The 72,089-nt window shown below is 42.8% G+C and overlaps 3 protein-coding genes across 9 annotated transcripts; all 3 read right to left on the minus strand.

Moving 5' to 3' along the window:
• Nucleotides 1-7,564: 7,564 nt before the first annotated feature.
• vgf (VGF nerve growth factor inducible) lies at nucleotides 7,565-10,407 on the minus strand (the record flags this gene model as incomplete). The annotated part of the gene is made up of 2 exons (XM_080486680.1): nucleotides 7,565-9,708; nucleotides 10,341-10,407. Coding segments are annotated over 2 exons (2,211 nt in total), but the record flags the coding sequence as incomplete, so codon positions are not given.
• A 10,672-nt stretch (nucleotides 10,408-21,079) lies between these two features.
• Nucleotides 21,080-35,922, minus strand: ap1s1 (adaptor related protein complex 1 subunit sigma 1). Of its 7 annotated transcripts, XR_013936253.1 has the most exons (7): nucleotides 35,777-35,913; nucleotides 30,263-30,441; nucleotides 27,908-28,016; nucleotides 27,693-27,830; nucleotides 24,688-24,801; nucleotides 23,187-23,222; nucleotides 21,080-22,635 (listed from the first exon to the last, which is right to left on the minus strand). XR_013936253.1 is itself a non-coding variant. In XM_080486459.1 (6 exons), the coding sequence occupies exons 3-6, from the start codon at nucleotides 30,439-30,441 to the stop codon at nucleotides 24,754-24,756; spliced, it is 474 nt and encodes a 157-aa protein (XP_080342585.1). In that variant the 5' UTR covers nucleotides 33,679-33,848; nucleotides 34,161-35,894; the 3' UTR covers nucleotides 23,230-24,753. The 7 variants fall into 7 exon arrangements, 5 of the variants coding, with proteins under 5 accessions (XP_080342583.1, XP_080342585.1, XP_080342584.1 ...); XR_013936254.1 differs by having other exon boundaries at nucleotides 21,080-23,222; XM_080486459.1 differs by lacking the exons at nucleotides 21,080-22,635; nucleotides 23,187-23,222 and adding an exon at nucleotides 33,679-33,848 and having other exon boundaries at nucleotides 23,230-24,801; nucleotides 34,161-35,894.
• A 2,942-nt stretch (nucleotides 35,923-38,864) lies between these two features.
• On the minus strand, nucleotides 38,865-45,216 carry serpine1 (serpin peptidase inhibitor, clade E (nexin, plasminogen activator inhibitor type 1), member 1). The gene is made up of 9 exons (XM_080485980.1): nucleotides 45,146-45,216; nucleotides 42,572-42,810; nucleotides 41,584-41,808; nucleotides 41,287-41,481; nucleotides 40,983-41,181; nucleotides 40,796-40,896; nucleotides 39,805-39,891; nucleotides 39,453-39,536; nucleotides 38,865-39,376 (listed from the first exon to the last, which is right to left on the minus strand). Exons 2-9 carry the CDS (start codon nucleotides 42,807-42,809, stop codon nucleotides 39,330-39,332), a joined length of 1,176 nt encoding a protein of 391 aa, XP_080342106.1. The 5' UTR covers nucleotide 42,810; nucleotides 45,146-45,216; the 3' UTR covers nucleotides 38,865-39,329.
• Nucleotides 45,217-72,089: the final 26,873 nt, after the last annotated feature.

Here is a 72,089-nt window from a genome sequence, read left to right on the forward strand (position 1 = left end):
CTATAAGCTATCGTGTCTCGGCTGAGCCGGTACAGAAGTCCATGTTCTTTGTTTGACTTTCTTTGGAAATATGGAAAGACTGTATAACTCATATCAGCGTATACATTCATCCAAAAAGATGGCATGGAATGATGACATATTAAAGATGACATCTTTTCAAGCATTTATTGCTGTATTTTATTTGCATCAGGTAATATACAGTGTGTGTGTGTTATCAGTCAGAAGAAGTCAGAATAATAAAGGTTTGAATCACAATCTGTGAATGACGTGACATAAATTAAACAAGCAAAAAAATAAATGAAATTAGTGTATCTCATTGTGAGGCTAGATCTCTACCCACTGCAGTATTATACTGCAGTATTTGGGTTTTGGATAATAAACTTGCGCCATTAAAACATCTGAGTCTTTATTATGTCTTTGAAGTTCTCTGTAAATATTACGTCTTATTCACAAAATATCAACAACTTGGTATAGCTCACAAAAATAATAGTAAAATCATATTTCAACAACTTTTTTTAATAAGACACAAAACGGCAATATTGAATTTGTGGAGCAGGCTCAAAGAATTAAACACATTTCAGCTGTAACAGTGGGTCTGTGAATCACTCTCTGATCTACGTGGCTCGTTTAGTCTTTTTGCCTTTTTTGGTCTTTTTGCTTTTGACCATCTTCTTCAGGGCAATGCGAGTACTGTGACCTCTCCACCAGGCTGGGGGGTAAATAGCAGCTTTGGTCTTCAACTGGCTGCCTCAGTGTGTTGGTGCGCTCTTTGCACTAACTGCCAAAAACAATTTCATTGTACCACACAATGACAATAAAGAAATTATGAACTATGAACTAAGGTACCTCAACGGAGGGGTGACAAAAAGTCGTAGCCGGTAGTTACAGTTTTATCCATGCCATCCACAACTGTTTCAGCGGGGCCGCAAGAAAACCTGTCCTGTTCCATCCCGGCATAAAAAGTGCGGTGGAACCTTTGCTTTATGTCAGTTTGAGTAGTCCTTAAAGCGCTCTACATAGTTAATCACATTCACCCACACGTTCACACACCAATGTGCCATGCAGGGTGCTCAGTGCATCCATTTGGAGCAGTTTTGGGGTCAGAGTCTCACTCAAGGACACTTCAGACAAAGAGGGAGATGGGAATCAAACCTACAACCTTCCGATTGAAAGACTCACTGCTCTACAAACCGAGCCACAGTGAGATGTTACTCAGGTTATGAGTCATGGTTTTTCACTTCTCACATGCAGTTTACTTGATGCCCCTTTTTCATCTGTTCAATAATATATAATGTCAATCTGTCATCACACACACACACACACACACACACACACACACACACACACACACACACACACACACACACACACACACACACACACACACACACACACACACACACACACACACACACACACACACACACACAGAGGACAACTGTAGGAGGAAACCAGAGGACCGGAGAAGACCATCAGAAGAACATGTAAACTCTGGCAGATATTTGAACCCAAGACAAGTTCAAGATGAAAGTGATTCTGATCCATTCTATTCATATTCTATTAAATTAATATTCTGTTCTGTGTGGGGGAATGCTGTAGAACATTTACTGGGCATAACAAAGTCATTCTATTCTTGTTTCGAGGTGCAAGCCTTCCGTTGCCAGCAGTAGTGTGGTTGCAGTTTCTGGCAGTCATACAGAATTTGGCGTAACACCACAGTGACCCTTCAGAACCAAAACGCTCATCAAAATTCATCTGGAGCTGCAAAACATGTACAGCCTTTAAAATGAAGAGAACCCAGCTCATAAAGTGTAATTCATATTGAATTTAAGAACCATGACCTTTTCTTACAGGTCTTAACTTTTCAGCAATGCCATCTGCTTTCCTCTATTTAGTGGGTTTCTAGCAGTTTGAGCCCGTGTTTAACCATTTTTAGGTACTTTTAGCAATTTCAGCTATTCTAACCATTTCGCTCTTCTGCTAGTTTCGGCATTGTGGTTTGCTAGAGGTTGGAAACTGAACATTTATCAGCCGCAGTGAAACGCAGCATGCAGGGGATGGCGAATTTATTGAACAAATTATGAAAGTGTCACATTCATGTTCACGAACTGTGAGATAACGTGTTTTTTAAGCATTCTTGCAACCAAATCAAAACAATACAAAATGACTGATTTCCATAAAAGTAACCTCTATAAAGGCGCTGTAGAGCCACATGTGAATGCACAGCTGTAGGTTACAGATCCTTGGATTGAAATAATTAAACATCACATGAGAGACTAAATAAGGACATCAGAACAAGTCATCCAGAGAACTGTGGTGTTTCTTTCCATATACATCAGTAAAATATCAGTCATTCATGGGAGCAAACGTTGAATGTTGCTGCTCTGAGTATATTTAATGCTGACTGAGGTGATGATGTGCATCCTGAAGGCTGTGATGTGTATCATAAACATGTTCACGGTGGCTTCAGGATGCTTTTATGCTCTGGAATATTTTGAAAAGCATGTAGTTTTGTGTGTGTGTGTGTGTGTGTGTGTGTGTGTGTGTGTGTGTGTGTGTGTGTGTGTGTGTGTGTGTGTGTGTGTGTGTGTGTGTGTGTGTGTGTGTGTGTGTGTGTGTGTGTGTGTGTGTGTGTGTGTGTGTGTGTTGGTGCTCTGCAGTGGCTGTATGATGATGTTGGTGGATGAGTCACCCAGTCTTCACCACGTGACACCATGAATCACCGCACCTCTCCGTGGGCAGAGCTGCAACCATCAACCACTCCACTCCCCCTTATCTCACCCCTCATCACCCCACCCTGCCTCAATCACAGCTCTCTCCTCTTCCTCACCCCCTCATCTTGGCACGTTCCTCTTCTTCCATATTTTCTCTTCTCCTCTTTCATTGTACCAGAAAAACTGAAGCCTCTAGATTCAGTAGCTCCGGCTGACGCCAGGCACAGACCACATGTTGTGTGTTAAACTGAGAGCAGTGCCGGTTGTGCAGGATTTCTAGAAGTAAAGCAAATATTGACAGTGCACAAAACTCCTGCTTTCCTCCTATCATGGGAACCTGACAGTGATCTGCCTCTTAGCTCTGACTATTCATGTTCTTCTCCATTCAGTGCAGCTGATGGATGACTTTAACTAGAAAAGATTAAAACTGTAGCTTCATGATTTAGTATATGCATATAAAGCCAGTCAGTCACCTGACAGCACTTGTATTTTAAAAATACACTCAATGTGTCCAAAAAGCTAAATTCACAACTCATTAGATGCACGCACACACATGCACACACACACACACACACACACACACACACACACACACACACACACACACACACACACACACACACACACACACACACACACACACACACACACACACACACACACACACACACACACACACACACACACACACACACACACACACACACACACAGTGAACATGTGTTGGGGGTGTGTGAAGGAATCACTCGTCTCCAGCAATCAGCCTCTCCTGACTGTAACCATCGAGCTGAACACCCCCAGCTTCCCCTCTGCTGAGCCAAAGAGACGAAGCCGAACTTGGAAATCAGAGCTTCAACTTCTGCTCTGCCCATTTTTAAGTAATGGACTAAAAATCAAAAAAAATTCTTATGAAAGAACTTTATTCCTGTCTTATTAATGTTCACAGGTGTAATAATGTAGTGTTAGCATGGTCTGAGCTGTTAGCATGGTCTGAGCTGTTAGCACTGCGCAGGTCACTCTAATGACAGATTCACTCAGTAAATCCAGCTGAGGTTAGTGGGAGGAAGATCAAACTAATTCAAATTGGTTTCTGGGATATGAAGAGTTTTCTGGACTCCAGTGACCAAAACAGTCACAGATCGCAGTCCACCAGATGGGGAAGAGGACACTCACATCACAGATGTTCAAACCACAAATCTCCAGATACTATGAGAAGTTGTCATGTCAATATGGAGTAAAAGCTCTGAGGAAGGTTTACTGAACCTTGTTCAATCGATGACACCAAGAACCAGGAAGCCTCGTTTCTCTTTTTGTCAAATTTGTTTCTTCCAGTAAATGTTGAGCACTTTCACAAAGAGAGATTTAAGCTTCAGGCTCAGGTTGCGCTCTCACACACATAAACACTCTCTGTGTCCACAATGAAACATCTTAGTGAAAAAAATAGTCGGCTTTATTTGATTAGTTCTGTGTAGCAAAAGTAATCATTGACATGCGCATCATCCAGCAAACGCATGTTTATTATGGTTGTTACAACAGAGTACATCTAGAAAGACCATGAACAATACGGGCTGCGCACATGGCTCCAACAATGATTGGTACACTGACGGCATTGTTTCTGTCACTTTTAGGATTTTTTTCATACATTTTTAAATTGATGCTCGTACATCTTCAAAGAAGCTTTTTTTTTTTTAGATGCTAGTATACATAAACGTGCAGACATTGTACCTTCATCCAGAGTTCCTCAGCCCCTGTATATCAACGTCTAACGCCGCCTCAGCTCTTTTAAAAAACAAATCATTAAAACTTACAAAAAGCTCTGTTTTTACAACCATCCCGTCAGTTTGATCCACTCCCTTGTTTCCCACTACTATCACCATGTTGACTTTTTTTTTTTTAATGAGATTGTCGATGCTGTACTCGTGTTTTGGCCGGGCAACGCATGCTGAGGTTTGCTCATCCCTTAGCAACAGATGGCTGCGAAGGTCAACAACAGCAACAGAGCAAAGAGCAACGTCTGCTCTTGTTTCATCTGGAAAAAGTGAAAAAAGGTCAAGGAAAAGGACGCTCATTGATCTCAGCATAGTCTCTCCTTTTTTTGGTTGTTTGTCATGACACCGTCATTAAATTTAAGCCAGGAGGAATTCCCTGCGACTTACATCAACAGTTTTAGAATGAAAAGTATTTCTATTACCCCCTTCTGCTCCCATTACAGAGGGAGGAGTCTGATGGAGGAATAAAAGTGACTACATTGTGCCTATAGATGTGTAACAGAGATTGTTGGTGAAAGGAAACAGACACAGTGATACTGAGAGATGCTGATTTTTGAAAACCTTTGAATTCATCACCTTTGAAATCGTCGCCTTACAAAACCAACCTTCAGCAGCTACAAGATCATGTTGACAGTGTTCATATCTCAGATAGCGAATAATCAGGACAAAGCCAAATCCAACGGGACAACACACATTTCAACTGAACTTGGACAGAGTTTTGTATAAACTAGTTTGATGCAAACTATCCTTTCCTCCTTTCCTATTTAGGTAAGATTTATTCAAAAGTCCAGTGGTCAGCTGCTTTCGGAGATTATGAATATAAATACATTACATATCATTCTTTAACAAGAATGAGAAGCTTTGTTCCAGAAGTGTATACCTGCACCACTGCGTTCTCCTCTGAAGGTATCGACTGTGAAAGAATGCCATGTAGTGTTTGGTCGGGGTTTGGCACCATAGCAACAAGGTAATTGAAGTTATGCAAAAGGATGAGTCATCGGAGCCATTATAGCAGAGTTAGTGTGGCTTCTACAGCTCTTTGTATGAAACATGCTTTTTAGTGCAGTATGTCCCATTTTACAGAGCTTCGGTCTAATCCTCCACAAATAGAAATCACACAAAATATCCAGTCACATAAAACCGTGTCCATTTTAAAAGATGATATGGATGTAAAGAAAGGTTCAGAGTGAGGCTGGTCCACATCAGTGCTCTTTGAGCGACTCCACTGATTAAAGCAGGTGTGTCAAACATACGGCTCGAGGACCAGAAGCAGTCCCTCAGAGGGCTGAATTCAACAATGACCTTGCAAAGTTTGAAATTTACAGAAGAAAAAAATAACATTGAAAAAGTTCTGCATTTAATGAGGCTTTGTTTTTTTACTGACCTGATAGTTCGCAAATCAGCGTATGTCTGTAAACATGCTCCTAGATTGTTACAAAAAAAGAAAAGAGAGACTTTTGTCCATTTTAACTTGAACATGAACCTCTTCCAGAAGACTCACAAAATTGAAAAGCTTTTCTTTTTCATTAAATATTTCAACTTGTTTTGTGAAACTGTAGCTACTCAAATGCCAACTTTATCATAAAGTAATTGTGTAATTTGAGTCGGGTTTTCTCCAGGTACTTGGCTTGAGGTTCGTTGTGACTCTGTGTGTTTGTCCTGTGATCAACTCTTGCAATCAATTTTGTAATAATTGCAAATAATCTGATACCTGCCAATAACGTAATGGCATTTGGCTCATTTGAACATAATAAAGCTGATAACATGAAAACAGCCAATGACGTAATGAACTAGTAAAACGTTTATTTGCAAACATAATTAAGAGACAGTGCTGCTAAGTATTTATTTTTGTTTACCTGTGCAGGTGTAGGCTGTCTTCACCCATTGTTACGTGGGATCAGATCCTGCATCCCATGACCCTGGACTGCATAAAACTGTGTAGAGATAGAGGCAAAGCTCACACTGGACTGTCTGTGGGCTCTGAACTGAAATAGTTTGACACTCCTGGATTTAAAAAAAGAGTTGAGCAGAAAGTCTGATGCTACCAAGCAGAAGAGATGTTTAACGATCTCGTATCACTGGATTGTTTGGTGTCCACATGCTTCTGATCGTGCATCATATATCATCTCTGACCATTTGAGTGTATGAAACGTTGATTCAAACTTCCCTGCCTGAGATAATCAAAGAAACGTTCTTTTTGCATGTGTGAACAGTAAAACTCCATCAAACAAACCTGCTCCAGCATGTGATTTGGCTGAAACTCGGTTCTCCCTCTACCTGTACAGGAAACAGCATATGTAAGTGTCCTCCTTTGTTGGCATTGTTTAATGTCCAAATAGAGAATGTTGTCATGCTGGGAGTTTGGATAGAGAAGTTCAAGCATGATACGAATCTTCATCACGTCATGCTTTTGAGCAAGTCATTCCCTCTCTCAAATGAGATTTGCATCTTTCTTTTCATTTCACCCAGACTACCTCCGAAGAAAAAATCCTCTGTTATGTCCTTGTTATGCAAATGACACACAATCAAACAGGGGAAAAAATAGTTCTGTGAACCAAAACAAAAATCAACAAAATGCAGTGGCTTGTAAAAGTATTGATGCCTCCTTAATTTGTCCACATTTCGTCACATTACAACCACAAAGGTAAAAGGAATTATTGGGATTCAGTGTAGCCCCCGGCGAGCTCAGTTGGTAGAGCATGAGACTCGCAATCTCAAGGTAGAGGGTTCATGTCCCACGCCGGGCGCCACCTTCCCGTGGGCGCCCCACAAAATGGATGGATGGATGGATGAGATTCAATGTGATAGATCAACACAATGTACCGTATAATTGTAAAGTGGGTAGAAAATAATTCATGAATTAAATTCTTTCTTTATAACTAAAAAGCTGAAAAGCATAGCGTGCAAAGTATATTACATAAAATCCCAATAAGACTTACATTTTTGTTTGTTGACAAAATGTGAAAAAGTTCAAGTGGTGTCAATACTTTTGCAAGCCACTGTAAATGATTAAAGAAACACTCTTCTCCTCACAGCTTCATTTTCCCATCTTTCCTACCCTCGCACTCCTTCATCCCTCCTTCAGTCCATGATCTGAGGTCTCTTCATGAGGATCTGCTGGATGTATTTCTCCAGATCATCATGGCTGCTGCTGCTACTGCCCACCTGCTTTCGAGTCATGTAATAATCTTTGTTTCTTGACACTGCTGGTGGCGGGGCAGGGTAATAAACCTGCCTGTGCTGAGGGGGGACCACAGGAATGCCGGGAGGGGAACGTGTTTTGGGGAGGGGCTGAAATGTCCGGGGATACAGAGGAAGGGGGTAGGTGGTATAGAAGGATTTCTGCTGAAGGCCTGTGGGGGGCTTTCTGAGTCGGGGTTGGACCCAGCTCTGGTAACGTCTTTGAGGGGGGAAAGGGAAGGTGTCCTCCACAGATTTACCCAAGAAGTTTTGAGCAGAAAGGGCAGGTCTAGGAAGGTAGTAATGGGCTTCAGCCCTCGGGGGAGGAGGAAAATAAATGGGGTAATATGGATAGGGCCTCCTCTGGTAGAAGGAAGGGTAAGTGTAGGGGTGGAAGGGGTAGCTGTTCCAGGAAGCCTTGGGTGATTTAGGTCGGAAGTCTTTTCGGACTGAGAAAGGCTTCTGAGGTTTGGACCACACATCTTTGCTGGCGCTCAGAGGCTTGTCAGATTTGCTCCACAGATCCTTTGATTTCGCCGGCATTTTCTCCTGGAACCAAGATTTGAGGAGTTTGATGGCTGGAAATGGTTGCTTGGAAACAGGAAGGCTGTTCTGATTGGCTGAAGTCTGAGGAACAGAGGAGAATGAAGAAGGGAGGGGTGACTGGGGTTGTTGCCAGTATGACGTCACGTCAGGCGGAACATCTTTCTTCTTCTTCTTCTCCACATCACTGATTATGTCCACCACGTCATCAGCAGGGAGATGAAGCTTGCTGGAGATCTCGATCAGCTTGTCGATGGTCTGAGGGTCAATGTCATCCTCCTCGGTCACCTCCTGCTCCTCGTCAGACCTCTTGTCCTCCATGGCGTTGGACAGAGATGAGCTGTACTTCTTGTTGCTGTTGTTCTGTTTGACCATGTAGCGCAGCAGCATGTCTGAGGCAATGTCAGCCAGCTTCTCCTCCTCCATCTTGGCTCTCTGTGCCTCAGCCGCCTGCCTCCTCATCTCCTCCTGCTCTGCTTTGGCCCGGACCTCCTCTTCCTCTGGACTCAACATCTCCTCCTCTTCCTCTTCCTCCTCCTCAGGTTCAACCTCCCCCACACAGTCTGCCTCCCCCTCACAGTCCGCCCGCTGTGGGGGAGGAGAGGGCTGGACATCATTTTTGTCGTCAAAGTCATCCATGAAATTTCCTCCTTTGAAGGTTGGGAAGTGCAGCGCCTTCTGAGTCTCTTCCTGCCACTTGAGTTTTTTCTTGGACATGGCCAGGTCGCTGCCCTTGTAGATGGGAATGATGTCATTGTAGCTGCTGTAGCCTCTGCTCTCCCTCTGGTTGGCTTCCAGATCTCCTTCCCTCTTGGCCACTGGGTTTAAGCGGGGGAACTCCTTCATCATGGTCTCCAGACTCTTCAGCTCCTCAGGGCTGAGCTGCTCCTCCTCCTCTTCATTGCTGCCTTCATCAGGGCTGCTCGATCCTGTTTGCAGAGCAACGTCCTTCCTGTTTTCCCCTCCTCCGTCCTCACTGGTGGGCTGTTGTTCAGGTTGGGCCTGAACCGTCTGGCTTGTGGTGCGACTGGTCACCTTCTCAGTCATCCTCTCCTCTTCTTCTTGAGCCTTCTTCCTCTCCTCCTCCTCTTCTCGTTCCCCCTCTTTTCCACGAGCAGCCATCAGTAGCTCCAGCTCCTGCCTGCCATCTCTGTCTCGGTCTGATCTTGCCATTGTGCTCACCTCCCTGTTTGCCTCCTGCTTTTGGACATCACCTCTCGGCTCTTCCATCTCCTCGTCCATCCCCTCATGCTCCTCTTCCTCCCTTCTGCTCTCTACTTGTGAATGATTCAGTGCTTCCAATAAAACAGCTGCTAGTTTTTTGGGATCCACATCTTTAAAAAGTTCTTCTTCTTCCTCTGCTTCATCTCGGTGTATTGATCGTCCTCCCTCATACCTTCTCTCTCTGTTCCCGGGCAGCTTAGCAGGAGAATCAGTGTGTGGAGCATCAACTTCTCTGAAGGTACGGAGAGGGTCGGGGGCAGCCAGCAGAAGGGAGGCTGCTGCCAGGAGGACCGTCAGGAGTGTAAGGGCACTTGAGACATTGTGGTATGTAGACATGGCCACTCAAACAGGGCCTGCAGTGGAGAGGGAGATGGAAAATACCTGCAAGAGAGAGAGAGAGAAAACTCCTTAACTTGCAGCTTTTGAGTGGAAATGCTGGAGAACATGTATCTCTGAGGATGTGAGGCTCCAACACAAGATTTTTTCCCCGATAATTTTTCTGAATAAATCTTAGGTGGAGATTACAGCCAAACTGCCTAATCTCCTCTGGTCTCTGTAGGTAAACCTGGTGAGTTCGGGGGCATGTGCAAAGTCAGAGCGCACAATTGAGAAATGATGCCATGTTTGAAACAAACCAAACACACAAGCTTGATTGTGGAGATGTGTGTGTGTGTGTGTGTGTGTGTGTGTGGGGGGGGGGGGGGGGGGGGTCTTGTGGCCTCAACAGGTCACGCCAGCACAGCGGAGACGAGATACTCAGAAAAGCATCTTTCAGCCTCCCACAGTCCAGCATGACCCTCCTCCTTATTTCAGCCCAGCCTGAGTTTGGAGATCCTGAAGCTCTGCAGATATTCATTTGTCATTTTCACTACCCCTCTAGTTTTATTTGATAGAATGACTCAGAATGATGATGATGAAGATGAAGATGAAGATGAAGATGAAGATGAAGATGAAGATGAAGATGAAGATGAAGATGATGATGATGATGATGATGATGATGATGATGATGATGATGATGATGATGATGATGATGATGATGATGATGATGATGATGATGATGATGATGATGATGATGATGATGATGATGATGATGATGGCTGCGAATGACGAGAACTGTGAGAAAATGTATGAAATACAGGAGGAGGAGAAGGAGGAGGAGGAGAAGGAGGAGGAGGAGGAGGAGGAGGGAGATGTGGAGGGGGAGGAGGTCTGTAGGGGGTGGAGGTACTGTTACCCATAAACAAAGAAATATGGCCAAACAAACAATACAATCACTCCCACAGAATAAAATCTGCTCCCCTGTCTTTAAACTGTGAACTGGAGCTGATAATAGTTGGAAAAATGAGGTCGCAGCTCAGAGAAGTAAAAGGTTATTGAACCCAACATGGACCACCACCCTCCCCCCCGTCTGATCAGTGGGCAATTACTTGTAGCTGAGCGGGGGATTCCGCTTCTGCTGCTCGTCGCGTCACTCAGCCTGCTGGGAGTCGTGCGCGGAGCCCTCCGCCTGCTTCTACTGGGGCTTCTCTGCTCCTCCTGCTGCTTCTGCTCCTTCTGCTGCTCCTCCTGTTGCCCCTGCTCCTCCTGCTGCTCCTGCTCTACGTCTGAGGCGCTCACTGGAAGCTGCTTCGGGCTCTTTCAGCCGCTCCTCTCCGGGGACTCCTCTCCAGGCGCCTCTGTTTTCAGGACCACGGACAGCGGCTGCAGCTCTTATACCTCCTCCCGTCACTGCGCACGTGACTCCTGCGTCAAGCGGTCCCCATTGACGTCACCAGGCTGGGTTTCATTCATAAGATTTCTCTGCACCCCCACCCACTCCCATTCTCCTCCTCCCTCCCAACTGGATTGGACCAATTAGCTGCAGAGATGGAGCTGCTGAATGAACACAAGCTGGAGAATGAATTTGCAATTTATGGAGCCATTTCTCAGAGGCAGACCCCTAATGACTACATCTGTCTGTGGGTTTCCTACCAGAGGCATTTCTACAAGGAGGACAAGGACGAGAGACAGGAGAGAAAATCACATGAGAACAGGAGTGGAGGAACAGAGTGCAGATCTGCAACCCCATGAAACGCTGCTGCCCCTCTGGAGCGGCACCCTGCAGCTCCCATTGACTTATATATCCAAAAAATAAAAGCATCACATTGAATAACAAAAGCAAGAGTAAAAGCACTAAACTAAAAAACTGAAACCAAACTACAAAAGCTAGAATTGCAAAAATGACTCCCAGAAGACAGCTAGAAAATCTATAACGTCAAATTTAATGTTAACGTTTCAAATAAAAGAAGGTGAAACTGGAAAAAGAAAAAAGCTAAAATGGCTAAAAATGCCTAACTGCCAAACTAGTTAGAAGACATGAACAGTTAAAAATATCTATAAAGCTAAAATGACTGAAACTGTTCAAGTGGCTGTGAAAGCTGTACAAAACTAAAATGTTTTAAACTGTTAAATACGATTATTAACAGTTCTTAATTTAGATTTCAAATGTCATAATAATTGCCACATAAACTATTTTTGGTAAATATATATCAAAACTATGCTTCCTAGGGCAAAATACAATGAAATTTCATAAAAGTCTCTTTTTTTATCTTGAATTTCTCGTCATGAGAAAATACGATTAATCGCTTGACTTTAAACTTAGTTTGGTAAATGTAGTGGGGTTTTTTAAATTTTCTATTTATTGAACTCTATGACAAACATTCTGCAAGCAACTGGTAAACAATTGTTTTGTTCCAAAAGCATTAAACAACTCAGAACGTGGACATACCTTTAACCAAAATGTCACTTTCTTTATATTTCTCCATCCTTTCCTCTCTGATTTACTACTGACAAGTAAAGATATACATGCATACTAATACATCCCACAGACCCATATTCCTGTCCAGACACTATAATGTGACCCACTCTATGCGCATATATGCCCGTATATAACCATACTCACACAGACACACGTATACATATACACATACCCTTACACATTGAGTTCTGATTTTAACCAAGATTCATGAATTCACAATTATTCTAAACTACCTTCACCTCACTCAGCATGTCACTTCACCCACACAACCACAGTCACATCCTGGACCTGCTCTGCTCCACAGCCTCGCTCAACATCTATAACTCGTCATTAACGGACCTCACCATTTCTGACCATCTGGCCATTACTCTGGACAGTATTACCCCCACTCCCACCACCAAACACACATGAACAATAACCTTTAATAACTTGAAATCACTCTCTCCTCCTCTTTATCTAATGCCATCACCTGCTTCCCACCTCCCATAGATCCTACCACTTCTGATTTTGTCCATTTTCACAACCACACCCTCTCCTCCTGCCTCAATCAGACTGCCCCTCTCAAACAGCCACAGTCTCCTTCTCCACCCCAGAACTCCACAATCTCAAGAAACAACAAAGACAACTGGAACGACTTCATGGAAAGACCGGTCTCACTGTCCATGCCTACAAACAATCTGTCACTCCATACAACACCACTCTCAAAGCTGCCCGCTCCAATTTCTCTTCTCAAATCCTCCAATCCCCAAACCTCGCACTCTGTTCTCCACATCTGCTAATCTGACTAAACCCAACCACAACGTCACCAACAACTTCCTGTCATCCTCCTTTCACACAAAAATCCAAGCCATACATAATTCACTTCCTCCACTTCTTTACCTTCAGATCCTTCCCTCCCTTCATCACACCCTGTAGTTTTCCCTCCTTTTCCCCATCTGACACCAGCAAACTCTAATCCACCGTGACATTCACCAGCTGCCATCTTGACCCCATCTCACCCCCTGCTCAACACCTGTATTCTCACTCTCCTCCCTCTCATCACCTCATCATGAACACATCTCTCACCACTGGCTCTGTCCCTTCTCCACTCAAACTCGCCACCATCACACCTTCCTGAAAGAACCTGGCCCCAATCCTGACAACCTGGACAATTTCAGACCATCGCCAATCTTCTGCTACTATTGTCTTGAAGGGAATATGTAATTGTTGAATGTAAACAAACAAAATAAAACTTTTGAATGTTCAGTTATTGCCCAACTCCAACAACACCTTCACTACTCTCAGCTCGTTGAAAGACTTCAGTCCGGATTCCGTCCACACCACAGCACCGAAACTGACTTTCAGCTTCATTACTGTGCAGACGTGTCCTCGTCACTCACACTTCTTTTTACATACAAGAGAGCTTTTCAAAGAAATACTTTTGTGTTTCTGTCAACTTAATACTTATTCCAACACAATCATCCTTTTTGAAGCTGATAAAAGGAACAAAACTTCCCTTCCGGACACGGGACTTTTGTCTCTTAACCAGCAACCAGAAGAGTCCAACAAACAGACCGGCGACAGAAATAGGGCTTTTCCACCAAAAAGAACCAGGTTCTAGTTCAGGGCCAGTGCCAGAGCCGGTTCATAAATAAGCACCACCAAAGAACCGGTTCTTTTTCCACCGTCAGCGGAGCCAAGTGAGAGCCACGTCACTGCGTCACTCCAAAACATGAAACGTCACTGATTTCACCAATTTGGCGCTGACAGCGCTCATCCAGGTACAAGGAGATGGACTGTATTTATTGGTTTAGTCCGGGTCGCTCCATCTAGTCTGACCTGAACCTCAGATGCAGACCAAAGAGAGTGTTTTTTCACGTCCGTCTTGCTTTAGTCCGGAGCCCCGGAGTGGACGTAGAGGTAGAAAATAAATAACACGTGAATTAGTTTTTTCAACATTTGGGCATTACATAGTGAATTTCTGCTCCTTTCACTTTATTTCTGGGTGTGTCTGAATCAAATGCTTCAACATCGGAGAAGAATAGAGGTTTACAGTGATAGAACGAAGCTCTGAAAGCTGTTTCCAATGGCAACCTACGTAAACACACTGATTAAAGTTCTTTCACATGAAGCCGTTAAAAGGCTCATTTTATGCCTATAAAATCGAAGCTTTCATTTACACTAGTATGTAGTTTGTTTGTTAGTTGCTGATGAACCAAAAGTATTTATTATAAAGAAGTTCTGTGGGTTAGAAAATAATATTGGAGCGTCTTGGAGCGGAGCGGAGCGCCCCCTGCAGCCTCACACTGCATAGCTCAGCGGCTGCAGCTCCTCTGCCTGCGATCAGAAGGTGAAATAAAGTTACCATGAAAAGTGTGAAAAAAAACCAGACAAATGAAATAATCCCGTTCCCTCGTATTATTAACTTCACGGAGCGACTTATTATATCGTTCCCAAGTGTATTTATAATTTTTTCTTTCTCTATAACCACTCTGGGGCTCTGTGTTCGTTGTAGTTTTCAGAAAGCTGGTACAGCCTCACTTCCGCCTTGTAGGGAGCGATAACTCCAGAGATAACTCCGCCCCCAGCTGATGACGCGTCGGGTCCCAGTCTGGCTCCTCTCTGGTCCAGCAATGAAGTGGGGCCAGCGTAGCAGCAGTTTAGCCTCTGTTTGGCCGGGGATTTGGCAGTGGGAAGACAAAGAACTGGTGCTAAGGCTGGCCCTGGACCAGAACTAGCACCTGGTTCTTTCCGGTGAAAAAGCCCCCAAAGTCATCCAGCTGAAGGACTGACAGAAACTGGCTGATAAGGAGAAGCAGCTTGAACCGAAGATTGAATCGCTGCATGAAATACGTGAAAGTGAGTACTTCATGTACTCTGTGGTAGCTAGTGTACATGGAGGAAACGTCACTGAACAGTCACAGATTGTACTGCGTGGGAATACTTCTGATACTGAGCATCGCATCATGGACCTACAACGATTCCCTGCATTTGTCCCAATGTGACTGAAATACTGCCGAGGCTCCAAAGTCCAACAACTCCAATAACATCGCCTACTGGAACAGCATCAGTGCCAGACCCAAGGCATCAACTCAAGCCCGGACCTGGTCTGATGTTATGCATAACAAAGGTAAGTTCAGTAAGAAAACAACCAAGAGGCCTCCTCCACTCACTCCTCGAGCTGAAACTCCTCCACTCACTCCTCCAGCTGAACTTCCTCTGCAGAACGGGTACGATCCCCTGGCTCGGAGTGAAATGTGTGATAACACGGAGCAGCCAGGACTCAGGAACGCTCATCACTCAACAAGCAGGAAACACAAGCAGGTTCACAGAAATAACCCAAATCCACAATAAACCAAGGGCCAGGAAAAACTTAAGGAACTCATCAAGTTCCTTTGCAAGTCTAGACCAGCTGGGCACTCTACTGATTGGAGACTCAGTCACCAAGCAAGTCAGAATGAGAAAGACTGAAAATCTCACTGTGGCCGACACAACAGTGCAGGAGCTGACAGCGATGTTACCCGCTGTTTTGTCTCCACATCCCAGCCTCATGAACATCATCATCCATGCAGGCTCCTTCCACATACTGTGGAGCAAGACTGGTTCTGAGGTCCTGAAAAGTGACTTTTCATTACTAATGGAGACTCTGAAGGAGTCTGAGCCCCAACATTTTTTCATTTCAGACCTCTTCCAACCCTGGGAAAAGGAATTGAATCTTTCTCTGGCCTCTCAGTCTTGAACATGTGGCTGACTTCCACATGCATCTCCAATGGGATAAAGTTCATGGACAACTTCAACCTGTTCTGGAACTGTAAGGACCGCTTCAAACCGGACGGGGCTCATCTGAATATCACTGGACCCAGACTGCTCGGCGCCAAAATATGTCAAGGCCTCAGGATAACACTCTCAAAGAGGAGCATGACCATAACCACCAAGGACACTGGTGCTAACAGAGACTCAGCCTCCACCGCTCCCCTCTCCGGTGTTCCTGTGCCCCAGATCAACCAGGGAACCAGAAGGACCTCTCTGCCCCAGTCCAGTTCACTTACGCTACGCAGCCAATCATGGCATTGACAGTGCTTGTGTACCTGCTCTGCCCATATTCGTTGTGGCGCCGTGTTAGCTAGATAAGAACAGTGCGGTGGAATTAAGAGACACATATGCTAACCCCTCATCATGGTGAAACCAACAGGCAGTGGCACATCCAGTCACCAAGCCTAAGGTAAAAGAAATGCGGTTCTTTTAAGATGAAATGACTGTTGGAGTTTGTGCAAACAGAAGAACAAGTGATGAAACAGGGTGAGGGTTTTGTCTTTTTCCAGTGAGAAAGCTCTGCTCTGCAAAATATGCAGCGAAGCCAAAGCTTCCAGAGCAGATTGTGAAAGAGGATTTAGTTTAATGAATCACATCAAAACTGCATCCAGAAATGGTCTTGAAGTGGAACATTTGGACCAGCTGATGTGCATAAAGTCAAAGCAAGAAGCAGCCATCAACCTGGACGAAGTGTACAACCATTAGAGAAGTGAGGAGGACGGATGTGAAAAGGAACAATTTTAGTCAGATTTGTGCATAGTCCAGTTTATGGTAATTTATTATTAAATGCTGTGGAAATGCTAATAACTGTGTAATTAGATATTTTACAGACAAAGAGTTACAGGAATTTGCATTGTATCACAAGCTGCAGCAGACAGTCCATTGTTCAAAATGTGAACAAAATTTTATCCCTGAAAGGTGTACTTGTCTCACTTCTTCCAGAGCAGGACCCTCCCACTGACATATAACATAATAAGGTCAAATTAAATTACATTTAAGTCAGATTTATGTTTATTCCAGTGTAATTTGTTGAGAATTTCTATTTCATGGAAATTAATCATTAAATGCTGTTACTACTAGATAATTCATGGGTAGTATAAATGCTAATAAAAACTGTGTAACAAGATAGTTTACAGATCACTACTGGACCCTCACCTAGACCACTACTGGAGCCTCACCTTGGCATCATTGATTTTGAAAGTAAACTTTTGGAAATTGCTGCTGGAATTTAATTCTTTTAATAAGCCATGCAACTTGCTATGATCCCAGGTTCTGAACATGTGTGACCACAGCATACACACCTGATGTTGCTCACAGTGGTGCTCAGTGTACTCAGGGAGCTTGTGTGTATGCCCAGACACATGGAAAATTAGAGAGAACATTGTCAAGGACCCAGCAACCCTCTCTGCCTTCCCCAACCACACCTGTGGGGGAGCTTGTCAAAGCTGTGACATTGAATCTCGGTCAGATGGAGCAGTTTTTAAACACCAAAGGTCATAGGCAGCGTCCAGAGGTGCACCAGAGATGACAGAGACCCCCTGCTGCTTTGTTTAACATCCCGGTGATCTCAAGTAGCCAGCAGCCTGGTCCAAATCTTCTCAGTAAGAACAAAGATACAGTTCCAGCTAATCTGATAACAGTTGTGCGTCAGCCTCAGTGTGAACCCAGCGGGATTCATAACACTCTACAATTTGTTTTACTTAATGTCTCTGTCGAGCAAGTCACTTTTAATTAATGGTCTTGTTACCGAGGAAAAAATAGATTTCATGTTTTTAACAGAAACTTGGTTAAATGAAAACAACAGTGCAGCAGCTCTCATTGAGTCAGCTCCTCCACCCTTCAGGAACTCCTCCACCCTTCAGTTTTATCAGCTAGGTCAGAGTGTTGAAGAAAAGAGGTGGAGGAGCTTCTTTGTATAACGACACGTTTCAATGCAAACAGCTGTCGTATGGAAAGTTTGACTCTTTTCAACATGTTGCTCTTCAGGTCAACTCTTCCTTTCTGGCAATATTTGTAACTATCTCCACACCACCCAAATACAATCCAAACTTCTTTCATGACTTTAGCAGCCTGCTGTCTGTTGGATGTATTGATTATGACTCTGTTGTGGTAATGGGTGATTTTAATATTCATTGTGAGAATCAAGACGATAACAGTGCTGATGAACTCCTGAACATCTAGAAAATGTTGGACTTTTTCAGCATGTGACAAATTCCACACACAACCAGGGACACATCTTAGACTTGGCTCTTTCCAAAGGTCTAAACATTTGTGAGGTTGTGGTGAAAGATGTGTGTGTTTCTGACCATGACCTTGTTTCATTTAAAGTCTCAATCTCAGCGGAGAGCAGTAGAAGGAAAACAGAGCTGATTAGAAAAGGTCCCATTGATAAAAACACATGGAGAGTCTTCAGCCAGACATTCTCTAGCATACAGCTCTGCTGCAGCTTCTGTCAGCCACCTTGTAGAGAACTTCAGCTCTAATGTTAGAACCTCATTGATACCATAGCGCCAGTCAGAGCTAAAGTAGAGTGTGATAGGAGGAAATCTCCATGGAGGAATAATAGACTGGTTAAGGCCCAAAAAAGAGAGTGTAGACAGGTGGAGCGCAGGTGGAGAAAATCTAAGCTCCACCTTCATTATGACTTCTTCACATGTAGAACCTAGAATTAAAAAGGGCCAGACAATGGTTCTTCTCTGAGGTTCTCAGCAGACACAGTACTAATGCTAGTACTTTGTTTAGTGTGGTGGACAGATTGAGCATCCCCTCACCATCAGGACCTCCTGAACTGTTATCAGATGCATCTTGGAATGATTTCCCTCCTATTTCATCATCATATGAGCCCGATCAGACTGAGAGTCAGTCAGTGGAGCTCAGGCATTATGACTGGAACCCCTGAGCCTCCACACAAAGACGTTCTGTCTAATCTGGCAGATGTTCTCCTGTTAGACTGAGCAGCACTAACCCACATTGTTCACCAGCTCAAACCCACAACATGCAGCCTCCACCCTCTGCACACAACGTTTTTACACGTTTTTAACTGTCTAGCTCCAGAGGTACTACACAGAGTACACAGCTCTCTTCAGAAGGCTGTTTTTCCTAAAACTCTTCTAAAAGCTCTTTTAAAAAAGAGTAATCTGGATGCTTCAGGAATTAGTAACTCCAGGCCCATATCAAAGCTTTCTGAAGTCAGATTATTGAAAAGGTGGTTTTTACACAACTTCATGCTTTTATGGCTCAAAACAATGAGCTGAATGTTTTCCAGTCTGGATTGAGGTCACAGCACTGAAACTCTGATTAAAGTGCTGAATGACGTCTACATGAGCAGGGACACTTCCACTGTCTCATTTTGACTCTTACTGGATCTTAGTGCTGCTTTGGACACAGTTGGACACAGTCGACCACAATGCCCTGATGGACCCACTGGAACAATGGTTGGAACTTCTGGCTCTGCACTCAGTTGATTTAAATCCTACTGGCAAGATGGTGACTATTCTGTGTCAGTAGCTGATTGTGAATGTGAGCAAATGAAAATGACTTGTGGGGTTCCTCAGGGCTCCATCCTTGGGCCTTTTTTTTTTAACATCTCCATGCTCCCACTGGCTCAGACCATGGAACATTACAACATCTCTTCTCAGAATGACCAGACGACACTCAGCTCTATATATCAGTGTCAGTGAATGACCACGCCCCCTTATACCGGCTGAAGAAATGTAAATATGAAATGAATGAGTGGATGAGTCAGCACTTTTTACAACTCAACCCAGAGAAAACTGAGCTAATTGTTTTTGGCCCCACAGAAGAAAGGTTAAAGGTCAGTGCTCGTCTTGACTCCAGGTCACTCAGGATATCAAATCAGGCAGAAATCTGGGTGGAGTTCTGGACTCCACCCTGAAATTCAACATCCACATTAAGACAAGAACAAAATCAGCTTCCGACCATCTGAACAATATTGAAGAATCAAAGGATTTCTCACCCGAGAATCTGTTAACTGGCTTCCTGTGTATCAAAGGATTGACTTCAGAATCTTCCTTCTGCTCTAGAAAGCTTTGAATGGTCTCGGCCTAAATCCATCTCAGATTGACTTGTAGAAGATCAAAGTTCCAGACCTCTGAGGTCATCAGGAAGAGGTTGACTCACTGTTCCTACAGTCAGAAGAAACAAGGTGAAGCAGCTTTTAGTTCCTACCTCCTCATCTGTGGAACAAACTTCCTGAACACCTGAAGACTGCTGACACACTCACTTCTTTGAAATCAGGACTTAAAACATTCCTATTTTCACAGACTTTCGAATAAATAGATTTTACTGACTTTATTAACTTTATCTTAATAAAACTCTTACATTATTTTTTATACTTTTATGCAGTTTTTAAATCCCCTGAACTGACCACAACCACTGACTGACTATAGCGAGAGACTTTTTTCCAAATTTAAATATTCACTTTTGTGACAATTATCATTTAATCGTAAACGTGCCAGAGAAGGTAGAATAATACTTGGGTTTCGTGTATTTAATACACGGGTTTTTGCTTTTTGTGCCGAACAAAAGAATTTCGGCAGTTTTACCCTTTGTACATAAACGGAAGTTTAAATTCACAGTTTTACTCATTGTACTTAAGGAAACTAAATTCCAAGTATTATTTATGGGGTTTTATTTTCCTTGTACCCCTACGAAGGAATGGAAGCAGAGACTTTGACTGGAGTCCCACAAAGGGTAAAGGTCACAGGCGGTTCACCTCCTGCTAGTCCTCTGGCTAGATTCTGCTCCTGGTAAAGCTTCATTCTTTGTTTTAATGTATTTCTTTCATTTCTGCCGGCAGAAAGGTTTTGGCTTGTTTGACATCCCTGATGTAACCCAGGCAGACTTGAGTTCTGTGAGCGGGCACGCCATGCCTTCCAGGACCGCTTGTATGTCTTCACAGCTGTCATTAGGTCAGTTGGCATGTTTGAGGCTCTTTAAGAAATTTAGAGGCACTGTGACCTTTTTCCAGCTGGAGGTACAAGATGGATGAGAAGTGTTCTGCACTGATTTAGTTACAAAGCATCACAACCCCACAATTTGCTTCAAACCTTTAATTTCTTTAAAAATAACATTCAAACATTGAGTCCCTTTCAGTATTGCCTGCAGAACATTAACACAGATTCACTTTTGCTTCTATGTTCCTACACTAGAGCTCTCTCCACCATGCACGGTCTCTTCTTCTGGTCCAACAAGAAAACCATTATTTACCAAGAGATTTCAGATAAAACTTCTATTTCACATCAATTCATTGATATACAAGTTGCTGATTTGAGTAATAATTGCATTTGATAAGCTGATTGACAGAAAACAAAGATCAATCCAGGTAGTAATAAATAAAATTTCACCCAATTCCAAATAAACATTTCACACAATATTGAGAACAGGATGTATGCCTGAAGACGTCCTGTTTGGTAGAGGACCAGAAGCGGCGGTAATGATCCAGCCTCAGGACACTGAACCCAGTATTAAATCATCACGAAAAACTCTTTGAGAGAAAATGAGGACATCGCTCAGCCACATGGGAAAAAAGGTTGGGGTATTTGGATGTCTGACAATTTAGTGACGAATTTCAAACATTTTCTTTCCCCAAAAACCAAATAGTTTGAGCCGAAAGCGTTCTACACCGCCATCAGCTCATCTTTCTTTGCATGTTTTCTTCTCATGCTTGTACACACTTCACTTGTTCCTCTACAAAGCAGGACATCTACCTCTAACACTGAGCTCCACACACACTTCACAGCCAGCCCTTATGTGTAGACCCTAGACTGATTGAGAGCGCCGAGTCAGCAGAAAGTCCAGGTCACTTTGAATATTTCCACCAACCAACTCCGCTCAGTTACTACAACTGTTGCACAAGTCGCATTTGAGGTAAAAAAAAGTGAAGAATTCACATTAAGTCTATATGAAGGTCCTTAAGATTGTGAGAAGTCAAGCTGAAGGAAGTTAGTTAGTTTGACAATCACGCTGTCTAACGGTGGCTACACACTCTCACGACAGATGATGTTTGTGTGTAGTAAAGCAACACATTTGTGTGACCAGTTTTCCGACAGCATTAGAAGTCCCATGACTACAAAGCTTTGACTTGCAGCTCCTCGCTAGCCGTCCAGTGCAGTGAAGAGTGTTACAGAAGTGAAGCACAAAAGAAAAGCTTCTGGACTGAGTGAAGGAAAGAGAAGAGGAGCGCCACGTGGAAACATGTCAGAGTTCAAGCTGGTTCAGTGAAACATGTCAGACTGTTAAAATCAGCCAGTGTGCAGAAGCACATGAGGACTGAAAACGTTTGCACTTCGAATTAGAGCTGCTTTAAACTGTGAGGCTGCAGGCTGAACGCTTTGCTCAGCTTGTCATGAAGTCCCTGTGATGAAGGTCCATCCTCTCACTCACGGCCAGAGAAACGCACACCATTACAGTCTGCAAACTGACAGCTGATTCAAAGTCCATCGGACGCAGACAAAAGCTGACGACTTTTAGCTTCGGTTCCTTCAGAACGTTACAAAACAATGAAGTCCATCAAACGTAATCAGTGGAGGATTAGCGGTTCCCGACCTGAGGTAAAGGAGCGCCGCAGGGCAGGAGGTGTTGGACGCTGTGACGTCTGAAAATTACAAATTACTTTCAGTTTTCAACAAAATGATGCGACTCCAGAACAAACTTCAGTGATGCTGCTTAGATTATTGCTATTGAAGAAGGACGAGCATCCCAGACATGCTGAGGGTGAGTTTGTGTAAATCCTCTTTTTACCAACATCAGCTTCACCTCTCTGCAGATTTGGGCAAACAAGCTCAATTCTATCATTTTCTGCAAATAGGTTTGGGGGGCAGAGGTCACAGGGTCATCCCGAAGATTTGACTTGAGTGTTCGTTGTTATTTGATTTGTGGAGCTGAAGCTTTGATGCTGACCTCAACTTTCCTGCAACGCCCATTCTGGTCCACGTCAAAGCTTCAACAGAATCACTGGACTGAATGATTACAGGTGGAATGGAGGAAAAAATGGGAACGCCTTTGAGCTAGTAGCACACATTGCAGTATAATCCAACATTTCACCAAATGAGAAGCAACCAGACAAATAAACAAGGAAACTGAATATCATTACTATACAGCAAGGAATCTTTTCTGTGTGGAATTAAAGAATTGGAAAAATCAAACCTCAGAAAGTGAGAAGAATTCAGCCCAGCTGGAGTTCTGAAGTGACATTTTGAAACAGTTTATATCAAAGTGTAACAACTGCAGGATTCATAATCATGACAGATATGCACAATGTCCATATATTAAAAGACCAATGTTTCACTGGGCATTGGGATTCACAGGATAGAGGCACAAAAAAGCTAAATGCTCAAGGAAAAACCTCAAAGTTGTGAAACACTGCAGTTAAAAGCAACTAAAAGAACCACAGTGCTGGTTAAAACTGGCGCCGAGCAGAGAGAAACACACACACACACACACACACACACACACACACACACACACACACACACACACACACACACACACACACACACACACACACACACACACACACACACACACACACACACACACACACACACACACACACACACACACACACACACACACACACACACACACACACACACACACACACACACACAGACAGACCTCTCTGCGGGTCAGAGGTCAGATTGGAGCCTGCAGGCTTTATGTAAGGTCTCATCTTGAAGGTGAAAACTCAGAATTACTATTATTATAACTAAATATCAGATATATATATAGAGGGCAAATATTCTGATTTTTCCCTTTTGTCAGCAGTTTCCTTTAAAACAGTTTCAGATTATTTTTAACCTTCAGAGCAGAAACAGATGGAGTCCTTTCTAAATCATCTGAAAATACCACAGTGGTCAAAGAAGAGCGGCTTTTTTAAAGGCCGTTCGGGGATTAAATGATCTCTAGTTCATGTTGTTGATGGTTACACCTCATTTGAAACCAATTTTGTGTGAATGAGACAACTAGAGGACAACTGTACTTCTATATAACAGTGCTCTCTCTCTTATTGGACTCAGTTTTAACCAGACGCAACTACAACATATTTGATTTTACTTTAGTTTTTTCTATTTTTGTGCTTCTGTCCTGTTGCCAGCTTTGAAGTGGAAATAATGAAGAGAAATATGATCTGTTGTCAACAATCTACACGTTGACATGCAGCATATGAATGCAAAGTGCATGGAAACACTTTTCTGGTGTTCAGTCATTTTGTGGTATTTACAGAGCAAATGTTAGTGTGAATGATGTGCAGCCCTAGTTTGAATGTAAAGGATTGGTCGTCATTGTTTCAATCAGAAATGAGGAAGCAGGTGAACAGACTTCTCTCACTGAATCGGCAACTCTGCTTCCAGAGTCACTGAGGTGTGATGGTGCAACCGTACATATGTGGAAATCTCCTCGACAGCTGCCTGCACCGCCACACAGTAACCACACCACCCAATTCACCTACGTCAAAACTTCATCCGACTCCACATCCGACTCAAAAAATTCACTGAGATCAGCTAATTCTGACAGCAAAGCCAGACTCCATTTAACCCTTAGAAAACATGAACACACACACGCACACACACGCGCACGCACGCACACACACACACACACAGCTAAAGGCCTGGTAATGTAATGATCTTTTCTCAGTTAAAAACTGTACATCAGACACACGGAGCTGCCGTCAGTCCAGGCCAGCCGCCGAAACACTCTGTTGCTCTGCTGTTCGCTACGCCAGACCCATCTCCTCCAACACACTCCTGGGTGACTCATCCTCCTGCAGAGAGAGAGAGAGAGAGAGAGCGAGAGCGAGAGACAGAGACAGAGACAGAGACAGAGACAGAGAGACAGATAGGCAGAGAGAGATAGGCAGGCAGAGAGACAGAGAGAGACAGAGAGAGAGAGAGAGAGAGAGAGAGAGAGAGAGAGAGAGAGAGAGAGAGGCAGAGAGACAGAGACAGACAGAGAGAGAGAGAGGCAGAGAGAGGCAGAGAGAGCGAGAGCGATAGAGAGAGAGAGAGTGAGAGAGAGAGAGAGACAGAGAGACAGAGACAGAGAGAGAGAGAGAGGCAGACAGAGAGAGAGAGAGAGAGAGAGAGACAGAGACAGAGACAGAGAGGCAGAGAGAGAGAGGCAGAGAGAGAGGCAGGCAGAGAGACAGAGAGACAGAGAGAGAGAGAGAGGCAGAGAGACAGAGAGAGAGACAGAGAGAGAGGCAGGCAGAGAGACAGAGAGAGAGAGAGAGAGAGAGACAGAGACAGACAGAGAGAGAGAGAGAGATAGGCAGAGAGACAGAGAGAGAGAGAGAGAGAGAGAGAGAGAGAGAGAGAGAGAGAGAGAGAGAGAGAGAGAGAGACAGAGAGAGAGAGAGAGATAGGCAGAGAGACAGAGAGAGATAGGCAGAGAGACAGAGACAGACAGAGAGAGAGACAGAGAGAGAGCGAGAGCGATAGAGAGACAGAGAGGGAGACAGGGAGAGAGACAGAGAGGCAGACAGAGAGACAGCGATAGAGAGAGAGAGTGAGAGAGAGAGACAGAGACAGAGACAGAGAGGCAGAGAGAGAGAGGCAGAGAGAGAGGCAGGCAGAGAGACAGAGAGACAGAGAGACAGAGAGAGAGAGGCAGGCAGAGAGACAGAGAGAGAGAGAGAGAGAGACAGAGACAGACAGAGAGAGAGAGAGAGATAGGCAGAGAGACAGAGAGAGAGAGAGAGAGAGAGAGAGAGAGAGAGAGAGAGAGAGAGAGAGAGAGAGACAGAGAGAGAGAGAGAGATAGGCAGAGAGACAGAGAGAGATAGGCAGAGAGACAGAGACAGACAGAGAGAGAGACAGAGAGAGAGCGAGAGCGATAGAGAGACAGAGAGGGAGACAGGGAGAGAGACAGAGAGGCAGACAGAGAGACAGCGATAGAGAGAGAGAGTGAGAGAGAGAGAGAGCGAGAGAGAGAGACGGAGAGGGAGAGAGGGAGGGAGAGAGAGAGAGAGAGAGAGAGAGACAGAGAGCGAGTGACACAGAAAAGCACAGTTTAAGCCATTCTTTATATAAGAATCATATAAAAATTTTAAACATGATCAGATGAATGTTTTCCTGATGAAACAGGTCAAACTCGTTGTAGTTCGTAGTTTGAATCTATCTTGTGGGCTGAGAAGTGAAGCATCCATGTAAAGTTTAGACAGAGAACAACTTTCAGCCTCCAAGTTCATAAACAAATAAAGATGTGAATGTGATTTAGTGGAAAGCATTATAATGTGGAACAGTGTTTGTTCACCTCAACATTTACACACCTGCAAAAGGATCCGATACTTTTAACAAAATCAGTTTCAAACATGACATTGCTTAAGGAAGTGCAGTCCGAGGTTCCCTTCAGAATAATGTGGGTCTATGAATGCAGCAGCAGCAGACCTTCAAACCAAACCAAACGTACAGGACAGCACAGTGAGGGGGTGGTGAGAAAAATCTCTGGGGGCCTTTGTTTGTGGACTTCTATGTTCTTCCTGTCCATGTGTGGGTTTTCTTTGAGTACTGTGATTACTTCCCACAGTTCACAAACGTGGCATTCAGAAAGTACTCTTGGATACTTTCTGAAGTAAACTGTCGGACTGACTGCTGCTCTGATAGATTAAACCAAGACTTAACAGTTAAGAGATTAAATTAATGTTACATTAAAAAGTAAAGAGAAACATGGCCGAGGTGTCTCTGTGAGATTTTTCCACGAGACGTGATACAACAGTACGCTCTGAAAACAAGCCGACATTTCTTCACAATCCCGCCACTGCTGCTTCACTCATCTTCTGCTATTCTGCATTTCCAGTGAAACACTGGAGGAATTTAAAAGAGCAGTTCAGGGCCAAGGGCTGCAGGTCTGAGCGCACTGCTGTAAAAGTGCAGTTTGGTGCTTGAATGTTGGAAGTAACAAACATCCATCCAAGAAGTGAAAGGAGGAGCTCCGTGTTCTGTTTGCCTTTTGCAAACACAGTACGTTGTTCTACCAGTTTAACGTTCCTTCATCCACTCTTCCCACACACATTTCTATTCTTTGCTTGCTTTTTCATTTCAGTGTTTTTCTCCTGGGTGGGTCAGTAGGAGTCTGTGACTGTGAGCATGAGAGGAAATTACTAAAGTTACTATACATGTTAAAATGGCACAAATTATTTAAAATTAAAAATGGCTAAAACGGCTGAAATTCTGAAAAAAAAACAAAAAAAAAAACACAAAAAATGTACTTCTGGTAAAATTGAATTCTTCTCATCTTGGGTCCAGGATGTGTGTCACCAAAAATTGAATAAAATATAAAAAATCTGAATGGAAAGAAGTGAAACTGAAAAGTGAGAATTAATTAGGGAGCTGAATTTTTCAATAGGATGAAATACAGTTTGGATTTTGTCGTGACACACACTCAAACCAACAGATTCAATTTCAAATGAGACCATTCAGATTTAAAGAATTTAAATTCACTTCCTACTGGCACAATGATGCTGAAAACGGCTCAGTTTTTCCAATGTACAGTATAGCAATGCTACGAGCTGTGTGACCTTTACTTTGAAGGTTGCACATGTTGTGTGGCTCCAGAAGAATTTTGTTTGCTGGAAACTGTTAAAAGAACATTTTTGGTCATAAAGGTTGCTGCCTTTTCTGATCCCTTTGTGTTGAAAGTTTGTGAGGCACAGACCTCTTGCAGCAGGTCAGCTTGCTCGATGGCTTTGAGGACGCTCTTCTTAGACGTGTCCTGGATTTCTCCTCCCATCAGGAACTCATCTAAAATGAAGTAGGCCTTCTCAAAGTTAAAGATGATGTCCAGCTCACACACCTGGGAATAAGAAAAGTAAAGCATGCTTTAACCTTACACTGAAGGACGAGTCCCGTGCGCTCAGATTGAACACTCACACTGCCAAAGTATTTATCCAGCAGCTCTACGAAGCGATGGATGACTTCCAGTGTGATCAGCTCATTGTCCTGCTCTTCAATTGCACAGCAGAAATATAGGCTGGCGTACCTGTACAACAAGCACAAAAACAATGGTGTCACTCTTTCCAATAATAAAAGCATTTCCACTGGGAACACAAGTGTCTTTTAATGAGACATGGTGAGACATTAGAGCTTTACTTGTGTGTGTGTCTGTCTCTGTGTGTGTGTGTGGGGGGGGGGGGGGGGGGGGGTGCAAGGCTCGGTTCTCCGAGGGCTGATGCTTAGTGCGGGTGGTGGGTGTGAGGAGGTTTGTGTCGGCAGATGGGACGGTGTTGTTGCAGGAGGTCCGTGAGGTAAGGAGGAGCAAGGATATTGAGGGACCTGTAGGTGAGGAGGAGGAGGAGGAGGAGGAGGTTGTATTGGATGCCATATTGCACAGGGAGCCAGTGGAGGTGTTGCAGGATGGGGGCGATGTGCTCTCTGGACCGGGGGTGAGGGAGGAGGCGGGCAGCAGAGTTCCGGATGGATTGTAGTTTTGAGGAAGGCAAACTATTTCGACTGTGGTCTGGGACAGGGAGGGACGGAGGCAGAAGATATTCCGGAGGTGCAAGAATGATGTTTTAGTGATCTGGTTGATATGAGATTAAAATGACAGGGTGGAGTCCATTATAATGCTGAGAATGGGGGAGATGTGACTTAGTGGCCATCAATGAGGAGGCTGATGTTCTGCACAGAGGGAAGGAGAGATTTGGGTCCGGTGATGAGGAGTTCTGTATATTGCTGTTGAGTTTGTGGAAGTCATTGTCCATCCAGGTTTTGAGGTCCGAGACACAGTTATTGATGGTGGAGAGGATGACTGGGTGATGATGGAGAGGATGACTGGGCGATGATGGTGGAGAGGATGACTGGGTGATGATGGTGGAGAGGATGACTGGGCGATGATGGTGGAGAGGATGACTGGGCGATGATGGTGGAGAGGATGACTGGGCGATGATGGTGGAGAGGATGACTGGGCGATGATGGTGGAGAGGATGACTGGGCGATGATGGTGGAGAGGATGACTGGGTGATGATGGTGGAGAGGATGACTGGGCGATGATGGTGGAGAGGATGACTGGGCGATGATGGTGGAGAGGATGACTGGGCGATGATGGTGGAGATGTAAAGCTGGGTATCGTCAGTGTAGCAGTGGAAATTTAGTCCATGTTGGTGAATGACTTCACCAAGGAGAAGCATGTAGATTGTGAAGAGGAGGGGGCCAAGCACTGAACCTTGGGGAACACCGAGGGTGACGGGGGAAGTGTGGGATTTGCAATTGTTGAAGGAGACAAAATGGTGCCGGTTTGAGAGGTAGGAGGTGAACCAGAGGAGAGCTGTGTCAGAGATGCCAAGTTTAAGTATAAGTTTTAACGTTATAACTGACCACAGCTTCACAAACTAATCATATTTCTTTACCTTTGAAATGAGTAAATAAATACTAATGAGAGTTAGACCCCCGGTGCCATTTCATACGGAGCCCCTGAGTGGCTATAGAGGGGAAAAAAATTATTTACATATACAGTAGGAAGTTGTTATCACATGTTAATAACACATAGGAACGAGTTATTATCTCATTACAATGAGGGCCTTAAAAGGCCCCGTTTACACAAAGTTTCAACAATGCTGTTTTCTTTTTGGGCCACTAGTAGGTGCTGTGTTTCTGCAATATATCCACCTATGTATGCATGCAGAGAACATTACATCGAAGCTCCTTTAATCTGTCTTTCTTCATCATTTTGGTCCACTCAGTATCTATATGGAAGAAAGAAATGTGTCTCCACATGTGATCCAGATGATGGTGTAGTACACAATCTAGATCAGGGGTAATCGAACCCGGCCTCGAGGGCTGATGTCCTGGACTTTTGGATTTCAGCACACCTCGAGCTAATGATGATGTCATAAACAAGCTTGCAACAAAGGCCAATAACCAGCCCCAGATTGCATTTTAGTGTGTTGCAACTGGGAGAGACCTAAACCATGCAGGACACCGGCCCTCCAGGCCCGGAATGGAGGACCCCTGTTCTAGATGATGCTTTAGTTAAATGTACAATTTATTAGTGAAGAGTGGTTTAATCCAGGAGTGAACAGCAGACACTGCACTAACTGTGTTGAACTATTTACTACCACCATAGTGCTCATGCGCAGTAGCAGCATTTCCAGAAAGTTCCATTTTGGAAGCCGTTTTGAAGTTCTGTTTCCTGTGACTCAGAGCCTCGTTGTCATGGATACGGGGCCTTGGCACAGTTCCTCAAGACAGCAGCAGTAAGTGAACCTGTGTGTGATCCAGAATTTGTACCTTTTATAGACAATCTTCAGGTCCCTCCATTCTAGAAAACTGCACATCTTTGGTTTTCGAGCGAGCACGATCTGCATCAGATCCCGGACCATCTTCTTCTTGTCCCGCTCGGCTGTGGCTGTGTACCACTTCTGCAGGCGCAGCTTCCCCTGCCGGCTGAACAGCAGCATGAAGCGCATCTGCACAGCAGGAGGGACACAGAAGTCACACATCCCATCAGATTATCAGGAATACTCCTCCAATGCAGCTCAACTGCTCATTAGAACCAAGTGCAGGTTGTTAGGGAGATGTTTTAAGGTCAAACTGCCACACAGTGCAGGTGAAAATCCATTCATTTACCAGATTCTTTCAGGACAAATTTACCATTACTTTCACAAAAGAATAAGATCATATAAACCTATTTAGTCCCACAAGTGAGAAAATGGTAGCAGCAAAAGAACAAGAGAATATTAAAAAAAGAAAAAAAGAAACGACAGATAAACACACATATGACCAGTTGACATCCTGTCACCTCAGGAGATTTATTAAAACAAGTTAAGGAACAGCAGAAAAACGTTGCATGAAATTATTAATACATGGAATTATACGGAAGATAAAGCTGCTCGATGTTACCCTAACATAACAGCGCTCTTTCTCCGACTGGCTTTTCATGTTTTTCTGATCACACGTGTGTTTCAACAGCAGCGTCTCAGAGGAGGAACAGTTTGGTGACTGGACTGTTCTCACCGCTTTGGATTTTTGTGCTTCGGACTTTTGCAATATGTAGATTTCACATGTTGATATCAAGACAACAATACAATTGCTCTATGAGTAGTGTTTGATAAAAGTCTGTGAATGGTTAAATAATTTTCGGTGGTTTCTTTTCCCCCCCAAGGGTGCAAAGCACTTCTGAACAAAGAGCTTCGAGCTGAGCTGAAACAACAGAAACTTTAAAAATGTGTTTGTTCTCAGTTTGAGAAGTGTCAGAAATTTGCATCAAACAAGCTTCTAGATCAGAGGTCTGCATTCTTTATAACCAAGAGACATTTCTGCACGATTGCCTACCACCGAACCGACGTTCTTATTTAAAACATTCGTCCACAAGTCATATCAAGATGGCTCAAAATTATGTAGTACATATGCCAGGCCTTTAGGTGGCATTGTAAGTTATCAAAAGCCTCTAAAAAAGCAGAAGACGGTGAGAATACAAAAACGAAGAAGACGACACAGAGAATACTCCTGCTCCTCCTCATACTCGAGAAATTCATTTCAAATGCTTCAGGCGTGTAACAACCAATATCAAAATGTTGGCCTTTTTCAATACAATAAAGCCAATAATGTAATAACATCTACAGTGCCAAAAGATATTTGATCCATTACCATAAAAACATTTTGCTAATCTAATAAGTAATCACAAAAAAAAGAGTAGTATTTTAAAAGGTTTTTACTGGTCTTGTGCAGTTTGCGTAGTTGATGACAGTTGTCAAATTCATTCATTGAGGAAACTGCAACACTCCCACTGTCATGGCTGTAAAACATATTTTACTACTTTAGTACATTATCAGCTTTATTACATTTAAAATGGCCAACAATTGTAAATGACTCCCAGTTTTTACATTATTTGTGGGTTACATAATATTTTAGTAGTTTTAACATATTTGCAGTTTTATCTTTTCAATTCATTTTAGCTGTTTGAGCCATTTTTCATTCCACATATCAAACACATAAACCAGCATTACTGATAGGTCCAGTCCGTCCTTGGTCCAGTCCATTCACAGTCCAGTCCATTCATAGTCCAGTCCAGTCCAGTCCATTCACAGTCCAGTCCGTCCTCGGTCTTGTCCAGTCCAGTGCCCAGTCTGTCCACGGTTCAGTTAGTCTGTCACTAACTTCACCTCACTTCCTTGTTTGTTTTGCAGCCACAACCCAAATATTTCATGTCCACACCACACAAATTTTATTCATTTATTTCATTTATAATTTGTGTTTTCTAGTCTTACTGTTTAAATGGAGTAGGGATGCACCGATTCACGTTTTTTCACTTCCGATCCAATCCTGATACCCGAATTTGGATATCTGATATATATATCTCTGGTATATTTGATTCACACAGTCTGTCACTTCCTCACCTTGCCAGAGTGCGTGCCTCTCTGTGACATATGTCAGCTAATCATGTCTCAGTCAAAACTACTCTCAGAAACACAGAAAGGAGTGGGAATCAAACACAGAATTTAAAGGCTGGTTGAGACGATACACGGGCATTCTGCCTTTATTGTAAGGCTGACTTCTGCGCCAAACTATCAGATATGAAAAACACATGACAACTCAGAAACATACCCAAAAGGCAAAGCCTCATAGCAGTTCCACCCAAAGCAAGCTGTCATTCTTCAATAAAAAAAAACGGACTCTGCCCAACAGGCTGAAGCCACTATAGCACGAGCTATTGCTGAACACTGCTCCATGCTGGCATGTGGTCACATTGGGGAAGCATGTAAAGCTGCGTTCTCAGACTCCACTGCTGCTACTCACTTCAAAATGCACAGGACAACGTGTACTGAAATGATTAATGGTGTTCTAGGGAAGTACTTTCTAAAGAAGTTGGTTGCAGATGTGGGTAGCCAGAGATTCAGCCTCCTCCCTGATGAGTCCACAGATGTCAGTGTCTCTAAATACCTGGGGGCTGTGATAAGGTATTTTATTTATTCCAATGACAAAAATAAAAACAAAAACACAAGAATCAGCAGCAGAAAGCTCATTTGCAGTTCTAAACATTTTCAGGGATTTTTTTTAACTTACTCTGTCTCTTGCCACGACGTTATTCCTCTTTCATACAGCGTGCCTTACAATTACACGCCAATGTCCAATTATGCAAATTAGGTGATGACATCAATTAGCGACTGCTAGTGACTTTGAGGTCAGCCAATAGCTACTTTCCTTACTGAGGAGTTGGCAACACTGGGAGGAGCTGCGTTTCATTGTTTTGATGCTGCTGTCAGTGCCATTCTTGGCGAGCTGGAGTTTTAAAACGATGACGTCTGGCTGCAGAGCGCCGCCTCGCTGTACGTCTTAGCAAACATCCACGTTTTTGTTGCTTTGTGGTGTTTTGAGTGTAAAATCCGTCCAAACAACAACATGTTGTCATGAAAAGTTGGATAGCACAGTGCTACTTCCCTAGCCTGCTCGCTGGCTGAAAACTGTGGAATGGATTTCCTGACTCATTACTCCTCGTCTCATTGAGACCCGCCTCCCTTCAGGGAATCCAGTCCACAGTTTGCAGCCAGCGAGCAGCGCAGCAGCAGGGAAACACTGTGGAGTCATTTCAGAAACAGTGAAGCAGACGAGGCTTCATGGATCAGAAATCTCCGCAGGTTGGATCGGAAATTTACGATTCGTAAATTATGTTGGTATCGGAACCCGATACCGAAACTGGATCGCACCTGGTTTCATCGTTGCTTAACTGCTTGGTCCCTGACACAGTCCTCAGTCCAGTCCTTCCTCGGTCCAGTCAGAAAGCAGGCAGAGTAAATCCTGAATACAACTGGAACTCTTCTTGAAGAATAACTAACAAAATAACCAGACTGAAGAAAAACTGACAAACTACTGTCACCTGAAGCACAAAAGAAAAGAAAATATGCATATGTCTGCAATGTGACTTGAGAAAAGTCAGAATTTAGACATTAATAATTATGGGGGAAAGGGTTCTGAGTAAAAGGCAGAAATTTAACCTTTATAATGGCTGAAAATAGAATTAAACCACCAGACATGTGTGATGTTCTGCAATATGCACAATGATTATGTACTGCGGCTACAGGAGGGTTAGACACACAGGATGTATCACAAACACATCCTACATCCTACATGATCATAGAGCTCATCAAACACACGTCTACTGCTATTTCTACCAGTAAAGTGTACTTACATCCGATGGCTACCAGCCCTGCTTTCTCTTTCTGTTTTACTATGACACAGTGAAGGAGGTGTGGTTCTTAGTTTCAGTGGTAAAACTGGTACACAGCCCAGGGGCTCAATATAAACATGGGATTTCACATACAATGTGTGGTGATACACACTCACACTGACTAAATTAATCTCATACATTGATTGTCCTTTGAAAATAGTTAGTGATCCTACAAACACCCTAACACACAACAATGAGTATGTCGTGTCAAAGTAAACACTTACCAGGCAGGAAAAGGTCAGAGAAAAAGAACAAGACAGGATTAACAGCTCCAATGGCACATATACTTATTCACAGAACAAAGTTCAGGCCCTACAGCTGGATAAATGTCTCCTGACACTCACTCCTGGAGCTCATTTCAAATTCAGGCACAAGAAACTGTCACTGAAATCAACATGACAACATATCAGAGCTCTGCAACCCTCATTAACCAAAGATTACATTTCCTACACGTTCCCTACAAAACCTGGCCTTGAGTCACAAAACCTGAAAAAAATGTGATAAAATGAAGACTGCTCATGTATGTATATATGTAGTCTGAAGTTGTGGTTTTTTTTTTTACTATTTAGATGTTTGGTACATGACAATCACAATGTGTGTGAGATAAATTGAGTCTGAAACAATGTAGTTTTACTTATTTTAGCTGTTTCAGTGTTTTCACCAAAACATTACACATAATTCACTTACAGTGACATATGACACACGTGGGCGACAGTTCAGATTTCTGATTGAGGAGACTTAAAGTCTCTTTTGAATAATTATTTGACACATGAGATGGAATCCTCAATCCTTATTTGCTAACAAATAATCAGAGATAATAAATCTATACGCACAATCTATACACAGTGGGGCCCCATTGTATGTAAACTGTCAACAACATGCAAAGTGCTGCTTTCTACAGCACATTAAGAAAACTGGGTTTTTTTCAATTTGTTTGACGAGCATCTAACTAACATCCTTGAGAAGTTGATTTATTATTGTTATCATCACTCAATTCTAAAAAAAAGAACTACCCAGTGAAATGTTTTATTCAAACTCTGTTATCTAGAGCAGACTTATTCAGACATGAAGTTATGTGTTCTATACATTTGTTCAATAAGACCATGGACTTTCAAGATGTATTACTTTGTTGATAAAGTTTGATTTAATGTCCAGAGGAGGAAGTGTTTCTCTCATAAATCATGCTAAGTAACCTGTGAGAAGACTATGTGTGCTTTTTAGAGTTATTCCTCAGTTGTGGAGGCAGGCCTTTATGTCTTCAGAGGTGGGCTTGAGAGAACCAAACTTTGATCCAGTGTTCAGCCCTGTGGCCTGACTGTGAGCCCTCCACAGTATTCAGGTCTGTGGCCTGACTGTGATCCCTCCACAGTGTTCAGGTCTGTGGCCTGACTGTGATCCCTCCACAGTGCTCAGCCCTGTGGCCTGACTGTGATCCCTCCACAGTGCTCAGGTCTGTGGCCTGTTGACTGCAGCCTAACCTGAGTGCAGGTGAGCACTTCCTGGAAACATACACCTTGTTAGCATTAGCCTCGTTCAGCTGCTGCCTCCTCTCAGGCCGACGACACGAAGAAACTCACCATATTTATGGAGTGCTCCGGTTTATGAGAGGTTCCAGTCAACGTGTTCTCACAGAGGACAGACTAACGGAGAGAGTCCATGTCTGAGACAGCTCAGCTCAGCTCCTCTGCTCTACTCACACTTCACTTCCGCGTCTGCAGCGCATGCGCATTACTCACTCTGCCCTGCGCGTTGCCTGACAGGTAACAGAGCACGACTGTACCAGCAAGGGAACATAGAGAGAGAATACAGGCAGACGGAGGTGTGTGAGGTACTTTCCAGTGAGTGCAGAGTGGGGATCTTTTAAAATCACTTAGTGCTATATTTTGTCAATAACTGGTCTTTGATCGATTAATTTATTTATTGTTTTTCCTTTTTAAAAGGACTAAATGTGCCAAAATCAAATAGATAAATACACCATTAAATGATTAATTAAAGTGTCATTAATTAATTAGAATACCAATTAATTTTCGTAAAAAAAAAAAAAAAATTCACTATTTAATTATTTAATGGTCCATGAATTTATTTTACTCACCTATCAAAGTCAGTGGGCGCGGCTAACGCTGATCTAGTCAAACCCATTTCTTTGGTCTGAAGAGTTTCAGAACATGACAGCGACATTACCGAAGGATCTGTATTAACTTTAAAAGTGTTTTCCTGAGATGAGTTACCACAACAACAGCCTGCGACCAAGTAAACCTCCAGAATATATTCCACAGTTTCAAAATATAGCAGTTACATTAGCGGAGGAACTGCAGGAACCTTCTCAGGAGTTGGTGAGAGATGTTTCAGGCCCTGTCTTTCTCCCCTGAGTTCTCAAACAAACGTCACTATGAACACGGCTCAACACGAGCCCTAAGGGCATGTAGTACACATGCCAGGCCTTTAGGGGGCTGTAACTCACCGAATACGCCAAAAACACAAAAGAAGACATGGAGCACATAGAAATTTAGAAGTAGACCCCTACAATAAGACTTCTATATAACTGAGTTCTATACATCTTTGCTCCTGCTCCTCCGGCTAGTGTCAGTAAATTCTGCAGCTTGACCAGAGGCCTGTACTACAACACTGGATTTTCTCTTATGGAGATAACTTCAAGGATTAACTCTGGTTTTCCGTATTACCACGCTCGCTACCTTCTCACCAGGATAAATCACCATGGTAACTTACGCTGGAAGTCTAACCTGCTCTGGAGCAGGTTATGTTCTGGATAAGAGGTCAAAGCTCCGCCTCCTGACCAATCAGATCTCTTGGACAATTATCAGCCCATTCAACATGATGATGATTGGTGGGCAGGTTCAGCACTGAGCTGCAGCAGAGAGGAGATGAGAAATTAATAGAGAGCTATCTTTTTGACATCATAAAATAAATCCTGGTCACTTTGAAAGATGTTTTTGTTCTTGACTTGTTCCAAGTCTGTTTATCTCCACGAGGGTTAATCAAACTCCGCCCCTTTCACGTGAACGTGTAATAATGAAGTTAATGATCACACCTGACAGAACTGCAGGAACATGAATTTATGGAACCAGAACTACTCGTGTCGTCACGGTGATGAATTAATATTCCAACATAAAACACAAGAGAAACTCAGCCTCAAAACAACTGGATGGAAAATCTAAAGTAAAAGAAGATCAGTGAGGAAGTTCAGCCCGACACGTTTCTGCTGGAATAAAGTGAAACTGAGAGATCACAGTGCCTTGAATTAAAATCGTATAATCTCTCAAAGTCAGCATTAACAAGTCAGGAATGTTCTGGCTTTGGCTGCAGCAGCAGTGTTGCTTTTAGATGCTGGATGAGTTTTAATTCTTCATAATCTCAGAGATTAACTGCTCCTTCAGTAATCTGTAAAATGCACCGCAGAGTTTCTCTGTGTGTGATTGGTCAGATGCTGCAAACTCCGCCCCCTTTCACGTGAACGTGCACACGTAGTTCTGGGTTGAACCAGCGAGTTGATAACCTGCTTGGTAGTAACGGTGATCAGGATCCCGTGTGTCTGGATTGACCTCTCTGTGTGGGTGGAGCATTGTCCTGCTGGAAGAACCAGTCCCCAGTGTTGGGGTTGTCCGAGCAGAAGGAAGCAAGTTTTCTTCCAAGATAACTTTGTATGTGACTTGATTCATGCGTCCTTCGCAAAGACGAATCTACCCAATTCCAGCCTTGCTGAAGCACCCCCAGACCATCACCGATCCTCCGCCAAGTTTCAGCTTTGCCCAACACCTGGTCGACTAATGGTTAGACGGAACCCTGGAGAGACCGACAAGCCACAGTGTCTTGCACCTACTGTGAAATTTAGCGGAGGATCGGTGATGATCTGGGGGCGCTTCAGCAAGGCTGGAATTGGGCAGATTCGTCTTTGCGAAGGACACATGAATCAAGCCACATACAAAGTTATCTTGGTTCTTCCAGCAGGACAATGCTCCATGCCACACAGCTCGGTCAATCAAGGTGTGGATGAAGGGCCAGCAGGTCAGCAGCCTGTCATGGCCAGCCCAGTCTCCAGACCTGAACCCCATCGAAAACCTCTGGAATGTGATCAAGAGGAAGATGGAGGGTCACAAGCCATCAAACAAAGCTGAGCTACTTGAATTCTCGTGCCGGGAGTAGAATAAAGTCACTCAAGAACAATGAAAGACTGGTGGAGAGCATGCCGAGACGCATGACAGCTGGGATTCAAAATCAGGCTTATTCCACCAAATGATGATTTCTGAACATTAGTATTGTGCTTTTTTAAAATGAATATGATCTTGTTTTCTTGGCATTATTTGAGGTCTGAAATCATTGCATCTTTTTTGTTATTTTGACCATTTGTCATTTTTCTCCAAATAAATGTTTTAATGACAATATTTATATTTGGGAGAAATGTTGTCAGTAGTTTATAGAAAGAAAAAAAAAATGTTAATTTTACTCAAACACATATCTATAAGTAGTAAAATCAGAGAAACTGATAATTTTGCAGTGGTCTCTTAATTTTTTTCAAGAGCTGTGTATATATATATATATATAAATTATATATATGCTCCTAGTTGCAGTGGTCTTGTAGTGTCTGAAACATTTAGATTAGTTACAGACCCTAAATATCCAGAGTAATATACATACCATCTTCAGAGTGCAGCCTTCGTGTTCATTTTTAATTTCACAGCACCAATAACATAGTCCACTCGCTCCCTCCAATGAACCAAATCGTTTCCAAATAGGGTCAGTTCCTTTTTAAGACACAAGAGGTCAGTGTTGACCTTCTACATTGAAACAAACGAGACCTTGTAAAAACATAGTATTTTTTAATAAATATAAATATTGCAAAAATACAAATGTAACACAAAGAAAAATACATCTTTCTGGGGTCTCAGGCAGGCAGCAGTCTGTCTCCAGCCACTTTCCTCCTTATGAAGTGCATCTGACAATAGAAATCAACCAACATTTTCTTTCCTTCATGTTTCTGTTCGGTCTCATTCATCACAACTATTCAGAGAAATAAATAACAAAAGTCCGACTCTGTCTTCTTAATGAGCTATGTTGTAATGCGAGAGGAGCAGCAGTAGTCACACAGGGGAGAGGAGCAGCCCTTCAGACGAGTTACTGTTGTTCAGGCTGGTTGAACTGTCCACTGAACAAAACTGCACCTGAAAGACAGAGAAAAGGATGACAACCTGTCTGCTGACAGTTGGTCTTATGAACCCAGGCTATAATGACCGTTACCTGTGTGCTTGTGCTGGATGAGGAAGAGGAAGGGTCGGTCCAGGGTGAGCTCCTCGACGGCCATACGGGAAAACATGACAGCAGCTGAGAAAACACAAAAGGAGGTCTGTGATGTTTTTACGGGGAAAAACTAAGTCAAGGCCAGAAATAAGGTCATTATCATTCTTCACTTCATGCAATAAAATATACTAGTAATTTACTGAAATTCTTGAAGTAGAATTCTTCCATCTCTGAAAAGTGTGAAGATCGTGTGTTTTCAGTGTAGGGGGAAACGGTCTAACCAGTCTCACCCTCATGCATTTCAGACTGTACAACAGTGCCCCCTGCAGACCAAGATGAGCATTAACGCTACCTGTTGCTGCTGCTCCTCTGGTCCCTCGTTCATTTACTTCAATCTTCACCCTCTGCAGGATCTTCGACACGCAAAGCCTCTCATCGGCTGGAAACAGACAGAAAGCACACAAACAGGCGTTATTTATTGTTCCAGCAGGTTTGTGCTCATTTTGATATCAAACTGTTCAAAGTTACACTCACACAGCCTGAAATATATTAAATCCCATTCGATATGAATGTTCACTCACCTACTGAGTCAGTGCATATGTTTTTTTTTTTTTTTTTTTTTTTTAAAAATGATGTAAAAATGGTTTCTTTTACATAGGTATGTAAAAGACCCCGAGGGCGATTTACAATACACTGCAGCACTTTAAATAAGTTATTTCCTTTTAAGAAGATAATGAAACTCAACAAAATGAAACCTTATAATAATTTAAAACTCATATTTAGATACAGTGAATTCCATTGATGCAACAATGACTAATCTCAAACTGGAGGTTTCTTGGATCTGTACGCACTCCTTTAACTGACTAACTCAGAGTATGTGGACGTGAACCACTTTTCTTTTCCCTGTCTTCTATTTCCTTGATAGAGTAGTTGTTGTGATCCCCGTGTTCCATTTAAATGTGAAGCTAGTCTGTTTTTTAAATTTTATGATCCCTCTATTCCTCGTCTTGTTGGTCATCCTGCTGTAGATTGTTCTGTTACTTGCCTTGTCTTATTGTTACATCAGCCTGTCTAGGGACAAGAGATGGAAACTAGCCTATGGCTATAATCAGACATATTTACATATGTTCATTAATATGTACTGTCCCTATGTAAATATATAAATAAATGTTATAGTGAGTTTTATGAATTCACATCCATAATGGTCTTGACATTAAGTATTTCTGGGTTAAAAGCTTTGCAAATGTTATTTTAAATACAAGCTAACATCACTGGTGTGGGTTTAAAAGAGATGTCTGGACCCCCTGCAGATAAGAATGAGTTCATGACTCATGTAGACTCACCGGTGATGCGTGTGAAGTCGGCAGTAGCCAGGTTGAATATGTCTCCCAGACCCATGTTAATCAGAGTAGTCTTTAAATCCACCTCCGAGTTCAGAGTGAACCTGAATGTTTACACATAAAGCCAACAGTTTAGTCAAAGTTCGTGACCATAATAACAGAGTAAGTAGGCGTGGAGAAGATGGCTGACCTGGGCATGGCCAGCTGTCTCTTCACACTCCTCAGCTCTGCCCTCCACTGCTGGATCTGCTGGCTGCTCAGATGGTGACTGAGCGTGCTCAGGGGCACTTCGGGTTCGAACGGGGACACCAGGAGCATGCTGAGCGAGTCGCCCTCATACGGCACCTCAATGACATCGTAGTCCACCCCGTCAGCAGTCACAAACTCACCTGTGGGTGGAAGAACGTGTTTATTTGGCCAACTGGAGATGACTCACACACACACACACACACACACACACAGATTGCATATCACTAAAGACGCATACTACCCACCATAGTTGAAGCGGTTGGTGAGTCGCATCATGTACACAGGTACAGTGCTGCCATTTGCACAGTGGAACATCCTCTCCTGGGTCAGTTTGGGGTCAAAGGGAACCTTCCAGAGGCCCTGGAAGTGGAGCGCATTCAGGAGGACCAGGCGGGTTTCATCAGACACAGATCCTGCTGCTAAAAAGTCTGGGATGGTTCCTGAAGAGAAATAAATAAATAAATATCACACTGGAGCCAGAGGATGTAAACAAAGAGCTGAACACCTTAAACGGAGCACATGGGTTTTGTCAATGTGTGTACCTGCGGTGTGGTCCGACACCCACGCATTGATGATGTGGACAGCCTGCTCCGGCTTGGTGAAGTCCACCTGGTGAGGGTGGGCCTGGAAGGCTTTGGTGAGGGCCCGTCGGTAGCTCTTCTCCAGGCTCATCTTCCTCTCCACCATCACCCCACTGGCTATCTCCACGCCCTCCTCACTGGACAGGTCCCGCTGGAGGAGGCGCTGCTGCCGGGGCATGCCTCGCACTGCACCAAAGAGTTCATAATCATCACCACCCTCAGTTCAAACAAAACCTTCATGTCACACATATTCTTCGAGACAAACAGCATTTTATCAGTATAATTGTACTTTTCTTCATGTAGGTTTTATATATATAGTCATACATTTTTAGCAGTTAATTGAATCTAAATAATGACATTGCCATTTTATACCAGAGCTTTTTTTTTTTTTTTTTTTAAATGCAACACAAACAATACATTTCTGTAACAGTCATTTTCTTTGTTTCATAGCTGTTTTTATGAAGAAAATGTGAAAAAAAGAGAAATTCTGAATTTGTCCCATGATTTACATATACCTTTGAGGTTGTTTTTTTTGTTTTACACATTAACTGAGATATTTAGCCTTTTTTTTTTTTTTTTATCATTTTAGATTCTAAGACATGAAATAAAACAAATAAAAAAAAACTTATTTGAATAAGACTTTTCCAATTCTTTTAGGCAGAGGTCTTATTATAACAATCTATTTTTTTTTTTTTAAATGTCAACATTTTACTTTTTATGATGCTATGATGAAGACAATAAACTTTTCAACGATAGTCCGTTTTTTCTCAGCAGTAGCCATCACTCATCATCAAGATACTTGTAACACACACATAAATATATACAGATGTTTACAAAGAACTGGGATGATGTAACAAAATGACTTATTGAATCCTCGTGTTTTCCCCCCCATTTGTGGTGACTTTAGAAAAAACAGCCAACCCTGGATGAGCCCTGTGTCTGCTCTCACCTTGCAGAGAAAAGCCCATTGCAGCCGTCAAGGCTTTCCGTGTCTTTCCATCTGCTCCGAGCTGGGCCATGGCCAGGACAGAGGCCACCCCATACGGAGAAAGAACCACATTCTTGTCCACAGAGCCGCTCGCCAACTGGGAGAAGACCCTCAGTCCAAAGTCGGTCTGTTTGTCCTGCAGGGAGCTCTGGCCCACCCTGCTCAGGGTCAGCAGCAGGAAAATGTACACACAAAGCATCCTGCAAGACCACAGACAGAGAGAACGGGTGTGAATGTGAAGATGGCAGGTTTACAATCGTACATAATCATTCTAATGGGAAAAAAAAGAAACAAATCCCTTCTGTTCAACAGATTTTCCTGGACTGGGCTCTGACTCAGAATACAGCACTCCAGAGAGTTTAAAAATAGCAGAAGATGTGCAGCCAGCTATGTCAGAGGGAACACATCAGAACAAAATGTGAAATTCTTCAGAGATAAAGAAGCAGTTTGCGAGAGTCGGATGACAATATGTGGGGAAAAACTAACAAACAAGGCACCTATATTCAAGGTGTGAGAGAGTGTCTGCTTCTTGTTCAGTACCAACAGTGAGTGTACTGACTTACTCACCAATACAGAGAAACTTTAACAGCTTTCATATGTTATCTATGAAGCTCTAGAAGCTGGGAAAGATCATGCTTTCCATTTGCAGACAGAAAATACATATGAAATATGACTAAAGGAGATCACAACATTATTTTGCCTTTTTCAATAAAACATTTGTTTTTGAATTTCAATAAAGGAAAAAAAATAATGAAACCGGTCATCCATCATAAGTCCGGTTAAAGAAGTACTAAGAAAAATAAGGGAAACAAGGTTATAATGCTGACACTTTAAATACCAAGGCAAACGTAATAGACGAGGTGTACAACTAGTTGACTAACAGATCTTCCTGCCAGCTTTTTGACTTTGTGTTTGCTTCGTGTTCAAGGCCACTTACATTTTGGGGCTAAAGAGTGAGTTCATTAAAGAACTGCTGTGTGTCTGAATGTGGTCGATAATGAAAAGCAGGCAGCATGTCAGCCGTGCAAGAAAAAAAACAAACAAACTCACATATAACCACTGCACTGGTGCAATGCATACCCACATGGAGCAACACTTCAGATTAACGATGAAAAAGGAGAAACAGGCCACACTAATGTGGGTAAATATTTGTCAACATGAACCATTAGGCATTAAACAGGGTAAGTTCTTTCTTCAGTCTGTTTGCTCAGCAAAATGAAACACAATTAACAGAAAAAAAATGATTGATTTGTGATTAATCCAAATGATTCCACAGCAACCCTGAGATTAATCTGATTAAAACTTTTAATCGTTGGACAGCACTACCATTAACCTGCGAGCCACGCTCAGGCTCGTTCAACATCATTTACTCCAAAGATCCTGGAATCAGGCCTGCTCTCATTTTGTTGAAAATCTTGAACTTTTGAGTGTTTTCCTTTTTTGAGACTAAATTTAAATGTTTTAGTCGACTATGGCAACAGTTACGCCCTGATCAGGGTGGCCAAGCTCACACATTGGGATGTGGCTGTTGCTGGCTGTGTGTATAGATAAAACCTTGGGAGCAATGTGTCAGTAATGATTTTCCTTGCAGTCATCAATAGGTGGATCAGTGTTAACAGCAGCATCAGATACTGACTCACAGTTCGTCTCTGTGGACGCAGCCTGTTTGCATAACGGTTCACTTTCAGCTCTGAACAAAAACCTTCACGGTCAACTGTAGAAAAACGCACCGTCTGGATATTGGCTGAGGAAGAACCACAGGGAACTCTGGGAACGGGAGGAAGGTGCCAGACTGTCTGAGCTGTGTGACTACTGATGGAGTTAATTCATGGTACTCATACATTTACAAAAACCTGCAGGCATGTTCAGGTGTCACATAAAGAAAATACTGGGGAACCAAGTCCTTGTATATAATTTGCACTGGTTGGTTTTTGAAGCATATATGATCATTTTAATTCATCTCCACTACAAATTAATAATAATTTACTTTTCATCTATTTCTTTTAATCCGAATTTCTTCGTATAAACTACTGAGCTATGCTGAGAAAAGGCATGACCCTCAGAATGTCCCCTGATGTCTCTCTGTCCAGCCAGTGTGTTAAAGTGTATTTGGATGTTTAAGTCATTTGACCAACATTAGAAAGCAAGTACTGTCCCACTGTCCCGTTACAGACAGCTGGGTGTTTCAGCTGCACTTTGACTTATAGAAAATCATCATGTACACACCTTCAATATTCTAAACTTGCATGTAAACGAAGACAAATTCAAATCCATTTACAGGCACATTTAGTTCCTTCAATAAATACAACAGCAGAGCAGGACTGAAAGCAAGACACTTTCCCCCACAAAACTCAGCATGTTCTTCGATTTAACAGACCTGAGAATACTTAGTTCATTGCTTTCAATCCGATTGTACATTTTTATCCAAACACAACATAACTTTACGTTCCTGTCTGTCAGTACAGTTTGTATCCTTAATTCTACGTACTAAGAAGGAAAACAGCAGTGAAAAGTGAGTCCAGGTGAAGCTCTTACCTTCTTCAGTCTGTGATGTTCGATGTGTGGAAGTTTAGAAAGTGTCTGTTGTTGCTCTGCTGCTGGAGTCTGAATCACTGCGAGAGTTTCAGCCTTTTTATACTGGAGACTGCATGGTCTGAGACCCCGCCCCTCACACACACACACACACACACACACACACACACACACACACACACACACACACACACACACACACACACACACACACACACACACACACACACACACACACACACACTAGTCTATGATGTCATCTTACACTGTCTGGCATGACTTCCTTTTCATGCCCCCCCACCCAGACAGTCTCTCTCTCTCTCTCTCTCTCTCTCTCTCTCTCTCTCTCTCTCTCTCTCTCTCTCTCTCTCTCTCTCTCTCGCTCTCTCTCTCTCTCTCTATCTATCTGTTGACCTCAAACCATGACAGATCACATATGGAAAGTTACTTCGACACACACACCACTGAGTCCTTCCTGCTCATGTCAGGTCTTCACTGAGGACACACAGCACAGTCATGTTTATTAGTCAGACCCCCCCCCCCCCCCCCCTCCCCCCCGGGTCCTAATGGGATCATTGCTGCACACGCTCAGAGTTTCCCTGTACAATAATACACAAACAGAAATGACTGGGATGTTTTTCATGTGTTTTTTCCCCCCTCAAACAGAAGTACGTTGACACGGTAAAATAACAAGTGACTAAGTTTACCACGTCTGATAATGTCTCCGTAAACAACTCGTCTATTTTCTACCCAGTCTCACTCAAATCAAAAGGTCTTGTTAAAAAACATTCACACATCGACTGTGCTATAAATCATATTTCACTCACAAAGATGAACACATTTAGCACATTTTTCTCAATAGGCTGGTGCTGTATCTCTACAGTAATAAGTCTGCCTGGTCCATCTGTAACCTTTGAAGAATACATGTACTTGAAGTATTTTCTATTCAAGGAGTTGATGAATGAATTTAATGGATTTTCTTTGCAATGGAGCATTGGTATTGTGGTGTTTTACATGCTCAGAATCTGAACATATTTTAAGCCACGGTAAAAGGAATGTGATTTCTTCTTGGGTTTGTCACTGGTTACTCAGACATGTTAACAGTCATAATGTTCCTCAGAGTGAGTTCATGCTCTCAAGGCTCACCTTTACATATCCAATCAAGAGTTTATGCACAGACTTGCTAAATATGGACTTATTCAGGACTTATTTTGGGAAATTCTATTGAGGCAGAAAAACTGGCTTAAGTCCTAAAAGCAATAAACAAAAGACAGTTTTCTTATCAAGGATTCATTGTCTCCCAGTCACAGTCATATTAATGAGTCATGTTTACACAGAGCTATTAAAAGTATGTCATCAAATCACATTTCACTCATAATAAAAATGACTATGCATTTTGCAGATGTCTTGCATGTTCATGTCCATATTCACCCAGGGTGAAATGTCAGTTTTCGCCTATTTTTGTTGCGTTCAGCTTTTTGATTTCCACAAAAGGGTGGTGACACATAAAAATACCAAATTTGGTCGCCGCTCTCAGCATTCCTGATCCCACTACTCAGAGCATCTGGTAGACAGCACAGGGAACAGGAATGAACACATTTTTTCCAAATCCATGGGGAACGAGGGGTTTGGCAGACCAACAAAGCCCCTAACTGACGCCACTACAACTCCTAAAAATGAAAAGGCAAAGCCCGGGAGCTTCCTGGATGTACCATGACTGAGCTGCTGCACCCACAGCAGTTTCAATGTACCCACAAAGTGTCGAGACGATGTAAACCGTTAGCCACAACAACATGAAACAAAGTGTGTGTGTGTGTGTGTGTGTGTGTGTGTGTGTGTGTGTGTGTGTGTGTGTGTGTGTGTGTGTGTGTGTGTGTGTGTGTGTGTGTGTGTGTGTGTGTGTGTGTGTGTGTGTGTGTGTGTGTGTGTGTGTGTGTGTGTGTGTGTGTGTGTGTGTGTGTGTGTGTGTCTCTACAGTGCAGTTTTATTTATTAAACAGCTAATGCTTTGAACAAGGTGTTAGACTACCATACCCAGCAGAATTGTATGGTAGGGTATGGTAGGTATGGTATGGTATGGTAATGATCCTTCCCGTCCTTCACGTCTCTGAAACACCGATAAAGAGATGAACATCATTATTACCAGACACTTTCTTTAGGTACTCCTGTTGAACTCCTGGTTAAATATGCCTCTCCAGTTTCCTGTCAGCAGCTCAGAGTGTTTCTGTATGTAGACATGATGAAGATGAACTGATGAAGGTCAAACTGAGCATGAAGATAGGTGATTTAAACGACTCTAAACCTTCATGGTTGTTGGTCTGAGTATTTGACAACCTGCAGATCTGCTGGGATATTCATATACAACCACTTCCAGGGTTTCCAGAGAATGGCAAGAAACAGAGAATCTCCCGAGTGAACAGCTGTTATCTGGGACAAAAAGAGGTTAGAGGAGAATGGACAGACAGTTAGAGATGATAGAAAGACAACAGGAAGTCAAAGATCTATTGGTTCCAACCAGCAGTGAGCAGAAGAGCATGTGTGAGCTGTTCCAACAGGGTGAAGCTTGTAGCTGATGAAGACCACACTGGGTGTCGCTGCAGCTTAAAACAGGAACCTGAGGCTACGCTTCACACAGAACCACAAGAACTGGACCAGAGGAGGACTGAGAAGTCTCCGCCAGAACTGGACCAGAGGAGGACTGAGAAGTCTCCGCCAGAACTGGACCAGAGGAGGTCTGAGGAGTCTCCACCGCTCAACAGATTTGGCTCTGGTTACGCTTTGCCGTACTGCTCCGTACAGCTCCTTACCGCTCCGTACAGCTCCGTACCGCACCGTACTGCTCCGTAATGTCCATACCGCTCCGTAATGCTCCATACTGCTCTGTTCTGCTCCGTAATGCTCCATACTGCTCCGTTCTGCTCCGTAATGCTCCATACTGCTCCGTACCGCTCCGTTCCATCCCTGCTCTTTTTGTGTGGCACAAATGTGGCTTAAGCCATCCTCTCATGGAGTCTTCCAGCACAATAACACACCGCCCAGAGGTGGAAAGTAACGAATAACATTTACTCGTGTTACTGTAAGTGAGTCGTTTTTCGTGTAGGTAAGAGCGGACACCCTGTATTGAGCTGACAAGTCAGCGTGCACGGACACGTTTTATCTGTCAACACACCATAATGAGCAGACAACAGACAGTTATTCCTGGCAAATTTCAAGCTGTGCAGAAATACTAGGGCTGGACCAGATGAGCCGAATATTCGGTCATGGTGATGTTTTGAGACGTGAATAATCACCTTCTTCCCACAGCGCAGTGCTGCGCTGTGACTCCTCTCAGCTTCACTTTCACTTTTCAGTTTAATGCACCAGGGGAGTGAATCAAAAGGCAATAAGGCATAAGCAAAAGGCTCCAAACCAGGCCCACAAACCACCAAGCAAGGTAGTTATATAGGATTTATAGGAGGTTATTGTTTTACATTTCATGTACACTGTGCGCCATAACAAAGTAAAACTTTCAAGAGTCAATTTAAAGTTGTGATAGCAATATTTTTCCGGCCCACTCAAGATGAAACTTGACAGTATGTGGCCCCTGAAGGAAAATTTCATTTTGTATTAATTTTGCATACATCTTTGTATATATTATATACTTGTGTGTATAAATGTATATGTAGTAATGTATCATTGTATTGGTTCAGTTGTGTGCTTTTAAGTAAGAATGTTTGTTCCATGACTTATTTGGTGTTTGGTTCATTTAATGTCAGCTGGTCCTACAATTAGTCCTCATGATGTGTCCCTCTGAAGAGAGGACATCTGTCTTCAGGGGACACTTGCCCTTGGATTTTAGGGAGTTCCTACATCAGAGATTTTACTATAATTGCTAAACTACAGTAAACTAAACCAACTCACTAACTAGATTAACTAAACCACAAAAACAAAACAAGACACAATCACTAACAACACTACAAGACTAATATAACCCACAATAACGGCAACCACCCAAACTCCCATGGTGCATTGCAGCTACCACAGTCCAGTCCTTGCAATCGGCTCAGCGATCGCTACACTATTATTTGAGAGGCAGACACAGTTTCATCTAAAAGAATGCCATAGTTTGATTTGAAGTTGTCTTAAAAACATGGTACGGGGGGAGCTACTGCGCAGGCGTGGGATGTAGACGTGCCTAGCTTGTGCACTCCACTGCAACTTCAACAAAATTACTTTACACCAGGACAAATCTGTTCAGGAGTTGATATTTTTGCTCACACGCCTGCCTTATACATCCAGCATTGCATATCAGAACAATGACACCGAAGGTAAATGCTTCAAGTAAAAATAATACCATCGATGGATACATTGGCATGCTAATGCTAGCGGGCCTGCTAACGATGGCCTGCTAAAGCTACAGCAAACGCTCCAGATGATAAACCCCAGACGTGCGAGATATGCAAGGAAATGTGCAAGGAGATGTCCGAGTCAATTTTGGGGAAGCTTGACCAGCGTTTTGATGCTTTGACACTAAGTTCCAGTCAGAGTTCTCCGTCCAAACTGACTTGCAGAACCGTATTGTCAGTCCAGAGCAGACGACCAGCGCACTTGAAGAGCACATCGAAGCCCTTGAAGCCAAGCACGAGGATTTATCCAAGTACGCTAGTCAGCTTCAAACCAAAATGCTGGATTTAGAGGGTCAGTCACGCAGACAAATCATCAAGATTGTTGGTATAAAAGAGGACCCGGAGGGAGGAAGACCAACTGATTTTGTTTCCAGACTTATTCCTTAACTACTGGGCAAGGAACAGTGAAGGTTGACTGGGCACACCGCTGTTTGCAGCCCAAACCGGCAGCAGATAGCAGGCCGCGCACCATCATGGCTCATATTCACCACTTTCAAGTCAAGGAGCTGATTGTACGCTTCAGTCGGTCTCAGCCAATGGAGTACAAAGGAAATAAAGTCCTGATATTGGCCGGACTACACCAACGAAGTGATGAGTCAGCGCCGTGCCTTTCGTGACGTGATGTAAGTCCTGAGAGATGAAGGAATTAAACACTACTTGAGCTACCCTGCCCAACTGTGGGTGCACTGGCGTGAAGAGGATGCACCAGAGACCTTCAAGGATCCAGCGGCGGCAAAGCCAGGTGTGTTACAAAAGAAACTCTGCATCTGTTTGAGCAATGTCAACGACAACTCCTATGGTCCATTCAAGGTGAGAGAGTTTACTATTTTCAGGTTAAGTGCTCAACACTTTGGACTGTTTTTGGAACCGTTTATCATCACTTTGAAAGGTAGTGACTCTCAGTCTAGTTACCAGTTAATTACACTTATTGATGGTGCACAATTCCCTTGGCGGCGTTCTTTCTCATTTCTTCTAGCGGTGTTTGGAAAATATATTTTGAAATCAGTATTATGTTGTGGTGGGGGGCACCGTGACTCGTGTCAGTCTTACTATTTGTCCGGCAGCTCCAGTTTTGATAAAAGGCGGACGTTTCGCGTCAGGTTCAGGAGACGCAGGGGTGGGGATGGGGGGAATTTGTGGTATTTGTATTTGTTCTTGTTCTTTGGTTCAGATGCAAGGTTTTATTTCATTGTATTTTGTAAAGTTACACCAACCGGAGGGGATTATGTGTATGTACACTGTTATAGTTTTCTCTTTTTTTTTCTAAATGATTACTGCACAAGGAAGTTTGCAGCTCGGAGGCAGGGTTTTACAGTTGGTTTCATGGAATGTGAAAGGGCTTGGTAGTACAGTCAAAAGAGGCAAAGTTTTTAAACACCTAAAATCTTTATTTGCAGTTTTTTTTTTTACAAGAGACACAGATCAAAACAATTGTGCAACATAGATTAAAGTGTAGTTGGATTTCTCAAATCTATTAATCGCCATTCACTTCTCATGCCCGTGACGTGGCAATGGTATTCAGAAAGACTATCTCATTTCAAGTGTCCTCTGTAATCAATGATCCTCTTGGTAGATTTGTTATGGTCTCTGGATGTATAAACTCATTTCCATTAATCTTTCTTAATGTATATGGCCCGAATATGGAAGAGCCTAATTTTTTTTATAAAAGCGTTTGACCTGCTTCCAGATGATAATGACTCAAACATCATAATAGCTGGGATCTCAATTGCTACCTAGACCCTTTTCTAGATAGACTATCAGATATTGCATCCTCACGGCTTCTAATCCACCTGCTAAAAACTAGAAATCTGGTTGACATGTGGAGGATCCAGTATCCCACAAGCAAAGACAACTCATTTTATTCTCAAATCTTACAGTAGGATTGACTATTTTCTGATCAGCTCAAACCTAATCTCGCAGATCACTAATTCTAAATATCATAATATATTAATCTCAGATCACAGCCCCTTAACAATATCTTTAAATGTTTCTCCTGCAAAACAGGTTTTTTCTTGGCACATTAACCCAAATCTTGTTAGTGATGACAACTTTATTAAAAACATTCCCTCTAAATTGACTGACTTTATAGAATTACATGACAATGGCAAAGTGTCTGATTCCACCCTATGGGAAACATTAAAAGTAGTTTGGCAAGGCGACATAATCTCTTATACATAGACCCTTAAGAAAGAAAGACAAAAGCGATTGCTTGAAATTAACAGCTCACTTCCTGCTTTGGAAAGAACATATCAAATTTATAAATCACCCGATCATTATAAAGAGATAATGAAGCTTAGATATGAATATAACGGTATAATGAGTGATCAAGTTAATATTTTACTTTTGAAGTTAAGGCAAAAAAAGTTTGAGCTTGGAGATAAATCAGGCAAACTGTTAGTGCGACAGCTTAAGGGTGCCCAGACGTATAGAGCAATTTATAGTATTAAATCTAAAACTGGTTCACTTATAACCAATCCTGCTGATATAAATAGCCGATTCAAAGAATTCTACCGTGAACTTTACTTGTCTGAACACTCAGTTTCACAATCCAATTTCAATAATGTCTTCGACACTCTCTTATTACCCAGGTTGAGTGACACTGCCAGGAAGTATCTTGACTCTGAATTTAACCTTCAGGAAATCATCACTGCTATAAAGTCATTTCCATCGAATAAGGCAGCCGGGCCTGATGGCTTTAGTTTAGAATTTTATAGGAATTTTTGTGATATCCTTGCGCCCCTTTGACTCAAAATGATTTGCAACTACAAAAGTAATGAAAAGCTACCAAAAACTCTCTATGAAGCTAGATCGTAAGATAAAAGCTAAAATCCTGGCTATAAGATTGAACGAGCATCTAACATCTACCATTCACTCTGACCAGGCAGGATTTATTCCTGGTAGACTTTCTGTTTTTAATATCAGACGGCTGCTCAATGCTAGTAACACTGATTACAGTGGCACCAAAGGAGCTTCAATTCTGTCTCTTGATGTGCATAAAGCTTTTCATCAGGTCCAGTGCCCCTATATGTTTGAGTCATTGCGCAGGTTTGCATTCGGTGAAACTTTCATATCCTGGGTGAAGCTGATATATGCAAATCCACCGTGTTCTGTTTTGACAAATGGTGATGGGTCAGCGCCATGTCTCCTACAACGCTCAGTTCAGCAGGGCTGTCCCTTGTCACCAGCACACTTTGCTATAGCACTGGAACCTCTTCCTGTACCAATAAGAGAGCATCCACATTTACGTGGGCTTCAGGTTGGTGGTGTAGAAACAATTAGTAGTTTATATGTTGATGATGTAATATTGTATCTCCATTATGCTGAAGAATCGGTTCCTCATCTTCTCAACCTGATTACATCTTTCGGCAAAATATCAGGATACACCATTAACTGGTTGAAGAGTGAGTTTATGCCTCTCACCAAAATCTACTCACCAGACTTTTTGGAAAGTGTCCCATTAAAAGTAGTTAGTGACCAATTCACCTATCTTCGTTTGACTATAATCAAAGATCCAAAATTGATATTCAAATTGAATTTTACAGAATTTATTTCAGGATTAAAGCAGAAAATTGAATCTATCAATGGTTGGACGCATAAACTCAATTAAAATGATCTCTTTCCCTGGATTTCTGTATTTGTATCAAAATCTCCCAATTTATCTTACATAATACTTGTTTTAACACTTTATTCCAAACAGCACCGACAACAACAACAAAATATCCACGACAATTTGGTGTCAGAGGTGGGATGTGAATTTGACCGCCGAACCGGGACCGGATGGAGGAAGGCCACTGATTTCTGTGTAGACGAAATCTCCCCGTACCCGTGAGACTGACGGACGGAGGACCCTCCGGGACCGGACCATCGGTTGTCAGTTCTGCATCCTGCTCGAAAGGACCCACTGACGTCCTCCACTAAAACAATCGGGTAAGACTGTTAATTGTTTTGGGGCAATAATATAACAGGGTTTTTCACTGACTAAAACTGCCAAACCTGACTAAGAATTTAAAGGTCACGTAGAGTCCAGTCCTTCAGGCAATACTGTAGAGATACAGCATCAGCCTTTGAGAAATAAAAAGACAATTCTATAGAGATATAGTTGTCAGTTATTTATAAAGCTGTCAGTTATTTATAATATTCCAATGCATCGGCGTATGCATTGATGACTGATATAACCGGGCGAGGCTATCAGATTCCAATTCGTCGGCGTACGTTTTGAAGAGTGACAAAACTGAGCGAAGCTGTCAGTAATAGGTAATGAAGTGGACTGGACCTCTCTGATAGTGGCAGACTTGGCAAAAAAAATATGGCACTGACTGAACTAAAAATCTGACTATGGGTAAAAGATTCTGAACTGAAAAAAAAACCTGTTAAATCAGAAGAAGCTTTTTCTCACACCAATACATTCTCTTTTTCTCCTCCCCCATATGCTGGGAGACATCTCCCTACCCCCCCCACTCCTCTCTGTATCGAGGTTGCTATATCTGGAGGCTTGCGGAACGACATGGATGACTGGGCCCCTCCCCGGCGCTGCACTCGCCCCCCCCGACGTCGCTTCAGCACCGGCTCCGCAAATTCAGCCCATCCCTTCTACGGGGGAAAGAAAAATGAAGATGATCAGCTCCTGGTCGTTGCTCCGTCACCACATCACAGACGGGCCGGAGGAATCTACAACACTCTGATTGGCCTCCTGAGAAGCCCTAACAACGGGGCCTCCTCCTCTGCCTCCTCCTCCTCCTTCTCATTAAACCTGGTGAGATCCACACCCTGCGCATGATCGAGTTTCCAGGTGCTGACGGGAACCCCGTTCTCATCCTCCACCACATGGACTCTCAATTGCTTGAGGCCGCCAAGATCTGGCTTCTTCCCATCAGTCAGGGAGGAGAAAAGTTTACTGATGCCCTCAAAGGCCTGTTCAGGGTCTGGAGACCGACAGGTGAAGAATTCTCCCGCCTCCTCAAACAAATCCTGAATCCAGCAGATTACAGACTGATCCAAGCCAAAGCGGAGAACAACTGAAGCATGAGGACATGTGCAAGGCGCGCTGATTGGCAAAATGACGGTCCCCAGGATACTCATGTAGAGGACATGCTGGGAGACGTAAAGCGACAGTTCCCAGTTCATGTGGACATGAGCGAGAGGGAGAGAGGTGAACTACATGAGGCAGAGGGAGGCTCTCCGGATGTTGACCCAGATCAATGTCTTCACTGAATATCAGAGGACATTGGGCTGGAGACTGTCCCCAAAAGAATGGATGGGACTGCGGAGGCCGGCGTGGGGGGCGTCCCGGGGGCTGGTGCGAGGTGTGGGGAGATTCGTCCATGTCTGACTGACATGGCTGAAGGAGGGTGAAACGCAATCGACACACTCAACACTTTCTCCTAACACACACACACACACACACACACACACACACATGCTGAAGCAGACCTGCAAACACGTGCGCAAACATACGTGCACACACAGTCGGAGAGAGGAAGGGAGACAGACAGGGCCTGCAGTAGCAGTCCCCGCACACTCACACCAAACACACGCCAACTCACTCTTCTCATATTTTCTCCTCTCTTGAGGCATTAAAAAAAGAAAGAAAAAAAGAACAAGGTTTCCTCTGACAACTCTGTTAATGGTGTTGATGTTATTTTTGGGTGGATACCTGCGCTATGAATTCGGTTATCAAATCGTACGAAAGCTGTTGTTTGACACAGAGAGGAAATTATTTTTTTTTCTTCCATCTGTGCCAACGGCGGCCGCGTTGAACCTGTTGAATGTCATTGGTCAGAACCGCGTCAGTCATTCAAACACAGTTTTGTGATCTCTGACTCCTGCCCAGTAAACCTGGGACAGACTTACTGCTCAAACTGGGACCTGTTTTAACATGCAAACCGTCCAGCATGGAAATCACAACAAAGGACTGACTGACCAATCTATGTTGTTTATGTCCTGTGTGTCTTCTGTGTGTACAGCTTTAGGGTACCTACAGACTGCTGTCACACACATTTCACACAATTCCATTTTCCCCGCCCTGCAGCTTGAAAATCACACATCACATGTTGCATCAGACACAGACAGCGACTACAGAGCACTGGTTTTTATTTCATATCAGAATGACACGTTGACTACAGATTTATTTAAAAAAAAATTCCTGACTGTTTCGCAGCGGCGCAAGCGTTGCCCTGATCATGGAGCGACTCCCTCTTTTCACTGTTGATTCTCACTCTCATATCTCTCTTGCAAAGGCAGATGAATTTTCCTGCCAGGATGTGTCGGGGGTCAAGATTTGTGTCTCTGCTACTGACTGGCAGGACACACAAATTCCACTCATTCTTTTCTCTCTCTCACTAAAATTCTCACCAACTCACGCTATCGCTCGCTTTCCCTACTTTGAGAATATAAATTTTTCTTTTCTTTTCTTTTGCTTTGAGTTTTTTTGTTAAAATTCTGTGTAGTCAACGCCGCTCCGATCCACCGCTCCGATCTCTACTCTGCTTCCACCATCATCAAACTCCAGGGTGTGGCCTTCACTGTAACGTTGAGTACAGACACAATGATAACTTGAGTGAGATTTTTTAACATGTTTGGTGTTTTTTCTGGTGTCTGATGCTGTCTGTCCTGCTTTGCTGAGACTATTTGCAGGACAGAGGTGTTGTGGCTGTGGTGGACGTGCAGTGAAACGGAGAGAGAGAGCTGCACCCGGAGAAGGAGGCTGATGGTGGAAGGAGTGAGAGGCTGTGGAGGCGAATTGAACTACAAACATGGAAACTTCCAACATGATGACGATACGCCACGACGCGAAGTGAAATGCACCTCGGTGCACAAAGGCCGGACAATGAACACACACTGACACAGAGTGAGATAAGGAAAGGAAGCAGAGACACAGTGGTGAGGACATTCCAGTGGGAAGACGTAAACATGAGTTTAAACTTGAGATTTTGAGGATCTAATTAGAATTTATTGTATGCAATGAAATTTATGACTTATTGCAAATGTCCAAAAATTAAATGATTATAAAATCAACAATAGATTAGCAATGTCTAAACTGAACTAAACTAAACTGAACTGAACTAAACATGTAGCTGAAGCTTGGAAACAGTCATATTACAAACACCAAAACCTCAAATTAAGAAACTAATGAGGTGATTCTCAATAGTTTTGTAGATAATAGATTACCTCTGCTGAAACAAAATCATGATTATCAGACATAATCTATATAGAACTTCAACAAAGAAAAATCCCTTTAACTTAGAACTAGTTTATGATGTGTTGCTTTAGTGAGCCATGGAGGATCTCATGTCTCAACAGGAGGGAAGGTTCATTTCATAAATGGATTTCAGATATTGTTGATAATGGATATAATTAAATAAAGTTAGAGTTATCACTCTAAATCAACGGGTTTAGTCAAAAAACAACAACAAACAAACAACCAAACAGAAGAGGTTTTAATTAATACTTAGTAATTAGTAATAAAAGTGCTCAAAAAAGAGATCCTTTGGGTCTCATAACAATTTATATGAAAGACCTGAACTAAAAAGCCCAGTAACAGATCATCAGATGCAATATAACCACACCACCACCACCAGGTTAATACGCTCAAACTCCAAATGTAGTGATTTCTGGTGGTCCATCATTAATAAAATTAATTTAACTGTCTAAACTGGTGTGGCGATGATGCAGCTGTGAGCATTTTGTGAGTTTGTCTTTATGTTTGTCTGTCTTATGTGTTTTTGTTGTTTCTATGTTTTGTTTTATTTTAACCTGCTGCAGAGTTAGCGCTACACTTCTCGCCATGGTTGGTCGGATGATTTAAGGAGGAGTGAGGTCATTTTCCTGTTGTTTAATATGAGAACAATACTCCTCACAGGTTTTTCACCCTCACAGCTCTGATGGCTGCTGGTTTTAACATTTTACTTATGTTTTTCCTGCATGCTCTACTGCTCTTCCAATGAGGAAATGCTTGTTAACCTTATTATTTTACTTTATTTTCATTCATTCTTTGTTAGCCAAAGCATGAGGGAATGTTGGAGGAATCTTGTTTTATCTCATAAGGAATGATGTGTAGTTTTGCAGTCTCTTAAATGTTTCAGAGTCCAAACAATAGTTAACAAATAGAGACAGATCCAGGATCAGCTGGGGTGAGTGACTTTCTTTAGTGTGAAAGATCCTCTTGTGTAGAAGGGACGGTGTTGGATATCCGTCCATATGCTTAGTAAGGTTGCACAGTGCGGTAAAAGTAAAATACGAGGTTATTCACAACCCAAGACGGAAGCGGTGGTCTGACCAGAGATGGCTGGGACCATTCCAGATCCACCAGACCACTCACACCACCATGAAGGTCGCCGAAATGACAACGTGGGTTCAGGCATCGCATTGCAGGAAAGATCCAGAACCCCATGATCCGGTTCCTGACTTGACTGCAACTCCGACCAACCTGCCGGACCACACCTAGTTAACACGTTAGCACTGACTGACGCACATATGAAAACACACGGGGTGACGTGCTGGTAACCTCTCCCCCAGGGTCGACCACACCTAGTTAACACCTTAACACTGATTGATGCAGACAGGAAAACACACAGAGTGACGTGCTGGTAACCTCTCCTCCCAGGTCAATAGAAGTTCGCTTCTATATCAACATAGACGATCGGTGCCAAGACACACACACACACACACACACACACACACACACACACACACACACACACACACACACACACACACACACACACACACACACACACACACACACACACACACACACACACACACACACACTGTGGTTGAAGAAGACGGCCCATATAGACAGCTGCATGACCACGGAAGAACCCAGAGTGTGGGTTGTCCCAGGTCCAACCATTAGTCCTCCTTTTAAATCCTGTAAACACTGGACAGGCGGTATCTATTCACTCTTAAACCCATTTTCTACACAAGCTTAGAGACACATACGTAACAAGGAAAGCAGGCAGGTTTGACTCAGTACGACACCTAATTGCCAACAATGAAATATTCCTACCGTGGAATCAGGTAGACCGCCATGGCATCCTTTCAGACACCCAGGGTTCTATGGACTCAGAGGAACGACCTTAACACTCCTATTAATCTCATTAATAGTGATGCTGCCGTTAATGTTCATGCGTCACTCATGGAGCCCGACTCAGCCAACAACGACCCCAACTCCTACCCCTGCCGACATTCCCACCACCCTCCTGAGCCCCACAGTGAAGCACACTAAACGTGCGGCTGTGATAGCTGACTCACAACAGAGACATCATCTACTGTCCCAATGACCACCCTACAGACTCTGACCTCCTTCCTGACCTCTTTTCCTGAGCAGACTACTTTGACGACTCTGATCATGACACAGACTCAGATCAGGAAGCTCATGTGTAAATACGCTTGGACCCTATTTTTGCTCTGTCCATCTTAAGAGTGTCTGTGCTCTGAAAAAACAGCTATTTCCATGTGATGATTTATGAAGTGATGTTTGAAACTGTTTTCAGGGTAACATGATGGATGTTTTCATTAGTCTTGTATATACTTTTATTTTCAATATCCACGACACTATCATTATATTTACTTAGTTTTTATTTATCATACAATATTAATCCCCATTGGGGTACATTTCCTTACCAAACTGCCCCATGAGTAGGCAGCCACATAGCACGGTGCTCGGGGGAGCTGAGGGGGGGACTTGCTCTTGTTTCTAAAGCTTCAATGGTTTCAGTTTAGTGTCTTGATGGCTGTGTTTAGTTTCCCTGGTTAAACCACATAACTTCACTACTTTACTATCAAGCTGAGGATGCTGAGGTTCTTAATAAGCAGGAGATGAAAGCAGAGACAATCACATAGATGAGAGAATAATAGGTGATCAGCTTGATCAGTCTGTGACTTCATGATTTAATCATGCATTTATCCATGTTTCTGTACATGTCATCCTTCTGCTCTATACAATGTTTCCTCAATTATAAGATGTTTGTTAGCGGTTACCTTGCATCAGCCCCATGAACCAAAGAATTTCGACATTCCTTATAAGGTTGTGAGTGGAAGTTTGGATTGTACCACCCACTCAGTTCTCTGCGGAGGTTTCAGAGACTCAACTGTTGCCAAGACAAAACACAAGATCACAAACTCATCACCAGACCCCTACGGACGGACAAGGAGTGGCTTTTGAGATATGGAGGGCGATTTAGGAGTGTGTGTGTGTGTGTGTGTGTGTGTGTGTGTGTGTGTGTGTGTGTGTGTGTGTGTGTGTGTGTGTGTGTGTGTGTGTGTGTGTGTGTGTGTGTGTGTAAATGACAGGCTGGAGAAATCAAACACAGCTTGAAACAATCAGGTGGAAAAGACACCTGAGAGGAATCAAGACTGATATTCCTCTAAAGCTGGTCATGATGAGTTTCATTAGTATTCTTATCATTAGGTGTGACCCTTCTTATTCTCTAGAGACTCCAAATGTTTTCAGTATCAAGATGCTTTCAATTTGTTAACTTTGTTTTTTTAAAGTAAGCAAAAAATCCCGGTTACCACATCAGTCACATTCACACACCGATAGAGGCGATCGCCATGCAAGGCGTCTATTTTATCCATATGGAGCAATTTGGGGTTCAGTGTCTTGCTCAACAGGCAGAGATGGGAATTGAACCTGCAACTTTTAACAAGTGAAAGATGACTGCTTTACCAACCTCACCACAGCCACCCCATGATGACGATTCTTATTTCTTATTCTTATTCTTATTCTTATTCTTATTCTTAGTCGTAGTCGTAGTCGTAGTCGTAGTCGTAGCAGTAGCAGTAGCAGTAGCAGTAGCAGTAGCAGTAGCAGTAGCAGTAGCAGTAGATGAGGTGAGATGTGATGGATGATAGACAGATGAGAAAAGAAAGCTTTTTGAGTGACAGAAGCTTCATCAGTGGAAGAGTCTGCTGAAACGAGTCATTGGTGATAAGAGGCACATGCTCATGCAGGGTTCACTTCATTCATTCCTGTGAGTAAGTCTTTAACACTCCACTATTGGGTAAGGTTTTCCAGTTCTGCTTTCACTGATAATGAGAGCCCAGCGTAAATATGAAGTACAGCCACAAAACAACTTTCAATATCAAAAATTTTCAAGAATTTCAGACAAAAATTATGTACGTGCGTACATGTGTGTGAACTAGTGACTTCAGCAGGAAAACCCCACATCCTTCATCATAGTTCACTATCGGCTCCGGTCACTGACAATCTTCAGCTGTACAGAACATTGAAAGATGTGGACTTTCAATTTAGACCAACTGTCTTGATTCCACCTTGATCTCCACAAATATATTTTCTTCTGCTCTTTCTGTTTCTCACTTCCCTTTGTTCACACTGACAGTACCACATGTTGGCACATGAGCAGGAAAATGATGAATTGCTGGTTAGGTTTGTCCTGATGTTGCATTTGATAAATAAAGTGAAATAATTTGCTGTGCTTTAACTGCTGTGTGCACTTATATAGCATTTTGATCATGAGGCAGTTAGTCACAGTCTCTTTCTCTCTCTCTCTCACACACACACACACACACACACACACACACACACACACACACACACACACACACACACACACACACACACACACACACACACACAGTTTGTGCTTCAGTGTTTTGCAGTAGGACACTCTGAAAGGACGGGGAATCAAACCACTCATCTTGGGGGTGGACAATAACTGACTCTTCCATCAAACAACGGCTGGACTGACTGAGAACACACACCCACAGGGTGAAATGTCAGTGTTACATAATGTTGTGGCTTTCCTGTTGAAAGCTGTCAGATTGTGCTGTGTAACACTGAAGGTGAGATCAGAGCCTCAAACCAGCAGCTTTAGTGGAAAACTCTGCTGGTCGGCCTGTGTTTACACGCATGTGGTCAGAGTGAGTAAGTGGGTGAGGTTCTTGGTGAAGTGGCTCCCATGTTCAGTCACCAGGTTTGGCTCACTACCTTCATGAATAAACTGGGATGAATCAAAGACATGTACAGTTTCATAACCTGGCCTGTTCCTGCTGATCCTGCAGAAACACCAGACACCTATCTGCTCTTCGACTCTCCTTAAAGCTCCAATCCAGACCAGACCTGCAGAGATCAGGCAGATAAAACGATCCCAGATGTGGATCATTCCTGCATCCTCCCACAACTTCAGAAGAGCAACATGAATAAACAGTTGAGAAAAGATGAGACACACTTACTTTTCTCCTTATGTAACATGGGCTTAGTTAGAAATTATGGAAGCACCGATCCACGATTTTTCACTTCCAATCCAATCCCAATACCCGAATCTGAATATCTGCAGATACTGATACTATTCTGATACCAGAGCTCTTGTTTACTTTAATAACATTATTATCATTATTGACAAATTGACAGAAAGACAACTTGAGGTTAGTATCAGGTCAGAAAAGGAAGCAGTACATAGTATTTTTGTTCCATGTGGACAATGTGGGGGTCTGCGTGACGTCATCATCTCATAATAAACTAGTTCTATCTTTAAAAGCTCAGAATCACTTTATTAATCCCTGGAGAAATTCTTTAGCAACGCAGCCCCAGCAGCAGTGTTTCCAGCTGTGATGAGGCCGGTCCTACAATGTTTACTGTCGCGTGATGACGTCACATACCGCCGTGCACAACCCCACCTACATTTTAAACGTACTTTCTGTGGACAACAGACGTGGGCCTGGGTACACTTTGCCATACCGTACCATACCGTGCCGTGCCGTGCTGTGCTGTAACGTTGCGCACTGTACCGTGCCGTACCGTACCATACCGTACCATACCATACTATACCATCCCATCCCATCCCATCCCATCCCATACCATATCATACCATGCTGTGCCATGCTGTGTCATGCTGTGCCATGCTGTGCTGTACCGTACTGTACCATACCGTGCCATACCGTACCATACCGTGCCATACTGTGCTGTGCCATGCTGTGCCATGCTGTGCTGTACCGTACTGTACCATATCGTGCCATACCGTACCATACCATGCATTACCGTACGGTAGCGTGCCAGCACAGACAAATGCGGCATCAGACTCTCATTACTTTCAGTCCAGACTCACCTGCAGACGTACCTGCACACTGACTCAGTGTCTCTCAGTGAGTCAGTGAGTGCTGAATGCAACTTCATGTCCCAGCACCGGGACAACTGTTTACTGATTCCTCAATGAGTTGCTTGGATGAGAAAATAAAAGACATGTCGGAACATGAAGCTCAAGCAGAGCTTCCTGAAGTCTGGTGACCTTTAACACACTGTTCATGCTATTCTCAGACAGTGTCTCTGTTTATAGGAAGTTTTGTCTATGAAACCGTCACAACCACAGAAACCTCCATAGTATTTGTAACAGGACTGTGGTGGTGCTGTAGCACAGAAGAACATGAAGTATACCATGAAACTCAAACATTGTGGATGTACCAGGATGTACTGGAATGATTACAGAGTAAAACTCCTGGAACTGTTTTGAGTGACACAGAATTATAAATTCAACACATTAGAAGGAAATGTGAAAGTGTGATGTTGCAGAGCACCAACACCACCCAGTAATCGACCACTCTTGTGCTGCTGGTTGTCTTGGTTACCCCATGCAGCTGAAGAGAGGCAAGGCTTACGAGTTTATGCATTTCAGCCATTTTTCAATTTCTATTTTTGTTTCTCAAAAGCAAAGCCATGATCCTCTGTTCTCTGTGACACAGCTTGGAAAACCTTCTCATTCCAAACAGCACATAAGGCGTCGTATGTGAACAGCAACAGGAGGGTTTATACGGCCGATGACTATTTAAATATTGCTGCTTGTCAAGAGTGACAATCATCACTGACCAATCAGCAGACGGCTGCGTTGCGATGTGCCAGCTGCCTCAACGGAGGAGTTACGAAAAATGGTGACGTTTGGGTTGCGTACCTTTGGTACTATTCATAACTTTTGTTTTTGGAAATGCATGAAAACCCATGCAGTACTGGCACATACTGTGCAGTGGAAACAGGGCTTACTCTGTGAATTGTATTTTGATTAAGCAGCTTTGCAGTCAGTGTGTTAAGGAAAGTTGTTTTGTCTCATAAAGAATGAAGTGAGATTTTCGCAGTCTGTGTTTCAAGGATGAACCGTGTTATCACTTTTTATAACCTTCGCTGTCTGGAGTGCAGACATCTGATCATTTTCAAAACAATTCAGCCTTTAAAGGCTGATTTCCAACCAGATTGTTCAGGCAAACTCCTGGACAGTCCTGCTGAGGTTGTAGTGTGACATTTGTCTTTTCTTGAAAGAAAAGCCTTTTGAATTGTCTTAAACATTACAACTCCTCACAGTCTGATTCCTGTGAAATTTGTTTCCTGAGGTTTCACTATTTAATTCTCCCGACACAATACATCTTGTAAACAACATTTGTGCATCACCACATTGCAAGTTTTTGTGCATTGTGCATGTGCACCATGTCTGGACTTTACAGCATGTCATGTTCCCCTCTAAAACACCAGGCCAGTCATGACACACGACACCACAATCATGAAACATCCTTCTTCATCCTGAAGCTTTCACTAAATCTTTTAATGTGTTGCATAGGAAATATTTTTTCTGTTACCAATCGTATTAATACTAAGCTAATATGTGTAAGAAGTAAAAAGTATTGCCTAATTGTTCTCTTTAACTCAACATTTCAGTTGTTTCCTGTCATTGAGCCAGTCCTCTGTGATAAAACCTTTAAACTAAAACATAAAACAACCTTTCAGGAGACTCTTTATCTCCCAGCTGGAAGTCGAGTGCTGCAGATAACTGCAAAACACTTTGGTTTGTGATGCAAGCATGACATTTGGCACAAATACTCTTTGAGGTCCACATTTTCAAACAAAAATGGTGCTGGACATGCAAAATTCCAAGATGGTGACCATGTTGATATTTCTCGTGGCCAGTGCCATTGTTTAACACAGCAGACCAAAGAGAGTATTTGAGCCAAATTTCATGCTTGCACCACAAACTGTAGTATTCTGGGGGTCTTTTGCTGTCTGTGTTATCTGCTGCACTCGTCCAAATGGTCCATTATTTCAAAGTAAAGAAAGTTCATCTAGTAAAATCTGTGTCTTTGACTGACAGCCAGCTGCTTCACCTGAAACATACTGAAGTTTAGTTCGAGTTATCAAACAGCTCAGAATGCACTATTATTATGATTGAGTAATTATTGCCAAGGACGTAATAAAATCATCCATGTAAATTTATTTGTCTGCCTGTATGTCTGTCAGTAAGATTGATTCAAAACTACTATTTTGTCAAAATTCTCACCACATAATATTAGGCCATGGAAGAGTCCATTCAATTTTGGAGGTGATCCGGAAACTTTGGCGGACGTCAGATAGTTCTGATTGCTCTTGTTATTATGATGGTTGTGCTAAGTATGAATAATAATAAAAATAATTTTAATGTTTCTATTTACCGTTTTTCTTTCTTGTCTATGCTCACAATAGTATTAGTACTAACATATTGTATCATTGTCTTTTAGTTTTATTACGTCTACCAAGGAAGTAATAAAATCATCTGCGTATATTTATCTGTTTGTCTGTTAGCAAGATTACATCAAAACTACTGCACAGATTTTGTCAACATTTTCCCCACAGATAAATATTTGGCCATGGAAGATTCCATTGAGTTATGGAGGTGATCCAGAATTTATATATTTTTTTCTTAGTCAAGGTCAACCTTTGAAGGACGTCAGAAATCTCTGATTCCTCTTGTTATTATTATTGTTACAATTTGTTTTAATGTTCAAAATAAACATATATACCATACCATACCATACCATACCATACCAAGAGTTAGGATGGCTCAAATAGACATTCATCTTCTACATCACTTTATCCAGTTCAGGGTCAGACTGTTACTACAGTGTGTGAAGACAGGTGACACACACACACACACACACACACACACACACACACACACACACACACACACACACACACACACACACACACACACACACACACACACACACACACACACACACACACACACACACACACACACACACACACACACAGAGAGACAGAACATAAGTGCACATGAAACAACTGAATATCAACAGTGGATAAAAACATCATTAGACTGAAGGTCACGTTATTTAACTAATGAAGGTTGAACATCTTGTGTGGCTGCAGATGAATTGGATTTGTTGGAAAGTGGTTAACCACACTGTTTTTGTTCAAGGTTTTTGGCATAGAGGTTTCACTCGCCTCGCCTACATCCTCATCTCATGCTAAAGTCTAGAGTAGAAAAGCACATGTTTTCTCTCTGAATGTGTGTGTGAGCAGTCGCCAAGGCCTCTTGGTGTGGTTCCTTCCTCTCAGCTCTGTGACAAACATCTAACCTCAGATAACCTCCTGCTGCCGTGTTTCCCTGCACTGCAGTAAAACATCTCTCCATCTCAGACATCAGTGCAAGTTGAGGCTCGACCCTGAGCACATTCTTCCGTCTGCTCCGCTCACAGCCAGCCTTCATAAACCTTTTTCATTGAGGTGAGAGTTTCACCGCAGCAGCAGAGGGAAGGAGCTGGACCTGCTGGTTGTAGTCTATGTGTTAACCCAGCCCAGTTCCATTACTCAACTGTGCAGCTCTGTTTCTAGTGGCTGTCATGGAAAGTCTGTGCATGTGAATAAAGAACAGCTCTTTTTATTTATAGGAACTTACTCATTTCTCCCATGCAGCACTTCTCTGGAGGAACATCCCTTTGGGATTTGCATCCCACTGCTTTCTGACCACCCCCGCCCCATCTTAGTTCAAATGAGCAACACAAAGATGGAAAAAGATGTGAAAACGAGAGCCAGCTGGAGAAATGCGTTTCAACTCTCACCTCCCACATAAAGAGGGGGGTGACTCCCAAAGAGCAGCCAAATCTGAAGAAACATCCAGTTTAACAATCATTTTCTAGTTTTAGGAGTTTTCTTTCATTATGACAGAAAACATTCACACACCCTTGTCAAGTTTGAAACTGGAACTGCATTTAAAATCTATTATGCTGTTATATTAAATTGTCCACACTATAATTCCACACTTTGATTCATGTTATATCGCTTGAATAATTTCATGAAGACTCTTTTGCATTTCAGTTCAATCAACTTTATTAATCCCACATAAAACAAGGGACTTTTGAAGAAGAAATATTTTTTAGCCTCTGCCTTGTAAAAGTTACCATCAAATAAACAATATTTATTGTCCTTGTAGTTTGAAAACTTCATAGTACACAACCAGACTAATAAAATCCAAGAATTTACCAGTAGAAAAGGAGATCTTCTGCAACGTGTTGTATGCTTGGTCAAACTTACAGAGAGAGTGAGGCTATCACTGCTGATTAAAGGAAAATCTGTTTCTGTCAACTCCCCCGCACGTTTTAAAAACTTCAGAACAGAACAGTTTCTTCACTGTCAGAACCTTAAAGTGCTCTTTTTCTTTTCTCATCAGCAGGATAGTCAGAGGGCCCAATGTGATCAGAAGTGAGAAAATAACTTTAATAACATAAATCAGAACCGATTCAGGAGTTGAAGGATAAATCCTGGTCAAAAACAACTCCCAGGTTCCTCACACTTTGGAGGTCAAAGTAATACCACCTAGTGTTATGATATATTTAGATAATTTCACCCCCATCGGCTGCAGTTGTGCTTCGACTCCCAAATAAATACTTTTACTCCCTATTTACTCTGTCTTTGAGCCAGCTTTTGGGTTCTCCGTCCTCCGTCCCCCGGAACCTAACACATCGCCTGGTATTCTCACGTATCCAGTCTCTCTTCAATTGTCTCCAAATAATTCTTCAAATTTGTTCGGAAAAAAACTCACAGAGCTCGTTCTGACAATTTTTCAAACAGCAACTTCTTGCAGGAGGACATGCCAGATTCTGACTGGTTCGACGCTTTGATTGGCCACATGAACTGTCAATCATAGACACTGTGGCGCTCTTCTGCTGAAACACAAAACATTTTAATTAAAAATGATTGTGGAGCCGCCTACAAACATCCAAGCTGCATAGCAACACACCCCAGGGATTTAAAATGAAATACGAGGGTTGTTTGTACATCATATCGGGTTTCAACATGCCTACTAGTCCCATTAGCATCTAGTGTTAGCGCTGCTCCAGGACGAGTCTCTTCGAGGTCTTCATGATGTGGGATGTCAGTGCCACTGGTCTGTATCCCTTAGAGCCACACAGTGGTGTCTCCAGGATGGAGACAATGGTAATACACCCAGTGTGTGGGGAGACCAGGTCTGGGCCCGCAGCCTTACAGGGGTTCCATCCATTCATCCATCCATCCATCCATCCATCCATTCATCCATCCATCCATCCATCCATCCATCCATCCATCCATCCATCCATCCATCCATCCATCTTCTATACCGCTTATCCTGTTCAGGGTCGCGGGGCGGTGGAGCCAATCCCAGCTTACTATGGGTGAGTGCATGGGCCTATACTAGGACACTGGATTCTCTCTCATCAAGATAACCTCAAGAACCGAGACAACCCTGGGTTTTCCGTATTACGACGCTTGTTCACTTCTTACTGGAAAACAACCTGCCCATTCTTAAATGATCGTGATCGGTGCACTGTTTCAGCGCTATGTGCAGCGGACAGGAGATGAGAAAGTATTTAGAACAATCTTTTTGATATAAGAAAATAAATCCTGCTCACTGAGGCTTTGAAGGTTGTTTTTGTTCTTGACTTGTTCTAAGTCTCTTTAGCTCCATGAGGGTTGACCTAGAATAATGAGGTTAACATTAATGGTCACTCTGACAGAGCTGCACTAACGGGAATTTATGGAACGCAAAACTACTCGTGCCATTGCGGTGATGAATTAATATTCCAACACAAAACACACACACACGGAGGAAACTCAGCCTCCAAACAACTGGATGGAAAAAATAACCTAAAAGAAGAGTAGTGAGGAAGTTCTGCCTGAAACGTTTCTGCTGTAATAACGTGAAACTGAGTCATCACAGTGCCGTGTCGTCTTATAGACGTCATTTCCATACGTCTTCAGGGAAGCCAGAATGAAAGTCTTTCCTGGATATTGCATGGAGGACCTCTGGATGATGTGACGTAATGAAAAAAGTGACAGGACCTGGAATTGAACCCAAAACTCTTTCATGACATTCAGTGACTATAGGAGTCACACCTGTCAGCATGGATTATATCTTTTGTAAAACTATATTTCCATAAGCTATACTTTAATTATTTATTATCATAAAATGGTGTATATATTTTTGGATGTGTGTGTGTGTGTGTGTGTGTGTGTGTTTAGGGATATTGGTTATGTATGTGATTGCACAGAATGTTTGAAATGTGACATGCCTGAAATTAATTACAACAATAAATGATATTTTTTTTTTTTAAATGCTTTCCTGGATGTGTTTATCACAGGTCATGGTATAGGCTCCTGGACACCCCCTGGACAGGCTGCCAGTCTATCACCGAACAAACAACCACACTCAAATTCACACCTCGAGGCCAGTTACAGTCACATGTATGTTTTGTGGACTGTGGCAGGAAAACATGAGAAACCACTCAGGCAGTATTTGAACCCATGGTCTTCTTTCTGTGAGGCAAGCGTGCTAACCACTGCCCCACGTGTTGTCAAAGTCATTTCCAGGGCATGTTTGATAGAGAGGGACTGTGGTCAGAGCAGGGGAAGCTGGTCGGGAAGATTAGTAACAGGAAGTTACTCATGGAAAAAGAAACTTACACAAGAGACAATGTGAGTGTCTGTGTTGTATTTCCAGAACGAGGTTCATACCCTTTGATCAGTTTGCTGTGTTTACCTGAGAGGCCGAGCTGACAGCATCAAATCATTTGTTTAGTGACACTGCTGGATTTCTGCTACCCCCGTGTAAATGTTCTTTATTGCTATATATCTTTTATTTTTTAGGTGTCTATCTCCAGAAGAAGATTGTGTAAGGAAGGGTGTTCGGCCATGTCGCAACTGGGGGATTAATAACAGATTTCAAGATAATATGAGGGTTACAGGCTGGTTCCTGGCAGATACAAAAAAGAATTTCTGGCTGAGGTGTCAAACTTAAATACACAGTGGGCCAAGATTAAAAAATTGTTACAAGTCAAGGGCCGAACGAGTTCAACGTTTAATAAAACAGCCTTGTTGCACATATTGAACCTGAAACTAAAAAGGCCTATACATTATTGTGTATACAACAGCATTGATTATGAAATAAAAGAAATAAAAATAATAAATAAGCTCTGAGCTGAAGAAATCTTCAGGATTGAGTCAAGGCGTTCATCAGTGCAGGACTGGAAATCCTCGCAGTGTGTAAAAACACCTGGGCTTTTTTAACTTTTGATTTTATTCACCACATTAAGAACATAACAAAAACAGGATTTTATCACTTGAAGAATATAGCCAGAGTCCGCCCATTTCCCTCTCTGGTCAGCACGGAGGTGCTGATGCTTTTATTTCCCGTCGCTTAGATTATTTTAATGCCTTCCTCTCTGGTCTTCCCCAGAAAACTATCAGCAGCTTTCAGCTGCTCCGGAATTCAGCAGCACGAGTGACGAAGACCAGAAGACAGGAGCACATTACACCTGTTTTATAGTCACTGCATTGGCTCCCTGTGTGGTTCAGGATTGATTTTAAGATTTTACTATTAGTTTTTAAATGTCTTAATGGTCTTGGGCCTTCTTATCTTTCTGACCTGCTTTTAAGATATGAGCTCTGGCACCGGCCTGTTAAGGGTTCCTAGTGTCAGAACCAGGACCTATGGTGAGGCCTCGTTCTGCCACTATGGCCCCGGGTGGAACAGCCTGCCGGTGGCCTCAGAGCCTAAGAGACTGATGGTGTTTTTAAAAGCAGGCTCAAAACCAACTTTTTTAACTTTAGCGTTTAATGAGTTGACTATTTTACTTACTTGTTATTTTTATTTAAAAAAAATTCTAATACAGTCAATGTTTTAGCTTAATCCTTTATTTCATTTATGAATTCATTTTAAAAGCTCTTATTTATAATTTTTTATTGGTTGATTATTCTTACTTTTTATTTTCTTATCTTTTATTTTCATTTATTGATTCACTTTATTAGCTCCTATTTATTTGACCCCAGTGTGTCCTCATGGGGGCGCTCCGCAACGGGAGTTGAGTCTGGTCTGCCGGTGGGGGGGCGCAGTGCTGGGGACCGTCGAACTGTGGTTCACTGACCGTGGTGTGGGCTCCTGACCGGGTGGGTCGGGGCGGTCCACTGTGGCTGGCCCCCCATAGTGTGTGCGTGCGTGCGTGTGCGTGCGTACGTGTGTGTGTGCGTTCATGCACGTGTTTCTATTATATTTTATTCAATTTAAATTTTTTATTTCATTTTATGTGAAGCAGTTTGTGTTACAGTTGTCTGTGTATGAAAAGTGCTCTATAAATAAAGTTTGATTTGATCTGATCAGTAAGAGGACTCCTGTCCTGTGTAAATTTCGTTTGTCTTCATCAAAGAGAAGAGTTGTTCACAACCTGCCAAACCCTTCAGCAGTTTGGGAGCAGCAGGGGAAGTGTGTCGAGGATGGAACATGGAAACTCTGCAGCGTCCAGACTCTTATTCTTCCTTCAGAGTGTCACTACATAGGAGCTCAGTTGGTTCTATTTGAAGGTTTGATGCTGCACCTTCCACATCAGCTGCAAATGGATTACTAAGCAGTTCAAACTGGCTTTTTTGGGCTTCAGAATCAGCAAATCGCCATGTGGAGTCAGCACCAAATATTTTGAGTTTTTCAGCAAACTGTGCAGTTGGTAAAACAGCTGAATCGATCGGTTCTTTTATTGTTTGGCAGTGTGGACAATGGCTCCAGTTTTCCTGCAGCAGAAAGTTGACGCCAGTGGTTAATAATACCATAAGACTGCTGATCAAGGAGTGGGGCGCGCTAAAGCGAGCCTGTGATTGACGTGCCGACACACGGGCAGTGCATTGTCAGGTTTGTAGTATTATGGTGGTGCAATAAAAGTTTGAAAAAAATTATATAGTTCATAGCTCTTGTTTATTTGTGACTAAATGTGTGCTTTCACTCTGTTACAGTGGACTCCATGCTGGTCGTTACTTTCACTGATTTGTAAACAAATACAGCTCTGAAGAGAAGGACATGCAGGAAAACAGGGATTGGAACATGTCAAGGATTATATCACAAAGTTTGGGACATTGGCACATGAAAATATCATGGCTTAAACTTCCTGTTACCAATAGGTGGCGGTATTAGTATTTCAAAATTCATGATGTCATCACACATGGTGTCGAGCTTGTGGCGTTTGTGGCCGATTGGATCATAGGCCACAAGGTGGTGCTACGACCGTGCATGATACACGGCAGGACTATGATCATCGTTGTGCCGCGTGGAGATAACGTGAGTTAAGATTCAAATCATCGCCAGAATCTCTGTTTCAGTTAAATTATATTGTACGGGTCGTGGCACGCGGACGGCGCCGTGGCTTAGTTGGTTAAAGCGCCTGTCTAGTAAACAGGAGATCCTGGGTTCGAATCCCAGCGGTGCCTTTTAATTAGAGAAAGTCGTTATATTTTTATTTTTGTATGCATCGTGAAGTACAGACTTC

Source organism: Lipophrys pholis (genome assembly GCF_963383615.2).
Source record: "Lipophrys pholis genome assembly, chromosome: 18".
Lineage (NCBI taxonomy): Eukaryota > Metazoa > Chordata > Actinopteri > Blenniiformes > Blenniidae > Lipophrys > Lipophrys pholis.

Bases quoted from the DNA above. Each gene is read 5' to 3' on its own strand.
- ap1s1 (XM_080486456.1), bottom strand. From the start codon at position 31,734: ATGAATTTGACAACTGTCATCAACTACGCAAACTGCACAAGACCA. The intron at 28,017-30,262 runs GTACAAATTCTG...CTTGTTGTACAG, and splicing joins CTGAAGATTGTCTATAAAAG to GTACGCCAGCCTATATTTCT. The intron at 24,802-27,692 runs GTCTGTGCCTCA...CTCTCTCTGCAG, and splicing joins AAGCTGACCTGCTGCAAGAG to GAGGATGAGTCACCCAGGAG.
- serpine1 (XM_080485980.1), bottom strand. From the start codon at position 42,809: ATGCTTTGTGTGTACATTTTCCTGCTGCTGACCCTGAGCAGGGTGGGC. The intron at 39,892-40,795 runs GTGAGTCTACAT...GTCTGTTTCCAG, and splicing joins CGACTTCACACGCATCACCG to CCGATGAGAGGCTTTGCGTG. The intron at 39,377-39,452 runs GTAACGGTCATT...TCTGTCTTTCAG, and splicing joins CATCCAGCACAAGCACACAG to GTGCAGTTTTGTTCAGTGGA.